The sequence below is a fragment of the Gavia stellata genome, chromosome 1 (assembly GCF_030936135.1).
Source record: "Gavia stellata isolate bGavSte3 chromosome 1, bGavSte3.hap2, whole genome shotgun sequence".
Lineage (NCBI taxonomy): Eukaryota > Metazoa > Chordata > Aves > Gaviiformes > Gaviidae > Gavia > Gavia stellata.
Window position 1 is genome coordinate 108,768,581 of NC_082594.1, and position 59,926 is coordinate 108,828,506.

General features: G+C 35.3%; 1 protein-coding gene across 1 annotated transcript; it reads left to right on the forward strand.

The window, feature by feature from the left end:
- Window positions 1–1,797: 1,797 nt before the first annotated feature.
- TMPRSS15 (transmembrane serine protease 15) lies at window positions 1,798–59,164 on the forward strand. Its single transcript, XM_059820072.1, has 28 exons — window positions 1,798–1,942; window positions 4,461–4,591; window positions 4,894–4,961; window positions 5,805–5,849; window positions 8,135–8,277; window positions 9,988–10,032; window positions 11,314–11,318; window positions 12,753–12,849; window positions 14,828–14,947; window positions 20,745–20,853; window positions 23,594–23,703; window positions 25,707–25,844; window positions 27,114–27,263; window positions 29,625–29,727; window positions 30,232–30,382; window positions 31,592–31,733; window positions 36,569–36,658; window positions 37,970–38,095; window positions 38,569–38,700; window positions 41,117–41,227; window positions 43,912–44,044; window positions 49,631–49,726; window positions 53,154–53,203; window positions 53,642–53,816; window positions 55,739–55,920; window positions 56,168–56,263; window positions 57,191–57,330; window positions 59,009–59,164. The coding sequence occupies exons 1-28, from the start codon at window positions 1,798–1,800 to the stop codon at window positions 59,162–59,164; spliced, it is 3,189 nt and encodes a 1,062-aa protein (XP_059676055.1).
- Window positions 59,165–59,926: the final 762 nt, after the last annotated feature.

The following is a 59,926-nucleotide window of genomic DNA, read 5'->3' on the forward strand; positions in this document are numbered from 1 at the left end:
CCCTGCCAGCGCCGGGGCACCCGCACCCAGTCCAACTATTTTGTAATTATGTAATTCTGCTAGGTGTGGAATAACCTAACATGTATAACTGAGCAAAGTGAGGTATTTAGAGGTATTCTGAACTGTTGTGATAGAGTGAATGTTCAGAAAAATACAGAAACTTAAATCCCTTGTAATGAGGGGTATTAAAATTATTGCTGAATAATCACAAATAGTTGCAGAGATGCTAGTGTGCCACAGTTCAGCAAAGTGTTCAGCAGTACAAATTTAATCTGCTCTTATAGGCACATAAGTACATCTATATAAACGCACACACATTTATATTCATATATGTGTGTGTGTCATACACAATGTATACAAAAGCAGTTCTCACTCTAATTCATCCAGCCTGATGACTCAAAGATCTCTTCCATTTGTAGGATATAGACTGAGTTTTCTCTTGCTCTCTAAGGGCAATATGATTAAGCTGCCCTGAATTTTGTTTTAAAAAACTTGGTTTTAAATGAATAATTATTTATTGTTAGTAATGGGAAATATTACTGAATTTCTTTCATTGTGTTATGATAATACATTAAATCAAGGATACTACTGTCAGGCCAAGATTTTGATTGTGATTTACAGTGCTTTAAATCTGATCAGTTGTGTTGTAGATGCTTTCAAATATCCCAGTTCTCAAAGGCCAGGCAGAGAACTGTTATGTCATCCAAGAGTCTTATTCAGAGCCTTTCTCATTTCTTCCCAATTTTTATAACCTCCATTTCTGTCAATTTACAGGTAGCTAGAGCCTCTGTCTTCCAAAGATTGACTCAGACAAGTCTACCTTTCCTTTTATAGGTGGGAATATGACTGATTTGCTCAGATTCTCCAGTTCTGTAAGGAGAGCTGAGGAATGCCATACCATAAATCTGGATTTAGGACCTCTGATCCAGAGTCAAAAATAGTAGCTCACAGGACAAGAAAAATAAAATCTGTATGACTTTACTCTTCTGGAGCTGATTCACTCAAAAGTTTTGACAGATTGAATTCGTAACAAAAAGTTTTGGAGTGGATGGTACATTGTTTAATTTACCCGTGCTTTATTAAGGATGCAGCACTGGCCATCCACAATGCTTTAACCTTATCAAGGACTTGCATCCCATGGCACATTTATGCCTGGCAAGAAAGTATAAAACAAGCATATATTTCATAATGTCTTCTCTGGTTAATTCTCCAGATATGTGGTCAAAGAACCACACCTTACGCAGATTAAACTTGTACTGCTGAATTACTGTTCAGTGCTGAACACGTTGCTGAACCATGGCACAGTACTAAACAACTCATTTGCATTTCCTCTATATATAAAATTACTTTTAAAGAAACTTTTTAAGCAGAGTGATGAAAGATACTGCTCTCAGTGTTGTCCTCATAACTGCACTTGTGAAGAATTACCAAAAAACCTCTATAAGCAGTAAATCCTATAGCAGTATTTTATATTAATTTTCGGTTAAAGACATCAAATGACAAGAAATAGTACAAATATAGTGACCAACCTTATATTCCTGTGGTTTTGTTTATTCTTTATCTGAGACATAATCTTAAGTGCTTCCTTTCTGAATAGCTTCCTTTTCTTCATACTTGCATAGCTTGTGCATGGATATGACTGTTCAGGAAAGTTGTAAAAACCTATGTCAATGAAGTTTTATGGTGTAATTAATTTACAAGCGTCTCCTATAAATATCTGTTCATGTGGATTATTACCCTCCTTTTCAGGTTGTGTCTTTTGTCAGTCCTTAATTCATACAAGCTTTCAGGACAGAAATGAAGCTGAAAAAATCATCTGATAAGAAATATGTTCCTCTTAGTTACTATGAAATTTTGTTTGCTTCTCTGCTTGCAGTTTTTGTGTGTGTTTCTGTTGGACTGATTGTACTTTCATGGTTATCAATCCAGGAGTTAGAACGAGGTAAGTAGCCAACCTTTAACTTTTTCAGGAGTTCTTCAGTAGATGTTCAGACTCTGAAGCCAGTGGTGTTGTCATTGTAATTATATTTCATGCTATGCTTTTAATGCTGGGGGTGGGGTGGGTTTTTCTTTTTTCTTGTTTTTGTCCTCTTCTCCCCTGGAAATTGATGTGAACAAAATAGGCAAAAATACAAGAACTTGAAGCATGTCCTGAAGGCATAGAAAAGGAATTTTCATGGTTTAGGCTTTGGGAGAGGTCCCTGGAATGCAATCCAGGGTATAAAGCTTTGGTTATTCAATTGTATTCATCAACTAGAGAAGGTAATATGGCAAGTTGTGAATTTTTGCTTTTTTCTCCACGTATGAGGTTTGACTCAGAAAGACATTGATAATCCACAGAAGTCTGTGGGAAGCTTTAGGTGTTCTACATCTTTTGAAATCTTTTTATTTTTATAAAATATTTATTTTAAAGTAATTTATTGGTGTGAGGGAGATCCTGCATTAGACAGTCAGCCCCCACCCCTCTGTGAAGTTAAGGTAAAGTAATTCTTCTTAATATTTAGCCAATGTTCAGAATGTGGTAGAATCAAGCTACTGATACTCAAAGTAAACTAAATTAAAAAATTGACATAGGATGATTTTTAAATGGAACTGAAATTTTGGTTTAAAGATCTTGTGCATATATGTTAACTGTGCCCTGGTAAGGCCACACCTGGAGTACTGTGTCCAATTCTGGGCTCCCCAGTACATGAGACATATGGAGCTACTGGAGAGTCCAGTGAAGGACTGATGAGATTGTGGAGTCTCCACCCTTAGAGAAATTCAAAAGCTGTCTGGACATTGTCCTGGCCATCTAGCTGTAGGTGATGCTGCTTGAGCAAAGGGATTGGACCAAATCACCTCCAGAGCTCTCTTCCAACCTCAACCCTTCTGTGATCTAGATTTTTGATGGCAAGGAAATGTATTTAGGTCTATAGAGACCTCAGAGCTAATAGCAAAAAGACATTTTGAAATGGGGTGAGGGAAACAGGTTAGGCAAAATGTTCAAGAAATGTATTTTTCCATTATAGTGATTTTTGTAGCTGAAAAAATGATTCTGATACATTGAAGTTTTTGGTGCCTTCATTAACCAAAAGTCCATACTATTTTATACTGAAGCCACATGAAGACTAAACTAGCTGTAAGACATATTTTTAAAAAACCCCGTTTTATCAGAATATTCATGTTTATGCCTTTAGTTGCTATTGTTTTTCATTCCAGATTTTAAAACATGTTCTCCCTACTGACTTTCTTCCCCTCTTACCAGACTACTATCACATTCCAGTAAAATAAAATGAGCTTAAAAGTAATGATGGTGTATCATTGCGTCTAGTTAGACACTGGCTTTAAATTAATTACTTAGGTTTTAGAGGATGAATAGGCAAGAATTTAATCATGTACAAATAATGATTATAAAACATTTTAAAAAATTATATTTGACATATATAACAAAAAAATTCCTTTGCTATTTAGAAACATTTGTTTAAACAGATTTGCAATTGTTGTAAGTATAAATGACCTTCAAAGAAGCTCAAAGTGGTCTGCTGTTACTAGTTGATAGTAGCAAATTGGCGTCACTAGGCTGTGCCTTCCATCACAAGCTGTTTATTAGTATTTATTAGTTATCTGTATTTATTAGTTATCTGTATTTATTAGTTATCTGCTTTTGTGTTAAAACTTGGTTTGGATGGTAATGCCTTCAAACACAACATAAAAATACCACTGGTACTGTAACTGGTAAGCAAAAGGTTTTTTTTATCAATCAACCACATTAATTCAGTTCTTATCTGAAAATTTCCAGTGTGTTACACAGTGAGGAAATATTTTTAATATATAATGAATCGCTTTATGCATACTTCATATGCTGTAAGATATTAAAAATCAAGATTAAATTTGCATTAAGGACCAGTTATCTAGTTCCCTCATAAATCCTCCCAGCATTTCATGCATGAATTGGTAAGAAAGGTCAGGTCAAAAATAGTTTAACTAGTCTGACACTAATGCTGCCATCAAAAACAGTGTACATTTATATAAAAAGTACACAGCATTTAATACAGAAAGTGTGAAGTAGTAATTCTTAATATTTTTAATCCAGAACACACAAAAAAATAATATTTCACCAACTATCATTCTTCCCATGTATTTTGTCCCTTGTGTTAGACATAACTGGATATACCATTGTCCCCTTTATCCATTCACAATGCTGCTGGAAAACAGTATTTAAAACAGAATTGAAATTAGTGAGAACCAAGGACAAATAGTATTCATAAATATATGTTTACAGTTGTAACTATTGTAAACATGGAAAAATGTCTTTCGCTTTTTTAAAATCAGCACTAGCAAAACATCTCTGATTGCAAAACAAAACAGAAAGCTAAACGTTATTGTATCGATGATATGTGTGGAATAAAATCTAATGTAATGTTTTTCATTTATTTCTATATAATCCAAAACATTAAATTTTATTTTTAATTATCTAGCTGAAACAGATGGGAATACTCATGGCTATATGGGAACATTTAAAATACTCTCTGGGACATCATTTACTCCTGCTTTGCAAAACAGATCATCAGCTGATTTCAAAGTCCTTGCCTTTGATGTTGAACAATTGGTAAGAACCTATTGGTCTCTGGTTAATTCAAGAGTATGTGGTAGGTACATTAATTCCCTAACATGACCTACCATTGATGGCTTTTTCCTCTCTCCAAAATGAGACATTTCAGACCCTATGCCTGGTCAGAACTCAATATATTCCTTATTTGTGAAAATCAGTGGAACATCAAAGAATAAGTTTGCTTCTGTAGTTTAGATTTGGGAAGGAAAAATCATTTAGTATTAAAACCATTAATACAGTATGCAACTGGGTGTATTTTTTATTACTGTATTGGTTCAAGATTTCTCTTTTACATGCAGATACAAAAAGCCTTTCAAGGAAGTGATCTGACAAATGAATTTCTGAGATGTGAGATTTCCCAGTTCAAGTAGGTACAGTTTAATTAAACTTTGCAAATACACATCAAAAGTGCTCACTTAGCTATTTCTCTCAGGAGTGCTTACCTATACCTTGCTTTTTAAGAGATCCTTCAGAACATCCTATATTATTCCTTTCACGTCTTATGTCTTCCAACTGCTGCTGTGGGAAGTTGGACACCAATGTGTTTCGTTGGGCAAGCTTCCTTCTTGGACTCCTGTATGTCCATGCCTTGACCAAACCAGTAAGTCTGAGCCCTAAGACTACCTCAAAAAACTTCTATATTTTAAAGAATTTCTAAAATATCGTTTTTTTCCCAAGGCTTATTAGTTGTGCTATGTTTGCAGGGTTGCTGGCCCTTGCCATCTAGAAAAAAGTTCAGGTTAGAGTTCTGCTGGCATAAGATGAGACAAATGGAAATACACTCATATGTCCCTATAGACATGCATCCACTTAACTCATATTCCTTAGGGTGTTAGCAAGTGAGGCTATCACTTGATACCAGGTAAAGCGGCAACCTGTCTGTCCTAAGGAGTCCATGAAATAGGTACAGTAAGACCTGCTTCATTTATTAAAGCTTGTTTGACCTCATTTTTCAATATCCTGTTTTGTTGGTTGTCCTACTGAAGGCCAGCAGGCAAAAAAGTCGAGTATATGCAGTGAGGTCTGTAGTGTTAATTCCATCTGTACTCTTCTTAATAAGGTCCTGATTCAGCAAAACACATGTAATACTGTCTCCCATTATTAAACAGTTTCAGAACATGCTTCCATCCTATCCACAACATTATAAACTCAAGGCAAAACATATGCTTTTGTGTTGTGTTTTGTTTTATTCTTGGGTTTTTTTCTACAGGAAATCTGAAGACAGCGGTGAAAGAGTCAAGAAGTCAGAGATTGGGTAATTGCATATGACAAAATTTACTTAAAATATGGGCAAGAGACAATGATGCTATTAATTTAGAAGGTTCTTCTGTGCACAGTGAATAGATGAAAAATAAATCTTTAGAGATTGGGTAAGGCCCTCTAAAAGGCATATGAAGCTTCAAGACGTATCATTCCTCCAAAAACATCCTTTAGGATTAAAAGAAAATAGTCCTTGAGACTGTCAATTTAGAAAGAAAAATGGGAAAGTTAAGGACAGTGAAGTAGGTAGGAAACTAGCTAGAAAGGAAAGGGTATCTATCAGTTTGTGCTGAGCTTGCTTGTGGAAAGCTGCTTAGACTGTGGGTCAAATCTCTCATTATCATTAGTAACTTAAGTTTTAAATAAAGAAAGGTCTGATGACAAACTATGACAGGCAAGAACAAAACAGAGGACAAAAGTTTAAGACACTAGAAGAACTGGAAGACCTTGAGAAATTAATTAGTTGTCTTATAGGTGAGACCACAAAACTGAAGAAAAGTGCACATTATATGACAACAGATGATGCAATTCTGTCATACCAGCTGTTCTTTTTATATGAACATTTTCTGTAAATACATGAAGTGGATAAATATTCAGAAGAGAGAGTTCAGTTGAATGACTGTGCTTGCAAAAGAAAAATGAGTATTAGCCAACTGTGAATACATGTATATTGAAAACGGGAAACAGATTTGAATTGGAGCAATCTTCTGGTCGGAACAGTGAGAGCATAAACCTAATTATCTAGAAAGGTGAAGTATGATCACTTTATGAAGAGTTTTATAACATCAAGGGAATGGAGTACACAGTGGTAGGAGCAGGTCACTTCCAAGTTTTTGTCCTTGTGAAGGTAGATCCAATCAGCACAATTTGGTTTCTGCACACAGAATGGGACTATTCTCATCAAAATTTGGGCATCAAAGATGGAGACATCTCTGAGCTAGTTGCTCAAGACTCTCTTTGTAAGTGATTGGTTTTTAGAGTTTTCTCATCTGGTCAATTTATATGCCTTTTTTAGGAGGAAAGAAATTATGCCAAAGAACAGATTATTTCTTTCCATCAACTACAATGGGAATCTAGAAAACTGCACTGTAAACATCTATATTTTGTAAAACAAATTTGACAAATATCTTGACACAAATACCACAAAAATCACAGAAAATCTGATGTCAGTGAATGTTGGATCTGGCCTTTAATACATCAGTAAGGATCTGTCTTTATTTCTGTATTGAAATAATACTTGAAATACTACTTTGTCTCAGAAATTATTTTCTAGTTGACACTTTTCATTTAAAACGTGTTTACCCCTTTGGGCAATCTCTTTGTTTCACTCTTGAAACTCTGCTGAGTCACAAGGATAGCAATAAAAGTTTATGTTTGCTCAGCATGGCCTAGAGGTTATCAGAAACATGTAAGAAATTAAAGAGGAGAGTTTTTCCATATATTGCAAACTGCAAACTATGCTCAGCAAAATGGCAGGATTAATCACCCCTTATCAAAAAGCACTGCTGAGTCAGTTGCAATTGGGTAGTATAAACGCTTAAGAATAAAAAAGTTTGCACCTAAATTTAAGTAAATGGTGAAAAATGTTATCTTTAGCAATTATCACACATTGACACTAACTTAATCTAGCTACAAATACAAAACTTAATAATTGTATCTAGAAGGGATGGGAGAGAACAAACAGTCAACACTCTGGATAAAATTCAGGCCCCATAGAAGTTAAATGTAGTTTAACCACTGATTTCAAAATATCTGTGCTTTCAGCCATTACTGTTTCCTTATCAGAATCCAGGAAGTCACACAGCAGATCCTCACAGATGTAGAATCCACAGATGATGCTTGCTTTATAGAAGTGATCATTTTGTATTATATTTTTGTAACATGAATATATTATACAATTTTCATAACGCTTCAAGGTTCACCATCAATATTTTAGGTCTTAAACTAGAAGACCTGTTGAATAACAATAAACCTACTTCTCCTTTAGTTTATTCAAATTCAGTTCCATTGCAGCAATTGATATGAATGTTGTTTTTGTTTTTTGCACAGTGAAAATAAGAGTAGATAAAGAAAAAAACCTGCTTCTCCAAGGTTCAAACCTACCTGATAATTAAGAGGTGTTTCTTTATGTGTCATATTTGCCAGCCAACACTTACAGATACTTTGACTTTGCAAATGAAACCTGTGCTGGAATGAAACATTATCTAGATGATAAGTCATATATGAGATTTACTTCATTAACTTGCATAACTAATCACCTTCTCTGTTTTGTATTGCCAGTGTCATTGTGATCTTCAACCTTTATTTTACCCAGATGGTAACAGTTGAGAAAGTAAAAAATGAGCTGGTTTTGGGTATCAACTCGAGTAAGACTAATCTTACCCAGACTTTGAAAATTGATGTGAACAGCATACAAGTCACAGGTAATGCTAGTAAGCATTTTTTCTCTGTAGAAATCCTTGAGAATTATAGGTAACATGAATGAAAACTTTGGCACCCAAACAGCAAAGGGATTGTTACTTATGCTCATGGGTGCCTCCTTCCCTGTTACAGAGCTTTCCGTAGCAGCTGAAAGAACCTTGTCAACTAGAAAGTATGAGTCAGCATTGCGTATGTTCACTAAGCAGGGAGTAGAAGACAAAGTAGTGATTTCCCAGTGAAAACCACTCATTTTCATATATTTTACGTAGCATAACATTTGTAATTTTGTTATCCCTCAAATTAAAGCAATTAAGCCCCAACTGCGTTGTTTCATAAGTAAATGCGATTATCAATTTTTTTGCTAAAGAATAAGGAAAAGGGCCTAGCCTCACAGTGAGTGAAGACTCATTTATTGAAAAGATATCAGTAAGAACAACAAACTGAATACAGACTGTGGCTTCTGGAGAAGTACGCCCAAGGAACTGTCTTCTAATTCCTCTAAAGTTTTGGTAAAGTGTAAATGGAAAAAAAAGGAATGTGGCTTTAAAACCTAGGGAGTTTTAAATTCTGCAATTATACAAATACAGTGATTTTATGTAAGTACTAGAAAATTTATCAAAGCCTAATTGGAAGCCTGACAAGATCAATGGGAATCCATGTTTTTACCTCAATAAGCTTCAAAACAGACCTTCACTGAGGATGAGGATAAAAAGTAATTTGAATCCTTTGAAGTGTAAGTTGAGTAGCTGACATTTGAAGACCTGCTGGACATACTGTTAAGGAGCAACTGATCGCTTTAAGAGAAGTAGGACATGTGGTGTGCATTGTCTCTTACTCTATTCTAAAAGGTGTATTTTTTGCTAAGTACTTCAGATACGCAAAGGCTAAACTCAGAGTCTTGACATCTTTATTTCTCTTTACTACTTGCACCACATATAAGAAGTTGTTCTAAATAACTGCACATCACTGTGGAAAGTGATTGCTCGTTATACTTCAAAAATGCCACCGAAGAAAATTATGAAGAGTTTTTTAAAAGGTTGTATATCTATTGATGAACTTCGAAGTAATCAAACTTTTCTTGCTTTGGATCATTAAAATGCCTCTTTTCACATGAGATATCATCTGTCCATTCCATCAGGAATGCTTCAATGAAATAACAACTGTAACTAATTAACAATCATAATCATATATGGCACTTTTGCATCCTGTATCTCAGTATGTTCTGCAAGAGAAGTCCTATTCCTATTTCAGAGAGAGAGGGAACTACAACACAGATGTGACTTGCTTGAAGTCACAGTTTTCACAGTGATTAAAAGTAACTTTCTTTTTTGCAAATTATCCCAGGTTAATTTTAACTCATTTATCTGACCTAAACACTGTTCTATAAGACACAGGTGCTATGAAAATCTCCATAGTCTAAAAAGTGTCAAGACAGAGATTTCCCAGATGAAGACATTTTATATGCAAGACAATGAATAGAGATTGAGAATTGAAAGGGATTAATATAGACTTTTCCTCCTTAGGAAGATCATAGACTTTGAGAAAAGGCTGGGAACAGGGTGAGATGGTGAAAAGGAGGGAAGCGAGACACTGCTAGTGATTCAAAGAGAAATAGTCACAGCTGATTTTTTTTTAAACTTTCTTTCTCCGAGTTATATAAAACTAGATACTGTGCTATAAAAGGAGTTTATAATGAACTTGCTTTCTTCCAGTAGCTGCTGAAAATCTTACTACAATGTTGCCTTTAACTTCATCAGGTCAGTATCTTTCATAAAACAGAACCTATTTTTTGTTACTAATACAGCATAAAGAAACATAAGACTTCCTGTTCAGCTGGTATAACTTAGTAAAGCTGCCTTGGCTGTAGTTAGGGCTTGACTACTAGGATCCATTCAGTGATAGTTAGCCACCCTTCACCATTTCTGACCATTTGAGAAAGCAGTGATCTGAACCCTGTACAAAAGCTCAAAGAGCTTATTTAGTGGATCAAAACAAAAGTTGAGTCTCCATCAACCAGCTGAGTCACAAGCTGACGTTTTCATAGATTTAGGGAGGTAGATGAGGCTGGGGAGTCCTACTTTCATGCTGTGGTTACCAATACACTGAGTAATGTTGATTGATAGACTTTCCTACCATTATCACTGGAAGTCTTATGATGATAGGGCATGAAGCAGACACAACTCCTTGGTCTCACAGATTAATGGAGCAGAAACCTGCCAAAAGTCAGTCAGGCAGCTGAGTAACACAGTTGGTGCTTTGTAGCACTAGTCGCAGGTAGAGTTGTCGCATACAAACTGCATACAAATTATCACATACAAATTCTCCAGGGCAGGTTACCAGACCAGGAGCTTCATGCAATTTATGTGAGCTAAAGAAATGTGCCTATGAATATAGGAAGCAAATATTTATCAATAGTCTAATTACAGCCATAACAATGAAAGAGTTATTATTAGCCTAGTTACAGGCCTACTAAAGTGTATAGTCCAAAGTATACAATTACTACAGCTTTTTCCCAATGATACAGTTAAAACTGCTAACATACAAATTTTCTCCTATCTATCCTTTCCTCTGGTAAGCTATCTCAATGCTCCCCTGAGTTCTAAGTTCAATGTTGCTAATCATCCTCAAGAAGAAATTGGAAGGTAGGAGGGAGGTGCTAGAGGAAGGGGGAAGGGAGTTGGGAGTTCTCAGCACCCCAGGCTGGTATGGGAATAATGTTCCTGGTGTGGATTCCTTCCCCCTTGGTCTTGGGTCTGCTTGGGGTCATTTTTGTATGTTTGCTAGCACTGTCTGCTTCCTTGCTCTTTCTGTTTCAGTCCAAATCCCACGTTATACCTCAGTTTTACCATCTGTGGTATGTTTACATCTGCTGGATGTTTGGGCTTTGGCTCTGTTGACCCTAAAACCATCCTCATCCACCTCATATGTTACTTTAGTGGGATTTGTGATTTGTGCTTATACCACTGATGCCTATGTCATTGTCCTGCACTTTTCCTTTCACGGCTTTTGCTGTCAACTTGTGCGTGCACTTTTGGGAGTGCCTGTAACAATCCCAATTTTCTTCAATAGTCTTCAAGACATAGCTTCCTAATAATTGTTTTATTAGAACTGCTTTCTCATGCATGCATCCATGTTTTAGGTCTTTGAATGTTTCATTCCTTCCAAAACAGTGATCCTTTAGAAAATATATACACAGATATGTAGGTAGATACATATGTATGTAACACTTGCGAAACTACTGTGAAGCTATGAATGAAGCTTCCTTCTCTGAATGTAAGTCTGAGAGAAGAGTCTATCCAGCTGCACCCTCCCTGCCCCTTCTGCTGGGGTCTCCTCTCTCTCTTTCCTGGGGGAACTGTGTCCTTAAATTTGCTGACAGAGAATGCTCCATAATACAAAATGGCCTAGCTTAGTTTAGTAGTGTGTGCTAAATTAGGATGTTTAGATTGAAAATCATTAGGAAGTCCTCATGCAAGTTTGTGCACTGGTAGGTCTGGGAAAACAGGAACATCTAGCAAAAGTAAGTCTGTGATGGCCAATGATCAGCAACTTTTGCCAGCAAAACTGATAGATGACAAACTATAGAGAAGGCCTTACTCCATCTCTAACTTTATTCCTTCTGGCCCTGCATCTTATAAACTAAGGGACAGGATCTACTAACTGTAGTGACATGGGGATCCTTTTCAGCTGAGGGCATCATCATCCTACTCACATATTTGATTCTTAATGTAGAAAGTAAAACAGTAAACAGGGATGTTAATGCAAATTCAAAGAGGAAACAAAAGACTATCTGGGAGCTGAAAATGCCAGGGGCATCCTCAGTGATTGTTATTAAAAGCACCACTAAGTGGAATTTGTGTTGGAGCAATCACAAATAAGCATTCCATTTTTCCAGAGTGTTTTTCAGTTTACTATCACTAATACAAATATACTTATGTACCTAGGCATTTGTTCATGTGTAAATACATATACTCACAGGTATGTATGTATGCCTGTATGTAAATATACAAATACTAGATATGTTTGAGGCTCCTCTCCTCACACTGCAATAACTGAGTTGATGAGCAATGTTATTTATAAGAAAACGTACATATACATTTTAGTATTAATATTATTGTCTTGTTTCAACAGATCCCATGAGTTTATTTACAAGCTCCCTGACACCAACTTCAGGTCAGAACTTTTACACACAAGGGGAAGACAAGAAAGCATTGCTGTTATTTTAATGGGGAAAAAAACCTCAAAGTCTTTTGAAGTTATTGAAAAGCATGTGACTAGAGGTAAAAGAATGAGATTTAAAAAACATTTGGGTTCCACATTATTTTTCTTACATTTATTGCAACATTTGACCTTCAGGATCAAACCACTCAAGCTGGCACTACCATATCATTACCTAAGCTGGGGTTTGGGGATACAGCAAATAATGCAGATATAAAAGCAGACTAGCTGCTGCTTAGTTCTGCCCAAGCAACTGCAGAGGTGCTCCCAGAGAGCAAGAAGTGAAGTTCTAACCTTGGATTGTGTTTGCCCAGGTTCAGGACAACTCACCACAAGCAAGTCCTCAACAACAGCAGGTAGGTAACTATGTGCGGGTAGAAGCAGGGAGGTTATATGAAAGAGTCTGAGATCTTAGAATTAGACTGTTTGCGTACAGCCTCTTCTCACATCATCCAGTTCTTGTATCCCATTCCTACAAATACACGATATGTAGGTTTAGCTTTGATTTGACTAAGGAGACCTCTTCAAGTAGGAGGGACTTCTAAGACTGTACATTCTACAAAAGTGGTATATCTGCTGTGTATATTGATGTATATATATTGACACTCATACTGACTGCTCATTTTTGTTTCCTATTATTTCTTGGGGCTTTTTGAGAAAAAAACAAAAAACACCTTAGCAAACTCTCACATGACTTCCAATGGACAGAAAGCCAAAGCTGTCTGAATCTTTGAAATCCTCCCCTAGCCTTATTAAGTGGTGAAATATATATGACATTTATTAGCATTTTCAAATGGGTCTAATGTATCTACTGCCATTTTTATGGTTGAGTATAACAAATACATTGCAATTCAGGGTAATTTGCTGTTTTAAAAAAAGCCAAAATATTTTACTAGAAAATGTTGATTTCTTTCTATCCAGTAGGTGGCAATGCTGTTTAGTTTTCTGAGTTGAAGAATACAACTAGAATTGACCATGTCGTATGTAAACAATGTTTTCTTGCATATTGGGCTTGTGCAAAACATATTCCTAGATTATTGGCTGGGGTTTTGTTCTGGGTCTAGAATGCACAGTTTTGTCTCTGCTCATCTGTGGCAATTCATTCATTGGCACTGTATCACCTCCAACACTTGACTAAAGTATGTTTGGTTTGCTTCAGTTACCAACTGGATGCAAGATGGCAGCTCTTTGGCTTTACGCTTTCTGCATTGCTAACACTGAAAGTGTTTTGTAAAGCACTTTGAAATGCTACAATACATCCAAACCAATTCCAATCTTTGTCACTTATATCATACAATACAATATCATACAAGCATTTACTTAATCTGATTACAGAACTAACAGTTTTATGAAATAATAAATCAAGCAATAATGGTTAGAGGCTGCAAGATCAGTTTTACAAATTAATATTTTTCCTTTTTGCATAAGAATTTTTGAACTTTTCCATGAAGCATTTGCTGAAGTAAAAGAAACTATGTGAATAATGCTAGATGAATAGTTTCCATAGAATTTAATGCAATTTTCAAGAAGTTTGAAGTTAATAGTTATCCAAAGCTTATTTTAGCTGCATGTTTTTGTTCACTTTAGTAGGACCTAGTTCAGTTCTACAGATGCCTAAGACCAAAACCATCTAAAGACTACGAGAGCATCCATGAACAGTGTATGAACATTTACGTTCTAGGAAAACACTATTAGTGAGATTCCACAATTTTAAGGATCTGCCCATGTATTCTTCTTGCAGAAATTTGCTCTTAATTTATGAATTTAATTTGCAAATTTGAAAAGAATAGGGTTTCTGATATTCCTGGTATTTCAAAATCCGGTCTTAAAGGCTTTCATTTTCAAGATATGCTGATTAAAAAATGAGATTCTTTAGCATGATGAAGTGCAACATGGTGATGTGTTGAAGTTGAAGAAATTAAATCAAATTGTATTCAAATAAACCCAGAGATTTTTCACTGTTATTTAAGCCAAAGTACATTTTTCTCATGTTATTCAAGCATAAGAAATAGGAAAATGTCATTTATTATATTGCATAAAGTAGTTAATTTGGGTAGAGGAAGGAAATGGGAATTCATGGAAATTTTCTTCCAGCCCTACTTCAAGCTTAGTTTCAAAAAATATGTCACTTCTGAGAACTTCCTTCATTCTGTGCCAAATTTATCTTTTTAGTATGTGATATTTCATTCCAGGCTTCTAAAAATGCAGTTTTGTAAAACACAGTGGAATGGTTGATTTGATTTGTGCTAGAGTAACCAGAGGTAAGTCAATTTTCCTTTGTAGTGAAAGTGCATTACTGCTGTGCTGTTATTGCTGTTGTCCTTATTATTTCAGCTGAGTGTTTGCCACCTGCTGAACTTTGTGATGATCGCATAACCTGCATTACAAAAGATTTATTTTGTGATGGAGTTTTGAACTGCCCAGATGGTTCAGATGAATCTGAAAAAAGATGTGGTAAGAATGTAAACCTCTGTAAATCAGTCTTTTTAAACATACTTAAACCTGTCAGTAGTTTGTAAACAGTTTATAGACAATGAACTGCACAGTGAAGTCCAAATCAATTCTACTAAAAATAATAACAAGAATGATTATTATAATCTTTATATTGTAAATGGAAACAATTTTCTTTAAAATTCTCACTAATTAAGAATATGCTTAATAAATAATGTAGAAATATTACCATCTGTCTATATTAATACAAATAATACAGAAATTATTTTACTATATAAATATTAATAATATAAAACAATATAATGTAAATTATAAAATAATATAGGCATTTCATATGAAGTTGTGTACCAGTAATATCAAATAATATTCTTTCCAAATAAATTAAAATTATGACTCTATACAGATATAAAATCACATTAACTAGTATCAGAAACCACCTAATGGCATATTTGGAGTCAGAAGAGAGGTTTCTCTTTTGATTCCAACATTAAGAATATCATCATGCAAAACACTACAAACAGCTTTTCCCAGGTTACTATGTACACTCAGATACATTGATATTGTACCTCCAGAAACTTAGATGGGTCAGGGTGGCGGGGGGTGGGCAGTAGCAGCATTTTGCAGCCAGGGCAGGCGAGTGTGACTGTTGCCACGGCAGGATGGAGCCCTGGCAGGAACTCTAACTCTGTTTGTTGGCCCACCCACCTGCACCTCACTACACTGATTGCTAGTGAATGCGAGTGTCTGTATGACTCTGACACAAATGTTTGAGTTGATGGCACCACAGTGAGACATGCAAGATGATGATGTGAAAATCTGTGCAACCGGCTCTAGGTGGCCCTGCTTGAGCAGGGGGTTGGACCAGATGACCTCCAGAGGTCCCTTCCAACCTCAACCCTTCTGTAATTCTGCGAAAATCTTACAAACCTGAAACCTGACGGTTTTTTAATGGAAAAAGTTTATATCCTTCAGCACCAGTAAGTTTGTTTGTCTTTTTCTGACTGCCTGGTTTCCCTGAACACCTTTTTGTGTAGAGCAGCCACTGCTCCATGTAGCAGTGAACACTGTGAAATTGTACCAAGAAGTCTGACTGCGTTGCTGCTTACCAAAGTGCGTGTGCAGATTTTTGGTGGGGAGGCATGTGTGTTAATGTTGTCTGCATTGCTCTTCACAGTCTCAGTTCTCAGTTAAAAGTCTGTAAAGTTTTCTTGCAAAGAGAACTTTGCAAATGTTTTAGGAGAAGTTGGAGCAATTATCTCCTTGAGTGTTTTGTTTGTTTTTTTTTTAAATAAAGAATTTGGTGCTAGAAATCTGGAAAGTTTATTTCCCTTCTGCTGTGAGAACAGCCTTCTGAACTTTCCTGAGAATAACAGTGGGGGCAGTCTGGTCTGAGCTTTAGGAAACATGTAAAATGCTGAGCTCTGGTTTAAAAACAAACAAGCAAGTAAAAGACCAATTTTTTTTAAAGAATCTGGAAGGCTAATTCTGAAGGCTGGTGACATGCTGACCCCTTCTGCCAGAAGTGGAATTTTCTTCAGAAAAAAGAGGTGAATCGCAGACCTGCCCATTACCTGCATTTTTCTGAGTACAGCCAATTCAGAAAGGAGGCTTAGCTGAACTTTTTTCAGAAAATATCCATCAAAATACTTCAGCAGAATGTCCACTGAAACATATTCCAATGTCTGTTTAGCATAACAGCTGCATCCAGCTAGATTATAACAATGATGGGCTCTGAGCAGGTCCTTCCACAGTTGAGGAAATCAGAAGGTCCTAAATTAGCCTCAGTTAGACCTTTGTTCCACTTCAAGTGTTAAGGTAGCACAACCTCAAAGAGTTATTCAATCATTCATTTCTACCATCGTACTGTTGTTTTGAGACGTGGATTTTGTTTGGGGTATTTGTTTTGTTTTGTTTTGGTTTGGTTTGGTTTGGTTTTTTTATTTTATTTTATTTTATATATAGCTAAATAAAAAAGTGCAGATGCTTATACTTAAGAAGTAGTATTATACATCTTATCAAAATGAATGCTTTTTAGTTACTATGAATTATTAGGTCTCAGTCTACAAGTTTTGCTCATATTTTATTAAAGATGCTACAGTCAGACCTGTTATATAGGACAGACCTTAATTGATATTCATATGTTGGTAGGTACAGACAAAAATAAGCTCGCCTACTTGCAGTCAAAGCTATGCAGACATCACTCAATTGTGCCCTGAAGGCTACACAGCATGAATTGTGCTTGAGTAGAGTTTTTCAGCTGAGGCATAGCCTCTTATCCACATGGCTTTTGGATTTGTTTTGCATCTTTTCCTGAATCTCTACCAAATATAAGTTGTGAATGCCCTGCTCCTTTGTAACTGAGGATATTATTTCCTAATCAGCATTTTAACAGTTACTAAAGAATATGCACAACTGAGCTGCAAATTTCAGGAATGTGCATAGAAGTAAAAATAGACAGAATGTCCACTTCGGGGAGCTGGATGATTTGCCCCTGTTCTTCTTCACCGATGCCTGATATTTCCAAGCAATTCATTCGGTTACGATTAGTTTAGCAGTTTCAGCTCATAACCTTACAGAAATACAATTCTGGGCGGAGGACAAATTGTTGCTCCATGACTCTTATGTTACATTTTCAGTCTTAAAATTTTCCATCCAAAAACTCAGATTAATTTATATATTATATTATATTATATTATATTATATTATATATTATATATTTAGGTTTCTTAGCAGACTTTGCAAAACCAGTGGAACAAGTGGCAATAAGCTGCATGCACGTTTGGGATACCTGCCAATATTTCCACCTCTTTGATTTTTCACTTATGTCCCATTCCTAGAATAACTTAATACAGTCATATAACAGCTAAAATTGTCTAGATTTTCAGAAGTGCTTCAGAGTTTCACAATGAGATTTACAGCTAATTCATAATTCGTGTTACAATTGCTCTTGCACACAATGGAGTTGCTGCCCTCACACAGCAGAGTTGCTTCCCTCGCACAACAGAGTTGCTGCCCTTTAAACAGCTTGGTTGTTTTTTTCGTCTTGATTATTATTCCCTCTAGTACTTCTGATTTTGGAATATGTTAGTGGTTTTAAAATATAGGATACAAGGGTGAATTTTAATAGACTCTTCCTGCATGAGACAGAATTCAGTAAAATTTCAAATTCTCAGCAGAGATTCAGGCAACTGAACACCCTCATTTTTTTGGTTTTATTGATTAAAATTATCTTGAAAGGTTTCTTTCTGGCTCTGCAATGCAGGGCAGTAACAAAAGGCATTGCAAAAGTGCAGTTAGCAATTTCAATGAAAGGGTCTCTAGAGAAATGTGAAAGTCTGAACAGCATCTATTAATAATGGCTGGCGTTGCTGAAAAGCAGCCATGTAGCACATAAGTGTAAGGAAAGGGAGACTGGAGGCTGATCCCGGGAGGTGTTTCTCTCTGCAGACTCTCTTTGCAGTTATTATATGTCTAGGCTAACATTTTGTGATTACCTACCTCACAGCATCACTACAGTACTGAGAGAGATTAATCATATGTAAGCCAGGAAGTAATGTACTGCCCTCAGCAGAGAAAGGTCTTGTCAAGAGAAATATCTGGGCTTGATCTGACCGGTTTGGGGAGCTTCTCCCTGCAATTCAAGGATAACAGGATTAAGCCCTCCTAATGTGCCCTGTATGCAACATAAGTAAATAGAAATGGACAGCAAGATGCAAGTTGGCAAAGCAGTGAAAGTGGTTCCTACCAAAGATGTCTCTTGTCTCATTAGGAGAACAACTGAGGCTTTTCTGAGGAGTCCAGGAGGAGGCAGAAATGTAATGACTTTTGTGACCTTTCCTGCCTTTGACCGCAGCTGCCTCGTCCCTGCAACGAGGAAGCACTGGGAGTTTCTTCAGGGAAATAGGACTAGTCCCAGCTGTCTTCCTGCTCATTCCTGAGATACTAAGCACTGACTATTGCTAGGCTGTGGATGAGCAGCCTAACGACTTTTGCCTGAATCTTTCTGTCCTGTTTCAAGTTACTCACTGTCTCTTAAGAGATAAGAAAAAACAAGTAAAAGGAAACAAGAACAGAAATTAATTGTTGACAAGAGCAAACTTTTGTCAATTTTATTAGAACAGTATGCTATATCTCTTTTTATTACTGCCAGTGCTATAAACTCCTTTTTAGATCAGGATGTGTCTTGCTAACCACTTGTTAACAGTACCACTTTTTTGCACGCTTCATTAATAACAAGCTGGGCACTTTCCTTCTTCTCGCACTGCTTTTATTCTTCTCAATGGGAAATGATTGTCAATATTAGCCCATTGGTAAGGACAGGAAACATATGAATTAAATTGGATAGAAAAAGTACTTCTATATCAATACCCAGCTCTAAAGCTGTAGCCTATTCTGATAAAAAGGTTATATAGAATAATAACTCTCTCTTTCATGGACCTATTTTCTCTATGTGTTTAAAATCTTACGTGTTCTGTTTTCCTCTCAAAGGCCATGAAGATTGCAAAATATGTTTCTATTCCAGCTCATTCATTAGACATATCATTGTTTGTGAAGTTCATTCTGCACAGTCTTTTTTAACAGCGCATGCCTGAGCGTTACTGAAACAAAGCTTAATTTTTATGTTGTGGTTGCTGCAGTGGTAGTCAGAAAGAATTTTACGCTTATAAAATGAACAGACAAGGAGCCTCAATTTATCATTTTATGTATCATTTCCCAGAGGAGGACTATGCTCAGTAAAATTTCCATTTAATTTTCAGTGTGATTGATTATCCATAATTTGGATAGTCATTATAGGTATGATTTAATTTCTGATGTTAATGAAAAGCTCTATCTAATTTCTGATTATCTGCCTCAAATTGATGAACTTGTCCTTACCTCTCCAGATAATCATGTATGGTACTTATTTTATCCTTATTTGAAAGCTCTGTGATGCTTTCTGAAAAAGTGAAGAAAAAACATCGTCAGACAGATTCCTAACATAGTGTTCAAGAGGCGCAGCAAAAGCTTCAACAGTGCTTCAGTGTCTGCTGAAATAAAATAACTCTACATGAATCAGCTTTCCAATCTTGCTGAGGCTTAAAAATACTTTTTTTTTAAAAAATAACTGATTTTTAAACTGAAGAACATGCGTAGAATGGAATAGCAGCACCAAGGAAACAAAACTACTAAAAGCTTTTTGAAAAAATATATGATGATGGATGACATTTACCTCAGATGAATGAATTCGATATCTGGCAGGAAACTTGGGATATCCACTTATCTCTTTGAGTACTTAGTAATATGTAAGGCGAGGAACTAGGAAGCTCATAAAAGTAGAGATAGCAATAGTCAATCGTATCCCTTGCTTTTATTCACATGATATCAAATTGTTTCTGGTAGGGCAAACACATTTTCCTGATTTAAAATAGCTGTAGATAAGAACCGTTAAGACAAGATCCTGTTCCCTTACAGATGTATAAAATAAAATGAAAGAAAGAGAGTTGGATTAGTTGAATCCAGCTGTTGAATTTGAATTATTTGGATTGGTTTGGAGTAGTTTGGATGAGTTGGATTGTCTCTAATTTAAAAGTGAATTATCTGTACTGCTTTTCCTCTCATATAGTACTTTGAGATACAATAGTGGTAGGAATTAGAAGTGGGAGTAAATTGGTGGTGTGTTTTACTTTGTCTTCCCATTGTTGCTTGCAAAGCATTTCCAAGGTAATCCATGTAAACCAGTATCTAAGGTTACCCTCATTTTGGCTCTGATTCTGTTTTTCAAATGGCATTTTGACAAATGTTCTTCATTATATCTTTGCAGCTGCAGTTTGTGATGGAAAATTTATGTTGACTGATCCCTCTGGGTTTTTTCATTCTATGAATTATCCAAAACCATACAATGCAAATATCATTTGCCAATGGATTATACGGTAAGCCATTTTCCAATCATTTTCTACCTAATGTTTTTTGATTATGAGGCGATATTGTTTCCTGCACATCAACCTTATGCCATTTGTTTTATTCCCAAAAACCCCAGCATGGAAAATGCGTAATAGCATTTTCTCCTTTGTATTTATGTAACTTTTCTTTTAAACTTGCATGCCTAAAACCCATAACTATATCAATAATTCTCCCACTTACAAAAATTCTTAGGTACAATTTTGAGAAATCTTATGTATTACATGCATGCACAGGAACATATTTGTAAGCTTAAAATAAATTGCATAACTCAAAATAATTGCAATGTATTTGTTTCAAAGTATTACAGTAAATACTAGTCTTTAGGTAATGGTTTTATATGATATAATTGTTACTAACAGATGGAATTTTCAAGAATTCCCTTGTCATTTATGGGTACACATTTCATCTGGGAGTTAACAGCACCTGTGCTCTTAAGTCATTTAGGAATATGTTTTAAAAGTGCATGAATATCTTTTGACATAATAGCACCAAATGCCTTTTAAGCCCTAGGCACAAGAAGTGGAATTTGTTTAATCAGGGATACATACCTACAGGGAGGGACAGCTATTTGACTTTGACACTCTAGGTCCACTTCACAGGCCAGAGAGAAGAAAAGATAGCCATAATATGTGATAAATCTCACCCTAAAGTACACATCTAAAATAAGTTAGATGATTGCAAGCTGGAAGCTCCTAAAATCCCTACAATAACTTCCAATTCAGAAGTTATTGTTTGAAAGACAGTAATTCCTATTATGGCTTTGTAATAATGGCCATTCTTTTATTCTGAGAAGTATTAACTTTGTAGAAGAGTTTCAAAGGAAATTAAGGAAATGCCTTAAAAATTGGATAAGATTTGGACTTCTCATTCCCAAGGCTTCTTTGAAAGTGCTAGCCTTTGAGTTTGTTCAGGACTTCTGTCTTCACCTTGATACTTCAGGAAAAAGTCATGGTTATCCTTCTGTTTAGTACATTTGTTCCTTCTCATGTTCAGCAATACTATTCACCAATAACTACTGGCTACAGCTGGTTTTAAAATACAGGTGTGTCACAGGAAAAACACAAGATCGTTCAGAATATAACCCTGACTTATTCCTCAGTTCAAGGTGTCACACAATTTGAGCACAATAAATAATCATGTCTCAAGTACACTACTTCCTTCTAAGCTGTTAATTTTGCTTCAAACGCTGCTGTAGCTGCAAGAAGCATTGTATTAGGTAGATACCTATACCAGGTATGTAGCTAACAAAAGCTTAATTTTAGAAAGAATCATGAGTAATTGCAAATAATATAGTACAGGTACTGCAGATCTGTGTAATTACAGATTGATCAATGACAAAAAAACCCATCTGGTTTTATTTTCCAGTTATCTGCTTTCAAAAAGTCTGGCAACACTGACAGTAAAGGCCTGGAAAATTCAATGTGGTACTCAAATTTTGTCTCCCTTTCAAACAGAATTGTTTCTATGAGGGAACCATTTGAGTTTTCCAGTAGCCAATGAGAGATATTTTGTCATATTGTTTTTATTATCCCTGTAAAAATGTATTAAAAGTCACCCTTCAATACATCCAAGATTTGATTTCTCTTCTGCTTTTCTTTGTCTAGAAAGATTTCCCTATTACCTTTAGGAAAAGCTTTTACATTTTCATACCATTTAACTCCTCACCAAATGAAGACATAATTTCCTCTCCTTTTAAAAGTAAAAGCAGCATACTAAATATTTCCCTGAAAGATTGTCTTCCTGAAAGATTACCTTTCAACTATATGTTTTGCTCTTTTCAAACCAAGGACATTTTTTTCCTATTGAGAAATATATAACAAAAAAAAAAAAAGCAAATGCAAATATTCAAATATTTACTTCATGCTTCTCTGCTAATCAGTACTGATAAGCACCAGCAGATTGCTGTTGAAAAGCTGTCTTCATTGGGTCACTCAATTCCAGAAAACAACAAATAGTGGTATAGGAAGCAAAGCTGATCGTGATAGTAGAGTTGTACAATTTGGACTACCATACATGTTTAGTGGAAAGGCAATGGGAGAACTACTTAAATATAGATTACTGAAAGAACATAACTGCAGCAAAATAAACCCAGCATTTTTCACATTTCAGTGAAAGTTACTTTTGTTATTAAACTTACTCGGTGATGGTTAGATTTGATAACATGTTCGCAAACAGTGGGTCTGAGATCCTCAAATCTTCATGCAAATCCTGATTTTGTCATAAGAGACATTATTTTGGACTTTCAGGAGACACATTTTGATATCTTGGTATTCATATTCATACCATGTTACCATTCCTATGACTTTAGGAAGTCTACCTTAGCAGTGAGATCTTATCTATTCATAACATGTATTAAAGAGTAATTGTAAATTAATGAGATGCAAAGAAAAAAAAAAGAAACACAAAAAAGTGTGCAGCTAAATATCACATTCTAGAGTTTAAAAGATTCAGCTCCTAAAATATCATTAATCCAGTGAGTAAAGGAGTTCTTGTACTGTTACAAAAGGTTTATGTCCTATTCCTTTGGTAATTTTACAAACTAGAAGTTGGCCAAATAGGTCATCTCGATTAATAATCTTGATTAATGTAATTTAACATTGTTTCTGAACTTAACATCATTTAAGCAAGCAATGAATTTACTACAGTCAAAAAAGGTTTACTAACACATGACTCTCAGTTTTGAGGTTTATTCTTCTCTTTTTATCTTAGAGTGCCTCAAGGGTTATCCATTAAACTGAACTTCACTTCTTTTGATACACAACAATATGCAGACAATTTAAATATTTTTGAAGGTATAGGACAAAACAAGATTTTAAGAGGTAAGGTTATTTTTCAGCTAATATTACTCTTCCATTAATAAAATTTAAGTAGTAAAATAAGCATTTTGAAGTGAAAAAAATTGCATGCATATGTTTAAGTGGAAGAATGCATCTGTGTAAAGTTACCCTGTTAGACAATTGATCTCGATATACGTATCTACTCTTACAAAGTGACCAGATAAATGCTTCCCAAATATATTAAGAAATTTCCACTTTTTTTCAAGATCTTATTTGAACCATCTTGATAACTTGACCAGATCCATGGTCTTGTGGGGTCCATTTTTCATTGGAAATATGTTGCCAGAAGATCCTGTTACATTGCACACAGTAACATAAAATGAAAGTATCTAAAATTAAGCTGTTGGGAGAAGTACTAGGATATTCCCTGAAATTCATTACAAGCCTGACATTGCTTTCCTCAGACCTTGAAATATTGATGATACATTATCTCTGTCTCTATATTCTATTCTGGAAAACTGGGATTTTGCCCATTTTTCACAAGACTCAGTCTATCCAGCTGAATTCCATCAGGGGTGGAATACATATACTTGAAAATAAGTATATAGAGATAAGTCAGAAAGATATATTATTTTTATCCTTATTTTTGGAAGCAGGGAGAGAATGGGAATAAGAAATAGTAAAAGACTCATAAAATCAAGAATGGAGAAATTCTACCCTTTCAGTACTGCTTTGAATTTGGCTCTCTTTTGGAATATCAATTTACATATGAGAAATTGCTTCAATAATATTCTCTGCAGCAACCATTAACTTACATGGTTTTAAGGACTACTGTGGGGATGACCAGTAATACCACAAAGACAATGTTAAAGACTGTCCTGTGGATTCCCTAAAAATTTGCAGTTTGAGGGGTAGTTTTCCAGGTACTGGAAATACCAAATGTAGAGGAAAGAAGGGCTACAAGACATTTTCAGATTAAGACTCTCCACTTACGTAAGTAAAAGAACCTGAGAAGGAGGAAGGAAAATAATGCACATATAATTAAGTGTGAAAGATGATGCCCATTGTCTTTCCTTAATAATTTGGCACTGTTTCAAATATATTGTATTACAAGTAGGTAAATAGCTCCTCCTCAGAAAAGCAAAGTCTCTCTATCTGTGCAGAATTGGGCAAGGACTTCAGAAGAGAAAGAGGGGAGGCAAAGCTTTCACAGAACACTGAGGAAGTCAGGATTTTCTTTATCCTGAATATAGTCACTAGTCTAACTGTTGTTGCCTGACATCATATCAGCTTTAGATGTAGGAGAAACTATTTTACGGTATGATGACTTATATCAATCCTTTCATTTCACACATACAGAATTTATATGAGTGAATTTAAATTAATTTAGAATTTAAAGTCAAATACTTTGTACCATATGATTATAGAACCGCCCAGATTGGAAGGGACCTTGAAAGATCCTCTGGTTCAACCTTTCATGGAAAAGGGAGCCTAGATGACATTATCTAGCACCCTGTCCAGTCGCTTCTCAGAACATTGCAATTGTTTCTGTGCTATGTGCCTTCATCACAAAATGAAATTCCTATGCAATTTCACAGTTTTCTTATTCTTTTAATATCTCTGAGTGTATGTGCTAATTATTAAACTGTGAGATTAAGTATATATAATAAAAATATGTAAACAATACTGTGATTCTAGAATTTCAGAGTGCATATCAGTAAATTTTGAGAACGTTTACAGCATAATAAGCATGGATATGAATGTTATAGTGTTGAATATGTGTACTATAAAAGGCGTTTCTCCACTAGCAGATATCCATATTGATGGATATGAGAGGCGGGTTATGCAGGATACTTATATGGCAGCCAAACAGCTAAATGCCTTCAGGGTTTTGAAGCTATTGTAGGCAAGATCACGGTACAAGAAAGAAAGCATTCTTTAAGACTCAAAAAGCTAATCCACTGTATTTTTGTGACAGCACTGGGGATTTTAATGCACATGGAATTGTTTTCTTTCTGACTATATTATTCTTTATTTGTTCTCAGCTTCTCTGTCAGGGACTAATCCTGAAACAATTTACATTTTTTCTCATGAGGCTACAGCACAGTTTATAACCGATTATTCTGAAAATTACAATGGCTTTAATGCAACGTACACTACATTTAATGCAAATGAACTAAACAGTAAGTGTTCTTTTTGTGTGTGTGTGTTTGTTTGTTATCCTGAAAGTTTGGTGAAACTATATCTTCAGTTTGACAAAATGGAGATGAAAAGGGAAGAAATATTTTCGGGTTTCAGTCCACTAACGAGATCCACTTTGAGAAATTTCATACTATTTTAAAGATCAAATAATTGATTTCAATAAGACTGTCCACAGGTTTACAAGCTTGTATCTAGTAGTAGGGTGATGCCTTACAAAGTTAATCTGTTTAAATAGGTAAAACTCTGCCTATATCTCCAGCAGATTCCTCTCAGTCAGTTTGTTCACTAATGAACGCTGTGGAATCACTGACACTAATCATTATTCTGTGATTGCCTGACAGTACCTGCTCTCCAGAATTTCTGGTTTCCTACGTCATTGCCGCAAGTAGTAGTCCCAAATAGTAAAACTAACATTCAGGAAAATGCCAACTTCAGTAAATAGGCACTGAAAAAAGTCCAGATGCAGTAGATCTACAGTGACAACAAAATGCAGCAATATTACTCATGCATTGGTGTTCTTATAAAAAAAAAAAATTAAAAATTTAGATGGAGATTGGACTACTGAAGGTTTCTTCAGCTGGTAAATTTTGAGCAGGATGTGAATAGGGGATGTGACTGGGAGGGGATATGCTGCAGGAAGCATCCAAAGTGCCAGCAAACTCCTGTTATGTGGAAGCCCTTGCTGGGGGCTGACCTGCATTTCAAGGCACCGTGAAAAGACACTGAACAAAATACCATGGGAAGCAAAGTGATGAGGATGTTGCAGCAAATATATGTGAGCAAAGAAGGAGCAAAGGAGAAGGACAAGGAAAGGGGCATCCTTGGTGCATGGAGCACATCACTTATCTTCTGAGCATTCAGTTCTGGTGGGGAGCCCTTTCAACTGGATCAATCCAGGCCTTGGCAAAGAAAAGAGGAAAAGAGCAGAGTTAGCCCTTAGTGTTAGCTATGTAAGGGGTCCCCTCTCATTGCCCCACCATATCTCTGGTGAAGGACCAAAAAAGAAGGTTGATGAATGATTGCAAGAGTATGTAGGTCCACCTACAGCAATAGTGTTTTGTTAGCAAGTACAAATGGCACATTTATTTGAGTAATTATGTTGCATTGCATAGAAGAGGAAATTGAGTTACCATGGGTTCCAGTTTTCAAACATATTTAAAAATTTACATTGTTCATCACTCAATCATGTAATTCTGAGAAAATACTTAACATCTCTGTCCTTTTTATTTATTAGAGGTTTTTATTCACAGATTATGAAAAAGTCAATTGCACTTTTGAAGACGGCTTTTGTTATTGGATACAAGATTTAGATGATGATTCAGACTGGGAGAGAGTTCAGGGACCTACCTTTCCCTTTATGAGTGGTCCTGATGTTGATCATACATTTGGCAACGTGTCAGGTAAGATCAAATACAAGTTGCTTGCAGATTAAAGGGAAAGCTTGATTTAACTTCTGTTATACTACTGTACGATGGATTCTTCATAGTAGTATTATTGCGATGTAATTTTATTCTGCTGTAAAAATGAGTCAGGGCTACCAGACAAAACATTTTATGCTACTAATTGCCATCTTGTGGAAGTATACCAAAACTAAAAGAAGAAATAAAGGAATATATAAAGTGATTAAAGTGTGAGGTATTGAAAAGTCTCAATGCTATTACTATGCTGAAGTGCCTTATCCAAGAAAGGAATCTCTATTATGCAACAGTGTTATAAGTCAAATAACTCCATGTTTACCTTAAAAAAACAAACAGGCTTAGTTACATTTTAGGGAAATCGCTTCTATTTCATCTCTATCTACTGATGACATCCTCATGGCTGTCACAGAATAATTTTGATTTAGCATAAAGTTGACCTGCAGGGTACATAGGGCACCTGTGTCCCAGTTAAAATCACACACCAAACATACTGATTTTCAACATATGTGCAAAACACACAAACATTCCAGCAACTGCTATAGCAAAACAACTTAATTGGAAGACTGATCATATCAAATGTGGGTTTTAATTAAAAAGACAATACTGAGAGAAATCAGATTTTGAATGGGTATCATGAATGCTTATCCCAGAATTAGACTCCAGAAGTTTTCTTCTGCTTCAACAGAAAAAACAAACTCTTTCTCAGCTGATTTGTCAGTCCAGCACAAACTAATTAACATAATTTGGATTTTGCAGTGTTTATATGTATTCTATGTAAGACTTATACAGAACTTATTCAGTGACAAATAACTGGAGAAATTGCAAATTATTCTGGAACAAGTTACTCCCAGGAAAAGAAAAATATTATTCAGCATGTTATTGGATAGAAATTATTCACCTCGCTCTGAGTAAATGTACATTTTCTAAACAATCTTCAGAACACTCTTTTATCTTCCCACTTGACTCCTAGAATACAAATCAGGTGAAAGAACATATAATTTGTTTAACAAAACAGACGATGATTTCTAGCTCTCTTGAAAATTCTCTCTGTTTCACTGTGCTAGATCTAAGCTGATGTATATAATGTTGCTATACGTAATGTTGCTATTATATTGAATATTCAAATTTCTATGACCTGCATTTGAAGTAAAAATGTGAGCTGCATCATTAATATTTAGCTATTACATACATTTAATGAGACAGTGTATTTTTGGTTTGTTGCTCTTGAAAAGCAAAAGACTTAATACATAGTCAACAATTGATTCTGAATGCTCAGAGGATTGATGAAACAAAGACAGAAAACTGCAACTGACTGTAGAAGACCTTCTCTGAGAAAGAATGCTGTGCTAATTTTCTTAAAGCTAGACACCATGTATATTTTAATGCATGCTTTCTAAGTCAACACAGGAAACGAAAGGCCTGATTCAGATTTCAGACTAATTTTCAGGTACTTTAACCTCCCACATGAAAAAGCTAGCTAATCTAGAAGTATAGATAACAGAATATAGTATATATAATTTAAATGATAGAATTATATTTACAGTTACATTTATATTCATATTTATATTTATTTGTAGATTCTATGAATATAATATTTGCATATATATGAATTAGATAGATAGATAGATAGATAAAATAAAATCTAATATTACAGCCATAATTTCAATAAAGAAAGAATTTTATTTTAGGACTTTTATCTCTGCCTAATTTTGCTTTTCTTATGACAAATCACAATGCTTCTGTAGCCTGGCCTCACATTATATTTCAATATGGCAACAAGAAGTCCAAATTCCCAGCTACAAGGAATTAACTAAGAAAATGCTAAAAACCCAATTTCCCCAAATAATATATTTTTATTGTTTATAATAGTTCACCTTGCTATAAAATATTCATGTAGTCATTCTCTCACCCCCATCAACATTCAACCCATATTTCCCATTATTATGTGGATAAAAATCATAAAAATATCAGGAAATTCTTCTGCAAAACCACAAGCAATGTCAAACAGGAAGACATTTTTATAAACTAAGTAGAAATCGCTCAGGTCAATCATTGCCTTCACTAAATAAAAGGCAGACTTCCCACTGACTTCAAAAGGACTAGTTACCCATTTCATGTCTAGGTCTGAAAAGTGTCCAACAAGCTTAAAAGCTCATATTAATATGGTGTTGACTGATGAATATAACTTGGGATAATCATTCACATTTGTTGTGTCAGGAATCTTCCAAGCATGCAACATTATTCGTGCTTGATATTATTGATATTATTTTTAATGTAAAAACTACCATTTAAAGAAAAAATCAATAATTCTGTACTGACTAAAATGTGCTCATTATCTTGCAGGATTTTATATTTCAACACCCACAGGGCTTGGATTTGGAGAAGAGAGAGTCCGGATTCTGAGTTTGCCTTTAGTCTCTTCAGAACCATCTTGTTTAAGCTTTTGGTATTCTTACATAATTCCTAAACATACACTTTGTTTAAGAATAAAACCAAATAGCTTTCTTTCATATATAATATTAATCCAAGTCAGTGTGCCAGCAATATAAGCCTGCTTCTGTTTGCGTTTCCATGATCAGTCTCAACTCCAGGCCTGGAACTTTGACTCCTTTGTAGGTTCGATTCTTGCAGTTAGCTTTAATGAATTTTCTTTGCTTTAATGAATTTTCTTTTTCACTCTGTATCCAATATTAATTTCTATACAGAAATGATATTAAGAAACCCTGAAAAGTTTTTTGTCATGAAGCTTAACTAGGCCTCTGCAGAAAATACAGCAAAGTACCAAGTAAAACTTCCAGGTGTAATCTAAACATAAGATTAATTTTAGTTTTAATGCTCACTGCAAATTAGTCCTAATTCCATAAAACTGTTTATAAAATAAAAAGCTTGGTATTTTTCAATGAAATCTCACTTTGTTCTAATAATAGCAAAATTGCTCTTCCCACTCTAGGTATTTCATGTACAGCACTAATGTTTACCGTTTGAGAGTTAGCATAAGTAATGAGCATGGTTTGGAAAAGATCATTTTCCAGAAAGAAGGCAACTATGGAAACAACTGGAATTACGGACAAGTAACTTTAAACGAAACATCTGATTTTAAGGTTTGTTAAACTGCTAGTTCTTTTTAAAATTTATTTTAGTTAAAACGATATCAGAGTTTTCTGCCAAATGAACCCTATGATCCACAGCTCCAAAGGTAGTATCTAGTACAATTTACTAATGCATGCCATCAAATAAATGTTAGCATGCAGAAGACTGGAGTCCCCATTTGAATTGTCATCCCTCCTTCCCTGCTCTGGAATTTAAATATTATTATTATTGCAAAAAACAGAAAGCCTTAACATTGTCATGGGACAATCAATGTTATCACGAAAGAGAGCTTTCCATAAAACAAGGGTGTTCAAGGCCTATTAAAATCTCATGTGGAGTTCAAAATCTCGACAGTGACTGTGATACAAAGCACTTAGCCATGAGAAGATTTAAATTAAGTAACTTCAGATTCTGAAGCAGGATTTTCACTAATTTATTACAGAATAATTCACTGAAAGTGAAATTAATTTGACAGAAATTAATTTGGCACCACATAGTTAAAAACTGACCTGACTTATCTGTAAACAGAAGGAAGAGACTTGTGCTAGACAATTCCTTCAGCAACTCTCTATTGAAAACAATTTCTTTTTATAGGTATTTGGGTTGGCTTGTCTTGCTATAGTAGTTTTGACTGATGCAAAAGCACTGCCAGAATGATGCATTTACCATCTGAGGAAGTAAATGCATCTGTGGCCTGGCTGCATCAGATTTCCAGCAAATGCGTGTTTTATGATCTCAGAAAGAGTGCTATACCTAGCTGTATTTCACCAGCACAAATTCCTTGGTAGCAAGATTACTTTAAATACATGGATATTAAAGCACAATAATGAAGAAATGAGATTAATTTCAATTTTTCATGGAGATATGCCATTCAATCAGGAGACGTTTGGAGTGATGAGATGAGTGATACAGAATTTCTGTTTCAAAAATTACATGTATTTATATATAAAAAGTAAAGTTATTGAAGAGTTTTAAATCATGTTCATCATTTATATGAAGAAGTTCCTGCATTCTTTAGAATGATCCACTCGGTTTGCATAGTGCTGTTTTGTTTTGCGAGGCATCCTGTCTCATCCTTAATGCTCTTCTCCAAGTGTAGCACCAGTGTAGATTACAGTGGAATTAAGAGCATTCAAGAAAGAAGACAGAATGGTTCAGCATAAGAAGCTGAAAATTTTTTCATTAAATTATAAAATTCTGATTTTTTTCATGAACTCCAGGTTATTTTTGATGCCTTTAAAAAGCGTGGTCCCAGTGATATTGCCTTGGATGACATTGGCCTGACAAAGGGAAAGTGTAATGAAAGTAATTATGTAGAGGCAACTGTGATTCCAACTGTTACTACTGTCCCTTCAGTTCCTAGTAAGTAAACACTAAATTAGAGTTGGTTGCCATTTCCTATTACTGTGTTTGTGTATGAGTGATTCAGAATTTTCAACTTTCAGTTTTACAAAATTCTTTCTTCAGCATTATAAAATTATCTTCAGGATAACATACTAGGGATCATGTTCCCTGCCCATGGCTCCGTTGATAACAACAGAACTGGTAGATTCACAGCTTAAGCTATCAGTACAGTATCTTCCAAAACTTGAAGAGTGGAGGATAATTAAAGAATTCAGAATTTGTCTCCAAAAGATTTAATTAGTAAAGCTTCCAGGAAGCCACTGAAGGGGAAGGAAGAAGAAAGAGAAGGAAGATTATAACCTCTATAGTTGAAATTACAAGCAATGTAGCAGGGGAATAAGAGAATGAGCAAAGTCACATAATAATATCACTAGAGGTCTGAATAGTAAAAATTCACGAAGCTCTGAGAACACATGCACGCTGAAAACTCCCATATTTAAGGGAATGAATCTATAATAGTGCCAGAATTGTTTAAGAATGGAGCACAATACATGTGAGTGTCTAATACCCAAAATGGAGGTATTATCTGGAACAAGGCTCACAATGAATGAGTTCTTTCTAACAGGCATTTGGCTGTATTGTTAGTCCTACTATAGCTGATTACATTAAAAAGGAAAAAGAAAGCAATATTTGCTTTGAAAAAAATTTAAATAGGGAAACAGAAAGGACAGAAGGACAGTTAGCAGTTCTTCTGGTTTTGGGGGAAATGAGTGGACAAAAAAAAACAATCAAAGGACTCTTGCCACTCCCTGATCTAATAAGAGGTTTCATTATTTGCATGAATTATGGTATGTGTCAAAACCTAAGCCTGATTTCTTCAATTTTGCCTTTGCTAACTCTACTACTTGTGGTAAAACAGGAGTGATGAATAGGTGCTTGCTCTAGTAATAATGTATGGGGCTTTTTTCCTGCTTGATGGGGCCTCATCTCATTTCATCTCACTATCTTCTTGGTACCTCTTCTGAATCCCAGGTTCAGTGGGAAACTGGAGGAGGGTTGGTTTTGTTTGCACATTTTTGCCGTCTTCTCCAAGTCAAGTAGAAGTTAAAGAAACATGAAACGTCTCTACCTATAGCGCATATGCACTTCTCCAGGCAGGTTGTACAACTTCATCCAGACCCATCATATTGCAGAGTCTTTCAGAGGAAAGCACAGAGATTTAAGCTTCCTCAAAACATTTCAGATTCAGAGAGATAGTTAGAAGAATCTCAATGAGAAAAATATTTAAAAATATCTGTAGCCATCATTATAAATCTGGAAAATGTACATAAAACAATGAAGAAAGATTGCATATGATGTTAACCAGGTCCACACACATTCAAAGGAAAAACTGGTACAAATATGAATAGAGCTTGTGGAAAAAATCATTACAATATCTGATAGGGCTTTGTAATTTATTGTGAAAGAGGCATGAACTTTTTGGGAAAAAAGAGATTTCTACAAAAGACTTATTCACAGATGGCTTCAAACCATTAAAAGAAACAGTGAGTATGTTCCAGGACTGCCTCCTATTATATTTACTGTCACTTACAAAGCAGAGCTAGTTGCTCTCTTGACAGCATATCGTAGATAAAGACGGTTTAAAATAATAGAAAAAGACTGTTTGCATTGTATTCATGTTGAAGCACTGTGTAATAATATTGTCATTCTATCAAATCTATCACCTTTAAATATCCTGCATCAGGACAAGTAAGAAAACAAAACCTTCTAAATAGAAAAGCAAAACTCAGTTTTAGAGCTCCATCCTGAGACACAGGGAGGTAAATTTCAACAAGATGTCTCTGTCAGCAAAATTAAATTTTAGTAACACTAGTAACTTCAGCCATAATTTACCAAAATGAGTTTTGGAACTCGATTGTAGTTTTCATTAAATTAATATTGTGGAGAGGTGCTGATGTCTGCCACCTCCAGCCATCTTTCAGGTGCTGTGGGTAAACACACCTCACAAGTTAGCATCAGTCTAATGATTAGTGGTAGAATGACCCTGCGGTAAATAGTAGCTGAGCGCTGCTGTCAAAACACCAAAGAAATGTCATTCAAACTATAGATCTCTACCCAAAATATGGTGATAAAGTTTTAACATTCAAAAAAAGGAAGTGGTCATGTGGCATATAACTCCTTATGAAACAGATTAGAGAAAATCCATACTGTCCTTCAGTATGATACAAAAGCACAGTCTAAGCTGTCGCTGGGGAAAAACTAACTTGTTTGCATAACTTTGTTGAGGCATGCTACGTATACGCTGTCTGTAACCTGCTGAAAAAAAGTGTATGTTATCAATCATCTTCAAAGAAGTATGAAATTACTTTGATGGATGTGGTGCAAGTTTACTAACACTAATGATTTCACTACAAATGTCATGTCTATAAACAAGAGATGAAAGAATTTGAGCTGAGCCAATTTCTTTTGCTAGACTTAGAGCTTCAGTAAGAGGCGCTGGCATCATTCACAGTGCCAAAAAAGCTCAATGAAAAGTAAAAAAAAAAAATTCAGTGGTGGGATAGGGAAGCTGGATTTGCTTTTGTCTTTTGCACAAGACTGTCAACTTACACTTTCATCTAAAACAAAGATTGCTTTCATCTTCATAGTAATTTATAACCTGTCTTTTAACACAAACAACAGTGTGGAAATCACAGTGTAGATTCCACACTTCAGATGTGTATGTCAATATAAATTAAAATTTTGGCCACAGCACTGAGGAATTTTTTTTATGAATAGGTCATATATCATTTTCTACAATGTTGATAAAATCATCTATTATGCTCAATGAAAGGAGAAAGGTTATTGGTGCTGATTGCTGTTTGGTTCTCTAACGAGTGACAGCTATAGGAATAACACCGTATAAATTTGTGTTTAAAGATCACTGGAAATTTTTAAAACATTTTTTCCGGACATGAGTAAAATCAATTGCTTCTATCATTTTTCCATGCGAGAGAAAGAAGATCATTACTAATGTGCCTTACATGTAGTTAACACCATATCGGATTGCATCATAAGTTGCCCCTGTTCTGTTTTTAAGAAAGTTGGTTTTGCTCTGCTCATATCATCAAATGATACTGGCTAAGAATCATATATTCTGCATACAGCTTTACAATAGTTGTGTGTCTGTTTGTACATGCAGTAATGTTCCATAAAAAAAGCCAATGTAATCTTTATTTGTTGTTAATGGCAGAACTACAGAAAGTAGTAGTAGTCCTCATTATGAGCCATACGGCTGAAACATAATATACTTGTTAGTGTGTGATTGTTAACAGTTCCTTTTCATTTCAGAGAGTTTGGCTTTTCTTGCCAGGAGTGATTTGGTGAAATAGAAAGTTCTATAAGATGGCTGTCGTGAGAAAGCGCAAATCTTTCTTGTATTTAGTGGAGCTTCCTCCCAGTGGGATTCAACGGGCAAACTCAGTAGGACTTGTAGATTATGCAGTCCCCAACCAAGTGGCTCAGAGTATGCAATACTGACAGACATAATGAAATATAAAATCTGAGCCATAAGGGGTGGTGGTGGTGAGTGTTAAAGTTTAGCCAAAGTCTGAAAGTTAAAAAAATCAATTTTAATTCAAAGAATAAAACAACAATAAAAAAGGTAGATTTCCTCTGCCTTAAATTCTATTTCCTGAAGCAGGTGGAGAAACACTGTTTACTTTTGAACAAAGTAATTGTGAACAAAAGTGAGAAAACACCAAAGTTCACTCTGATGGTACAGCTGAAATGAAAATAAATAATATTTCTCAATAAAAAGTAAAGTTTTGGAATATGAAGCTGATGTATTTCAGATGTAAAACACTATCTAAACTATATATGAAAGAGAATATTGAATATATAAAATACAGTTAGCTATGTCTCTCTGTGTGAGCGTGTATGTGTGTAAATACATATCTACATTATTTGCTTTTAAATAAATTTTATTCATTTATATATATAAGTGCATATACATAGTTACAATAAAGACCTTTCTTATTGGAGCAGTTGTTTCAAGGAAAAAGCAAATGGCTACTTTTACCATTTACAATGTTTAACTGTAAAAGTTTTTAGGGTCCTGATGAAATCAAAACTTTTTTACTATAAAGTTTTTTACTTTAAAGTTTTACTATAAAGGGCTTTTTTACTATAAAGTTTATTTGCTAGATGATAAAATGGGCTTTATACTTCAGTATCTCTGCTAATGCTGCAAGAACATCAATCAGATATTAAGCAAGGCATACAAGCTAAGTGCATAAATAGATTATATTTGTGGGACGGGAGGGCTTTCTTTCTTTGACATTTTCTAGCTTTTATATTAATGTACTAGTAAATTATACAGTTGACTGTATCACATTCTTTTCTTCATATTTTCTGTCATGTGCACAGCTTGCAGACCAATAATCACCAAATGGAGGACAGACTCTGTCCTTCCCCTAACTACATGGGGAAGATTTCTCATAGCACCATCATGAATACAGTTGCGCACCTGGGCACTGGCACTTCACAAACAACAATATATGAACTATAGCTGTAGATAACACCATGGCATCAATTGTATGTGTCAGCAGGTCTGACTTAGACACTGCAACTAATAAGGACAGTGAATTTCTTACACACCTTGTTTCCTCAATGTTCTCTGTTCTTACCGGAGTGTTGGCTTCTTGTAACTTACTGTTCAAGCTTTATACCAATGGCACCGTAACTGAAATGTTACAGTGATGAATTTAGCTTGAATATCCTCTTCATAAAATTACTTCTTCCAAATTATCTTTGCTACAACAGATTGCAAAAGCAATAGTTTAATTATATTTTTCAAATATTTTCTTTTTCAGCTGACTGTGGAGGGCCAGTTGAACTCTGGGAGCCAAACAGTACATTCAGCTCTGAAAACTTTCCAAACAATTACCCTAATCAAGCTTTTTGTAAGTCATTCTTCTGAAAATCTTCAGGAAAAGTTTAGCCATATAAAAGTAGAAGTATTAAATCTGCTTTCCCAAGTCAGATGCTGTCAAGCAAAAAAGATCTAAGCTATATACAGTGGGATCTTTTAAATTAAGTCTATATGGCACTTAGCAGAAGCTAAGGAATCATGTGCCAGTTGATTAAAAAGTGATGAAGACAAGCATAATCCCTTGGAATGGGTTCAGACAGGCCAACCTCATCATGCCTATTATGTCAAATATCTTTATGTCAATGCAACAACAGACAAGGTGCTGAAAGTCCCCATTTTACCATTACACCTCAATGTATTTGCCAGGTTAGTATCATCATTTCTTCTGTTAAATAGTTAACCTTTACTAGGGGCAAAGAATGTGTGTATGCATGTTGCAAGGGATCCTCTCTTCACTGAATGTTTCTTAACATACTAGTGAAAAGACACTGTTATTCTGCTGTTGTTACTTGATTTAGATTAAGCTACAGCTGGCAAAAGTGAAAATGTTTGAAGGTGGTCCACTATGTGCTGTTGATGGATGAAGCAAGGAAGAGAACTTTGTCATTGCTTCTTAATGAAATTTTAATTATTTATTACTTCACCTTTAACTGGAGAATTGTGTTGGGATGCTAATCACAAGAGCTGTAATTTTGTGTTTCTGTCCCTTTTGAGATATGGTTCTCATTTCTAGATATTAATTTCACAAGTTCCTAAATGAGTCTCCTACTAGTGAGAACATACTTTTCATTCTATGAACAGATTACAAAACAGTTGGGTTTTTTTTACTTTCTTTACAAGATTTCCATAGTATCCACACTTACACAGATTAAATATGATAAAGCATAGGTTAAACAGAAGCAAATATTTCTTCTCTAAAAAGACATCTAACTTGAAAGACAGGCTTCTGTGACTGATTATAGAAATTAACTTACTATCAAATGAGACTTAAGTGACAAGACTATTTGTCATATTTTCACAGTGACAAAAGAATTAGCTTTGCTACTTTAAGGAAACTCACAGTTGTCAGGAATGGTAAAAAACGCGTGTGTGTATGTGTTAGGAGCCTAAATCTGTTATTCAAAAGTGTTTTAAAGAATGACAGTCAACTGAATTTTGGATCTTGACAGCATAAGTTGCTTTTAAAGATGAGATTTAGACTTCTAAGTCTCTTGGGTGATTCTTAATATTTTAACAGAGATACTTCCCCCCCCCCCCGCCCCCCAGTCCTTCAACATGAAAATGACACAGTAAATGTAACAACTGAAAAGGTGATTTGTGTGTGTGTGTTATTATTTTCTAGGTGTGTGGTACTTAAATGCTGAAAAGGGAAAAAACATTCAACTTCATTTTCAGGTTTTTGATCTGGAAAATATTCATGATGTAGTTGAAGTCAGAGATGGCAGAGGACCAAATTCCTTACTTTTGGGCAAGTAACAGCACTGGGTAGTAAAATGAATGTAACCAGACACCTGGAACAAACTCATGGATATGATATAAAGGAAATTCATTTTCTCTAATTTCATTCTACAATTCTTCACATTTTTGGGTCTCCAAAATTAGGAGGAAAATTTGAGAAAGTGTACTGTATGTGATGTCACATTTTCCAAATGTTTGCACACACTCATCTTTCTACGTAATCCAAATGAAATTAATTTCTCAATAAATAAGACTGCTCATGTATGTGGACAAAGAGAAATATAACCTCTTAGTCAAACCTTATTTTTCTATACTGGTGTGTAGAATTTGGGGTTGAGCTTTGATAATTGCAGGCTCATAGCAGTTAGATTTGGAGGAATAACTGTATTCATGTGGTAGCTGTATTTGCTTTTGAACCCAAAACATTTTGAAATACATAAGAACAAAATAGCTTAAATGTATTCATGTTCTCCTGGAGAATAGCTGTCTATACAGGACAAGACCCATTGTCAGATATCTTCTCTACAACAAACCAGATGACAGTAACCCTCCTTACGGACAAGTCTGTAACAAAGAAGGGATTTCTTGCAAACTTCACTACTGGCTACCTTCTAGGTAAGCATATGAACCCTTGTATTTAAGAGGTTATACCACTGGTTAGATACATTGAAGAAAAAGTGGAGAGTGGAAAGTGACTCTCAGTCCTTGATCAACAGAAATATGAAAAAGTTAAAGAGAAATAGCCTAGCAGTTGCCATCTGTACTTTATGTTTTCTAGCATGAAAAGTGACATTTTTGTTGCTTTAGTGTAACTGGACCAATGTCTGCAACTCTGTGTGACATTATGTGAAAAATTTACTCAGTATTTTGACCAAAACCTATTCAAATGTTAAGAGGGCAAATACAAACTATTCCCTATACAAGCCGAGGAAAGAACATCACTTCGTGAGTCATATGAGGGTGTCATTAATGTGTGTCTAAATACATTTGTAAAATATTTGTTATCAATCACATCCACTAGAGGACAAAAATGTATATGGTAACTGTGATTAATGTTTGCAATATGGTCCTCCTTGCATCTTTAAAAATTTGGTCCTTAGCATGTGAAGGATCTGGGAAGAGTTCGTCTTCTAAAAATTTGGACAGCAGAGTTTCTGGTCCAGCCAGTCCTCTTCTGAAAGACTCCAGTTTTTGTTGGGGATTGCAATTAATCTTCTCACTCATATAAATAATTCAGCAATTAGCTCTCCAAAAACATGCAAAATGGAGCCAAATGCTAAAGTATATGCTTACCAGGAAAAACACTTATACTAACTCTAGACCAAAATCTTGATGGAATTAGTTAGAGGCTTTGTAATACTTCTGTGGAAGTCTGACAGCAGAAAAAAGAGAAAGAAAATCAGTATATATTCAGACATGTGTGAAGTACCATTCATTTGCAGGGACAGAAAGTCAGCAAGAATCTACACTCTTTTTCTTACTTTAAATATCATAAAAGGCAAGTGTCTTCCAGCATGTTTAGCTAGCTGCAGCTTTTTTATAGATTAACAGTAATAATAATATTAATTTTCTTAATCTTTAAAAAAAACTTAACCATTGATATACCTTTGTAAAATCAACTCCATTTAGTCCCATTGTGGAAGACTGAGAAGTAGGTTTATGCGGACACATGACCATTTTGCTGCTTCTTGTTCTGCCTTCTCTATCACATTTACTCAGTCCAACAACATTATGCTTTTTTTTAGCTGCTTCAGCATCTTTGCTGAGCCAGCTTTGCCCATATTTTGTTGTAAAATAAAAATTAATCTTAGCAAGATGGAGTTCTCAAAGTGGCCGTTGCCAGTTCTGGTTAAATATATTAAAAAGTTTCCATTTGCAAAAGAATTATGCTTATTCATGATATTTGCAGCCAAAGGACAGAGGCTAATATCATTAGCATGCAGGCCTAAAGATAAAAGGATTGTCAGTAAACAAATTAATTTTACAAGAAAAGCAGATTTTTCTTTGTATTTTATTTTTCCATGAAATATTGAGTTTTTGAAAAGAAACCATAATTTGAAGAGAAATACTTTTTGGCAGTATGCAATATAATAAAAAACCTGTCTAAGTGAGAACTAAGCTCTATGGAAAATCTGGCATCAGTTATGGCCACTGAATGTGTGAAAATCTGGTTCAGGCCTTTTATAAACCATATTCTTTTGTCTCCATATTGTACAACAGGCCATACTGACTGATGAATGAATCATTTTATATCAATATTAAAAATTCAGAAGCAAAGAAATTATCTTGCCTTAAATAAGATTTCTAGATAATTAAATGTTTCAGTCGGTAAGTCCAGGAAGGTAAAATAAAGAAAATAAACCATTTTTCAATAGAATTTAAGTTTATGACTGTATATTTCCTAAAACTATATAGAATGATGCCATTAAAAATACACTTAGGCCATAGAAAGAATTATATTTACTCTCTATCTGATCTGCTTTTGTTACATAACTGATACTGAAGTAGCTTAATCCTACTTTTGAGAATACTTTCCTTATTGATTTCTGTTACTTTTGCCTCTTCCAACTTTCCTCCCATCAGATTTTCAAAGGATACTCTTGGCTTTCAATGCCTCTTTACTTGTATGTTTGACTTGACATACTTTAAGGTCTCTAAGCTTTTGTGAAAGTGCTGAACAACTGGAATTTGAAATCATTAGTCACTTTTGACAGGATTTGATGAGGATTTGGCTTTTCTCATCCCTCCAAAGTTTACTACATGTAACAGAAGAACACTAGTAACTGAGCAATGCTAACTATATCAGAAACTACAAGGTATAATACCATAGGTTTTATTCTTAATTAGCTTCTATTGATCTGAAAATAATCTTTATTTTGAAAAAGAGATGGATAGGAAAAGAAAGAAAAGGAAATGAAAGGTTCTGTGTACTATCCACTCAATTTTTCTTTCAGGTGAACTGTGTGATCTCCAGTGAACATCAACCTTCTTCGTAATTACAGTTTAATTTTCCTTTCCTGTTTTCCTTCAGGAGCTTGTACAATTGACGAGCATCAGTGTGGTAGCGGGGACTGTATACCATTGCATAACCTTTGTGACAACCTACCTCAGTGTGAAGATGGCTCTGATGAAGCAAAATGCAGTAAGGCTTCCTTCATACAAAGAGAAGGAATGCATGCATATTTGGTAGGAATTATCTAGGAAAACAGACACAAAACCTCAGCTAGCGTAAGCTACTGCAGCTGCATGCAGGCCATGCCAATTTACACAGTGGTATCTTGTTGAGTTTGTCAGGGCCAAAAAACCAAAGTCACTTTTCTGAGATTGTGTATATAAGCTGGTGAAGATCTCTAGAAAAGGTAGGAAGTTCCTCTGTGCTTCAAAATATGTCTGCTTATAATGGCCTCAAAATTACATGAAAACTCATTACATGCTTTCCTTCTGTATCCATTTCATACTCCCAAATTCTATCACTTTTTGCTGTAATTAATTTGAGTTTCACAGCAGTGTAGATTCTGCAGTGTAGGGTAGAGAATAAGAGACTTCTTAATGGAAATTCCCAGATAGTCTTGTGGGTGTGAAGCCAAACTGCAGCACGTAGCACCCTCCAGCCTGCCTGGACTTCATCTTGTGGAGTCATTGCGATAGGGTGAAGGGATGGTACAGCTGCAAAAGCAGCATCCATTGCTCATAGTGGATGTGCACATTCCTACAACAAGGAGACCAACAGCTGCTAGTTCTTAGTCCTCTGGTAAAATGGTTCTTTCCAAAATGTAGGTGTACAATATATGGCTTCATTTCACATAACATGGAAATAGCATTCTCTAAATAATAATTTAAATGTATAACTGATGTTAAAATCATGTTGGGCCTAGCACAGAAATTAAATTGCTTTTTCTGACAAAGTGCTGTTCTGACAATCTATTATAGAGCACTAATGGAAGAGTTAAAAGCAGGCTTTTAAGCTCAGTACAACATCATCTTCCTTTGTTTTAAAGAGGACTGCTAGGGGTCAGATATGTCCTTGGATGTGTGCTGACAGTTACTGCGTTCAGCATATTTTACATGCATATATATATATATATCCTTGTATATATGGCATATATAAATATGTGTGTACATGTATGTCTGAAGGCACGGATTCACTCTTCGCATTAGTGCAATTAGTTGTTTTGTTGCAAACATATTCTTCCTTTAAAATGCATAGAATAAAATTCACTTCAGCTTCTTCTTAAGCAAAGAGGACTTGAATGGGTTTTTCCAGCCATTGCTAAAGAAGATTTGAACAAGGTAACCATCACCTACATTAACATGATGTACATATTCCCAAAGATTTATTTTGCCATGGATTGCCTATTACTTCATAACAAATTACCTCACATTAAAGGACTGGGAGAATTGTTTCCAAAAACCTATTTAATCCAAATATCGGCTGAATAAATCTAAGCCTTAAAATAAAATGAAAATTCAATTAGACATCCTCATATTGAATCTTTTCAGTGTCCAAAAGTCTTGTTCATTTTCCTGAAACCAATTTAAATTTCTTATCAGAAGTGGCAATTTGAACTAGACAAACTGTCATTTTCAAATAGTTCACCTTCTGAAACTTCCCAGGGATTGCAAAGAAAAGGCTTAGGACACCTCTCCCTTTGCAGAATTTTAAAATATATGACATTTGAATTAAGCAGTTGTTGAGTGCTCTATGATTCTCTTATTCCTTACCAATAATGTATTTGGAGAAGAACATAGATCTGATGAGGAGAAAGGAAAAGCAATTATAGTTCAAGTAGAAGAGAGGAGAGCTGTCAAAAGTAATTTGGAGTAACCTCACAGTGGAAAAAATTCTGAGACTTTTCAAGACTGCTCAAAAATTTCTTATGACTGACGTCTACCCTTAATTAATCACTGTATATCACTTCTTTCATTCATGCACTCTGCGTGTCAAAGAGGCTTTCTTAAAAATTTAATGTATTTTGTTTACTATAGTAGGTACACTTTACTTTTTTGTGGAAATATTTTAGTGGAAAAAGGTTTTCTGGACAATTAAGATTTAAAAAAAAAATTATGTTGGCATCCAGTACATTTCAAATGCATTGTATGTTTTTCCCTACTCCATGTTGGCAGTAACTGTCATCTGTCTGAAATGCAGCTGTAGCTCCTGAGATATATATGGGATTCTGCTGACCTTCTTAAACCTTATGGTCCAACTTCCTTAGTCACCATGCCAATAGCATAAGATTTTTCACCAAATACTTAATGAATTTCTGAATTTTTGTTCTGAACATTTTGTTTTCAGAAAAGTTTTGATAGAAAGATTGGTTTTCAGGAAGCTTTTATTACTTGTGTGTGTTTTACCTAAAGTTGCAATGAAAACAATAAAAATTCTCCTAGCAACTGGAACTGGAAAATCCAATTTTCCTGTCAGCTCTGGTTTTAACCTTACTTCCAAACAGTGTTACTGAGCATTGTGTAGCTAAAGCTTTACACAGTATCTGGAAATTACATAATGTTGGCTAAGAAAAAACATTGGTTAAAGTTGATGGAAAACGTACTGTTTATTGTCTATTCGTGAGATATTTGCAAAATACAGGGTATGAAACTCTCCCATGGCAGAAATATAGAAGGAGATAACAATAACATTTCCTTCCTGTGGGAACACAACATCCTGGAGATGCTGGGTTTATTACCACTGTAACATATTTTAAAGTTTTTTTGTTCTTTGCTGGTGATAATAAATCTGTTTATATTATACTTCTGTTTGCTTAGGGCAGGGGGGAGCATGGTTTACCACCTATCTAAAATGCTTCTGTCCATTTTGGTCTACAGTGAGACTGCTTAATGGTTCTCTAAGCACCGAAGGGCTGGTACAGGCCAGGATTGGGAAGATGTGGCACCTGGCATGTGCAGATGATTGGAATGAACAGATTTCAGACAGTGTTTGCCAGCTGCTGGGGTTAGGGTGAGTGAAAACTATTCATTGTCCTTGTAACTTTGCAGGTTTGTTGAGTCTGTATATTGATGTTTTCCTCATGGTTTTACTGGTGTCTTTACCATTCAAAAAAAGGATAGATGTCTTTTTCTGTGGCAAGTAAAGTGCTTGGTGTGCCAACAAATTTGTAAGTAAGTGTTGCAAACCCTGTTTTGATCGCATTCATTACAGGGCTGATGACTCTGAATATGGCAGATTAGGCATGAGGATACATATTGGAGAGCATTGGGAAACTGAAGTGGAGGTATTAGTCTTTTATCACTTTATGTCATCATTTACATCTTCACTTTTATGAGGATGGCTCAAGAGTAAAGCTGGAGCAAACAGCAGCCTTGGCTGCTCTGCTATCATGATAATGTTCATTTGAAGTAAATTCAAGATAATCACTTGGGCATTCTGCTATTGGGCTCCCAATACATTTCAGACCTGTCATTAGACCTGAGCTGTTGGAAGAGGAAACTGTATTTCTCTTGAAGTATACTTAGAGGGGTGCCTAAGTATAAATATAAGTATATAAGTATATGATGCCTTTTGATAAATTAATTGCAGAAATCACAGACTTAGAAGGACTTAGAAAAATATTCAAGTGTTATTTGAAAATACTTTTAATAATTGTATGAATGTGTGCTGGTCTGGTTTTTTACTTTTTTCCCTTTGGGTAGGTAACGCATTTACGTAAATATCAGATACCTGCATGCACAAATCCTGATTGTAATTTATGTATGTAGTTATCTTACTTAGGCATGCATATAAGAACATACAAACTATGACTAAATGTTCTTCTAGTCAAATACCTTGTCCTTTACAGTGGCCAGTAGCCTTCTTCCTCTGATTCTTCCTCCACTTCCCCTACCTCTTTTCCCTCTATAACTTCTGGACACTAGTCATTTTGTGGTCTATTGGTTTAATTTACATTTTTATATTTGATAGGCTTCAGTGAACTTTGTCTTCCATGGTACTTTCCATTACCTTTTAAAAATTACTTATGGTTTTGTCTCCATAACATTCTGTGGCGATACATTTCAATTTGTCTCTATAAACTAGTCAGATATACTTGATAAAAAAATTCCCATTCAGTTTCCTAGTTACTTCTTTTTAACTCCATTTCTCAGTTTATTACATATTCCTATTGCCAAGACAAAGTATTTTTAAATTTAAATTGCATCACTTTCTCGTATCCTGGGTGCTACTGCTGTTACTAATCCTACAGAATAGAATAAAATTCTCATATATACACATATATATAACTCCTGTAAGCATCATGCTATTTCTGCCTTCCATGAATCCCCCTGTAGCAGCATATTTGTTAATAAGTGGCACCATATTTGTTACTAAATGGATGTTTGCAATAACAGGTCTTGATTAGTCTACAGCTCATGCTCCTATACTGATTAATTACCTAGAATCATGCTTTAGTAGAGAAAGAGGCTAAGGTCCATCCAGGACAATTTACTTTTGCTGTTAAGCGCTTATACATTTGCTAGTCTCATTTACTGTTTAATTTATGAAAAAGACTGAAATGATAGGAGTCCTGTAGCATATCCTAATTATTTATGTAGCTGGGCTAGAAAGTGCAATGTTCCACACAGATTTTAATAAATCACACATGTGAATCCTTTTGCCTCCATTTTTCAAACATGTGACTGTCACATTTGTGATACGTGCCAAGAAGGAAGCAAATCTGGAGGCATGTCTATGTGTTCTTCTACAAAATATAACTTAGGATAATCATTTACAAATATTCTTAATGAGCCTGGAGTGCAAGGTGCAAAAATTGGTGCTCTTGAGAAACCTGAACGAGATTCTTTGCTCAGCTTGCACTTGTAACTGTGTGCACCTGACAACACCGTGAAAAACTAGGTATTGTTATCATCGCTTTTCCTTGAACCAACAAAATCATACACAGAGCTTTCACCAGTCTACTGGTCTGGTGTGAAACATGTTTATTTCTCTGGGACCAGAGCCAGCTGGATCTTTACTGAATTGTACCCAGGAATGGGGGTAGACCTTGCAATTTTGCCATACCCAAAAGTCCAACAAGGACTGAGAGTTTAGGACTTGGTCTCAAACCTGCAGTCTATTTTCTTCATGAACTCGCAAAATTCTTGAGAAGGAAATGAATTCATTGAAATACAATGTCTTGTTTGAGATTTCCAGGTCAATTAGGTTTTCATCCTCCCCACTTACGAATGGTTCGTAGTAGCTGCATGCCTAGCTCCTTGAGACATCTCAGAAAATCCTGTCTTTGCCAGACCCAGGTTCTCCAATGTGCTGAGAATATAACATACAGCCTGAAAGGGGTGGAAATGATCCCCCAAAATTTATGCACAAAAAATTTTTATTCTGATAGATAAATTAGGATAATAAACAGATAGCATGGTCTTACTCTGCTGTAGAGTCAGTAAGAGTCATGAGCTGGATGTAAAGGAAGAACCTGGTTCTCAGTGTGTTCAGGCTGTCTTGCAGCACTGAGGACCATAATTAGGACAGTCCTAATAATTTGGCAATAAACTTAATTTCATGTCAATTGTCACCAAGTAATAATGTGGACTTTAACCTGAAAGTCACAAGAGGAGTCTCAATGATTTTTTTTGGATTTGTAGGTCCACAGCTTCACTTAGGATCAGACACTGCTAGTAAGCTTGGCTTAAACCCGTTGCTTAAGAAGCTTCATTTCAAACACAGGAAGTATAGAGTGGTTACTTCTATTTATTATTTGCAAATTTTCATATAAAAATTGTGTGCATGCAAGCATTTAGAAAACAGCAGCTCTTCATATGAATCCATTTGTGAACAAAACTTTTTTATGCCAAAGAAAGTGTTCGCTATTTGTGATTTGCTGCTATTCTTCATTGTTTGCTTTTCTGACAGAAAATCAGTTGACAAAACAGAAATATTGCCCTGTGTCTCAAACTCAAATTAAACAAACTGCAAACACCCCACAGTCTAAGAACTAAACAATGAATTACAAAATGTGTGAACATATTTTCTTTAACTAACAAATGTGTTGGTTTTTTTTTTTTTTTTAACAGGGAAAAGAATTGTAGCTATCAGACAATTGCATTTCTATCCTTATTCTGAATATTTTTTTCAGCATGGTACCACATCATCTGAATGTTTCTTAATATTTGCTCATGCTTATTGCTACTGAGCACATCTGAGACAGAGTTAGAGAATGAAATCATAGTGATCCATAGAGTATTTACATACACGAGGACCAATAATATCTGAGGAATTTACTGCACAGATATCTCTGTACATTTGTGTGTAAGAAACTTCTAAGACTATTCTCTAAATTTTCTGTAAGTTTTGCCTAGTGACCATGTTGAATGGACTGAGGGTTACTTAACACCTAGATTAGCCTCTTAAAGGCTAATTTTTGTCACAACCTGCAAGAATCCTAAAAGATAATTTTCATTAACAGAAATTAAAGAGCTGTGACACTGCGTTTCTGAACCTGCAGAACAAACTATATTCTTGTTACTAAACTGAGTATCTCCAGGAAAAGTGTATGATTTCTTATACTTACAGAAATACTTAACTCTCATCATTTACTAATAAGTTAATTAAAAGAGTAGCAGATTGATTTTTGCACTCACTCATAAAGCTTAGAGATTTCCAGTTGTGTGTGCTTCAGCGCACTAAGAAACCAAATGAAATTACCAAAGCTTTTCTCAAAAAAGGGCTTAGATTTTATTTCAAAATGCTGGGGAATCTTAATAAAGCCCCTGTGTTTACAGAGAAGCTCAGAGAAGTTCCAAACTGTAATCCAGAAATTTCAGCATTCATAAAAAAAAAAAAAAAAAAAAAAAAGAAGCAGAAGAGTGGGAAATAGTTTGCTCAGTCTTTGCTGAAAAAGACCAAGAGAAATGCTGAGGTGAGGTGAGAGATCTTTACAAGTATTATGAGGTTGGTGGAAGCTTTGACTTGGAAGGTTTATAGTGTTTGCCCTATTAAAGGGTCTGTTACAGTAATCTAGTAAAACACATGCACATTCAATTGAAGTTTCCTGGTATAATGTGCCATAGAAAATGTAAGCCATCCATAGATGTACATACTCTAAGCTTTTCCTGGTAGCATGTTCATTTTTTACATTGGTAAAAGCTCCTGCTCACTAACTTTCTCAAGAAACAACTTAGTGACTTTCAAACACATTTGCACTTATGGTAGCTCAGTGATCAGACTGGTCTCAGTGAAGTTCCTCATTGTAGACTTTGACTCTACCTATTTGGGTTAGCACTTTACTAGTCTCCCGGACTGTCTAAAAGGTCAAAAGTCAAGGTTCTGGGGGAATCTCTGAAGTACATATTAGTATACTAGTGTTTTATATTGAAAAAAGTCTGGACACTAGGCTGTACATATATCTAGAGACAGAATTAAGTGGGCTTTGTCATGTCCAGGTTGAGAAATGTTGCAGTAATGACTTTTTCAGTGGGTTGGGTCATACAGCTCTCTCAGTGGCACAGCAGAGCTATTGAACACCTCCTTTCTCCTATGCCTATTCTTACTCTCCATACACAGCAGATTTGCAGGCAGATTCTAGGCTTCATGCTTCCCAGGAGAATGAGATTTGCTGCACTTGAAGAGAACAGATGGTATTTCCTTGATGCACAGGTGCTCCCTGTGTGTTAAACCTGCACAAATGGTTCTCTTCTTGCTCCTGAGATATGTATGGCTAAAGGGTCAGATGGGAGTAGGCTGTCACCCCCCAAAAAATTATATAGTCTGACTACGGCTCTCTTTTTTCCTCACACTTCCTCAAGAGAAAGCAAATATGTTTCTTGGGTATGTGTTCCAAGCTGGTCATATGCAGTATCACAAAGTATATGATGCAGAATGGGCTATAAAGTAATTCTGGATATGGGTTGCAAACATCAAAACAATTTATCTCACCAATAGTACACAGAATTCTTGGTCAAAAGGCCATAATTACAAAAAACGTGAGTCAAGGAGTACTCCCCACTTCAGAGGAACTATCCTGTTCAATAGCAAACATGACACCCTTGTCTTATTTCACAGTGATTTTGATTTCAACAGATCTATGAGGTGAAACTTCTAAGGAAGGTAGCATTTATTCCATTAGATTCTTCATGATATAAAATATAGTTTCATTTCTTCTCTAGGCACAGAAGTATAGTATCAATGTAATTATCCCCCCTCAAAAAAAGCAAAACTGTGATATTCCAAGGTTCAGCTATTACTGTTCCATTTTGCGTATTAAGTTTTAGTTCCATATATTTAAGAACTGGTATTACAAATCCTTCATTGTGGCACAGAAAAGCAGAAATTGATAATTTACTGGTATTAAAATAATTCATTTCTGTCTCGTTCAATATTATTATAGCATCAGAAATCTTAGAATAAGATGTAAGAGTACGTGAGTCCTATTTTAACCAATGTGAGTTTCAAGCCTCAGAAATCTCCTGATAAATAGTCATTACTTCAGAAAAAAAAAGATCCAGTTTATTCCACCAGCATAATCATTTCCCAAACATTCCTCCACTGGTGGAACAGGATAAATATCTAAAAATATGCATGCATGTCTTTTCCTTCCAGGGATGCAAATATATCATCAACTGTATTTTTCACTGGAGATGGCCCGTTTGTCAACATCACCAAAACAGCTAACCACAGCCTAATATTTACAAAAAGGTGGGTAGAGTGAGGTTTCTTCCTCATACAAAGGATAGCTTAAAGTATGATGGTGATCATTTATACACTAATTTCTAGCTGAAGTTTATCTGAGAGGTTACATGATTCTGTATGAGGTCTGGACTATAAACATATCTAGGTTTTATTCTCTGTCTATTGCTGAAGTCTGTGTAACACTAGGCAACTCACTCTTCCCCCTTCCATTCTTGTCCATCTACTGTAAATTTAAAAGGAGAGAGATGCTTGCTACATTTTTAGCTAGTATTCAGTACAATCTTAAGTGAAGTCTCTAAATTATGAATATATAATATAGTAGAAGAATGAAAATGGAGTGGCATTCATCCATGGTTATATAGTAGTTATCACACTAAGGTTTTCTATGTAATCAATAGACAAAAATAAGCACTCCAAATTGCAGTCCATTAAGGCATCTCTTGAAATACAAAGAATCACACTCTATAATCCCTTGACTTTATTGAAACAGACTGAGGACTAAGTGTGGATTGCTAAGGTAAGCAATCCACAGACAGGTATCTATATTTAGACAATTTAGGCCCGCTCAAAAATGACTTCTGGATTTGTCTCCACATTTAGAAGTGAATCATTAGATGAGATGATCCTCAGAACACATTCGATTATACTCTAATCTTTCTCAGTCCAGCTAACAGCTGAAGTGATTCTGAAGGGTCCGACAAACTGGTAGAGTTTCTTGTGGATTAAATGAAAATGTAACTTTAGCACAGGATTATATTCTCAGGAAATTCTGGGATTTACAGTACACCTCCAAAAGGAGAAAGGCTTGCCATCATCAAATAAAAAAATAAAAATATAATGACTTCAATTACTGTCTTTCTGCTTATAAGAGGGTTTATTATACACATTTTCTTGGAATCCTACCAGAAGCACTGAGGCAGAAAATTACTGTCTAATTGCTAAAATGCTGAAACCATGTTGAAGATGGCAAGACTCCATGTTCTTTCAGGTTTCCTTTATAAACACACCACATAGTAACAAAGCAGGAGAGAATTCTTAATTTGCTATGTTGTATTTTATCTATAGTAAAAAACAAATTTAAAAAGATACATTTTATGCTCTAATTATACTCTGTTAATCTCAAACATTTGTCATTCTCATTAGTGGTTAAAATATCTTAAACTAAAGGAATATCATTGCAAGCTATTTTTCTTTTTTCCTTGAGTGGATGTCTAAACCAGCATTACCACAAGAGATCTTAAAGACCAGTAATGATTTAAAGATGTCTTCTGTTAATATCTATTAAACACTAAAAAGTGATTAATTCAGGAGGAAATGGAATAAGTTCATTCATCTTAGCTGTATTTCTGTTGCAGAAATAGGTATTTTCTACCATGTTTCATCCAGACAGCTGATAGGAATCATTTTCCAGGGTGACACCATTACAGATTTGCACACTTTTTTTGTACATATAATGAATGACAGAAAGATCACACTGATTTGATAATTAAAAAAACCAAATTCATTAACTGGTAGTCAAATTATAAAATGTCTTTCTCACATCGTCTTTGGTCTTTATTCAAGCGTAACTACTACTGAAGCAAAGGAGGGCACATATAATAGGACTTGAAAGCTGTGGTGGCAGAGACTGCAAAACTGTTCTCTGATGCCCTTAGGTAATGTATTTCTTGGCAGGATAGCTTTGTAACAGGGCAAAATCCTGCCTTGAAGATATGTGTGAGCAGATTCCACAGGCATAATTGCTTTGCCAGTCCTAAGTGAAGATCATAATCACAGACATTCCAACTACTCCAGATTTCTGCCTGGCATGCTGCTTCATAGATGACATTCAGAAAGGCACATAGGATGGGCATTCAGCACATGCAATGCCTCTGTTGCCTTTTGGACTCTACTGTGCTGACCAAGAGGCAGCTGAGGACTGGTGAATTGAGGTACAGGCAAGGAAGTGGTATTCATACTGTGAGATATCTCAGAAAGAAGAAAAAGCAGAGGCCCGTGAAGTAATTTCTACTAAAGCAATCAGTAGGTACTGGTGGTGGAACAAAGACCCTTGTTACATGCGACTCCCTGCTTCAATGTAAAAAAATAGGGACAAATCTGACATGTCGGATGTTACTTTGTTTAGTTTACGTATCTACCTAAGAGAAAGCTTAGGACCAGATAAATGAGCTAATACATAGTACCACTGATCACCCTTTTAAAGCCTATGGAGGGAGCTTGGTCAAGAGTATTCAGTTGCTATGAAGTTTATGCAGAAAATGGTATTGGTTTCCTGTGTGTTTATGCATTTCTGGTTGTCCTCCTTGATGTTTGTCTCACTACCAAGGGACACCCTTATGAAGTCAATACAGATTTGAATATAAATTACATAATTTGGTTTCTGCTTTTTAAATTACAGCTTTAAAATTATGCATCTATCTCGAAGTGGAAAATGGCTATGTGAGACTATTCAGGGTTGGAGGCATATCTCATTCTTACCCCCTCAGGAGTGAAAATTTAACTGGGGAGGTGGGGGATGGTTACAGTTCCCACTTACCCTTCTTGCACCACTATGCCATTGCAAAAATGCTGGGTCAGGTCATGCATTATTTCCCTCACAACAGATATCAAATTTTAGAGCAAACATAGTAAGGGATACATAATACTGTATCAAGTTTAAAGTATCCCTCCCTTTTTCAATTTAAAAATGATGTGGAAATGCATACTGTAAACTAGTCGTTGGCAGACTTTTTTTTTCCTCGGATATATTTCTGTGTGTATCATCAGATTTAAATTGCTAGCACATACACTGTCCCAAGTGTTCAGATTCATTACAAGCTATGAAGATAATCTTAAAACCTCTGGGTATCAGAAATGCTTGAGTAGTTTTGATCTGTGGTCTTCAGACTCTGGCTTTATATCTCAGCTAAATAATTTCCAAGTCTGTGTATGCAGCTATATATTTTACAGTGCATTATAATCTTAGTAAAAAGATACAGTGATATCAAACTAACCTCTTAAATTCTTTGGTCACACTGATCTCTAGTGGTAAGGTATTGAAAACTTCTCAAAGGGTAGAAAAAATAACAATATGCAGTTACAATTTTATTGAGAATCTGTCACAGACAGGTGACTCATTTCCCTAAAACACAAGGGGAGTCTACTTTTATTTCCATAACATATAGCAATTAAATGTCCATTGAAGAGGAATATGTACATTTAATACTATATATAATATAATGTTGTATATTTATAATTCAAATATAATTAAAATGTAGGACAAAATACTATATTTAACAGTTTGATATTGATAGACTAATGTACTTATATATATGAGTAGATATATGCTTATTTACATTTATATATGTATGTGTGTGCATGTATGTGTATTTGACAGTCATTTAGTGTTTTCTGGTGTGCAGATACTTGTGATTTAATTGCACTTTCATTCTAGAGAACACTGTTTGAACAACCTGGTGGTTCATCTGCAATGTAACATTAAATGTAAGTACACATACGCTGGGAACATTTCACACAGAAATCAAATTTTTCAGTCCCTAAGGCCTAATGTTTGACTTGAAAGGCTAGGGAATGGACTATAAAAGCTATACTCATAATGATATAAACACAGGAAAATCTACAGTCTTCACTTGTTTTCAGAGTTAAGTATACACTAGAGATGGGTCTACACTGAAAACAGATATATAAAAAATCCAGAAGGTGTGAAGAAAGAACACATCTAAATTCAAGTTATAAAGTTTTCTCTTGATTTCAGCTATAAAACACCAAACTTTTTTCCACAGTAGTAGTATTTTTGAATAGCAGTTCAGATACTACAAAGCCTATTTTTCCAAGAATGTTAATTAGTCTAATAAAACATGCTATATCCCCGTAAAAATCTACAATTTTTTTTTTTTTTTTTTTTTTTTTTTTTAATTTTAGCTTGTGGAAAACACGTGGTAACTCAGAACAATGGAACAAGGATTGTAGGTGGAAGTGATGCCAGAAGAGAGGCTTGGCCTTGGATAGTTTCACTCCATTTTAATTCCAGACCTGTTTGTGGAGCTTCCCTTGTCAGTGATGAATGGCTGGTGACAGCAGCACACTGTGTATATGGGTAATGTTCATTGCACTCAGAAGCTAACGCATTCTGATACTCCCACAACATGCAAGTAACCAAACGTTGGATCCAAAAGCTGGGTTGAAGTATGACCCGAGCCATTGATCAATCCTGTATAGAGCAAAACATATTTTCAAAGGATCATACTGAAATCACTGCGGAGCAGCACTTTTTAGACAGTTTCTAGATGTTTACTTAGAATGAAATTAATATAAATTCACAAGTGTGTCCTTTTCTCTACTGACTCCAGGGCATCTTTCCAACTATCTGAAATGGCCATATGACATCCGTGCCATGCCTTTTGTTTTTGATTTTAGTGATGATGAAACTCTTGTTTTATGTGCAGATTCACTAAGGAGGCATCAGATTATGAATAATTTGTGACACTGATATAAAAAATTAACAACAAGCTCACTGTTTAATTACTGTGTTTTGAATCACTTGTGGGTTCAGCTAAAGGCTCCTTTACTTTCTGGTAATCCCTCAGTCACAAGTTTAAAACAGAGAATCATGGAAAGCAGCATTTTCAGAACAATGAAGAATTGCACTTTAAATATACGGTATTAATACTGAGCATTTGCACTTAACCCATAATTAATGTGGGCCTCCATTAATTATTTGAATCTCTGCCAGTGGTATAAAGCATGACATCATACCTTATAAAGGTAAACTCAGTGTTGCCTGTTCCTCCTGTATATTATCATAGATTGATTGAGATTTACTGTGCATCATTGGAATGAATCTTGATTTATATGCATTGATTAGGCAATATTGGATATCCTCTAGATGGTGTTATTTGTACCTTTCAAAGAAGTGATGCACATTTAAATATTTTCTAGGGTTTGCTTCCATAATATTTATAATAAAAACAGGTGCTGTAGAAGACACCTAGAAACTGGAATGGTAAAAAAAGAAACATTAATATTCAAAATTACAGTAGAGCTTTCATTATATATAGCTTAGTAAGGCAGTGGAGACTATGCCAATACATTAATGCTGCCTCATTGCATGACAGGAGCCTTATTCCACACAGAGACACTGAAATTAGAAGGATCAAGCCCTCTTAGTTTTCACACAATAAATCTACACCTGTCTTGGTACTTCCTTTTCACTTAAATCACCTTTCTATTTTCACTTAAATCTCATTTTATCATCTTGACTTCACTGGAATTTTCCTAAGTGGGAGCTTGCAGTTTCACACCTTATTTCTGAACATTTAACTTAAATGCACCTAGTTTACAACAAGATAACCTCTTGATGTCAAACCAAAAGATCAGCAGAAACCAATTCAGTATAACAATCAGGCTGAAAACCTATTTCTGAAACTATGAACTGGTTGATTAAAAAATAGCAAATAATTAAGTTGTCTAAATTAAATATAGCCTCAAACCAGCATACATAGCTCAGCAAAAAATGCAGATTATGTCATATTTTGTCTTAGCATATCTTTTTCGGTTTAGATTAAAAAATTAAGCAACCAATTTTCTGAGTCTATGAGATGCAGCATTTCCAACAACACTATAGACCTATTATTCTTTAGATATTCCATAATAATTTTCTAATTGGGACAGATATTAATTGCCTGGTGGGCAGTCAGCAGTATTCTTCACAGTGTTTAAAAAGCCATAGTAATTTAGTTAATGTATTTTCCTCCTCTGCACTACTGTCTGATTAATTCTTTATAAATAATGCATTATAAGCTTAACATAAAAAATCAACCCCATATTTCTACAGTGTAGACATTTAAGACAGTATTACTATCACAAAATTGTAAGCACATCCACTACATTCTGTTTATTTTGAAAAAATGTGCAAATGCTATGAATTACCATGAGGTTGAAGATTAGCATTTTACCTAACATGTTTTTCAAAACTTTCATTAGTCATTCATAACTGTGAATATTCCTTGCAACTTCTAGGAGGCAATTAAAACCATCTCAGTGGAAAGCAGTTCTTGGCTTGTATGACCAATCAGATATGACACAGCCTTCAACAGTAGTTCAAAACATTGATCAAATAGTAATAAATCCTCATTACATGAAGCGTACAAAAGATAGTGATATTGCTCTCATGCATCTTCAATACAAAGTGCAATATACAGGTGAGTTGTTATTTTCCCATAAAACAGATTTACTCTATTATGCAAAAATCTAACGGTCCTAAGCATAGGAGGGTGATGGAGTGGCTGTACATTTTCTACAACCTAATCATTCTGGAGGCAGTCCAGTACTTCCTGGATATCTTGCCCAAAACCTGCATTTGAATTAATGAACATTTTCTTATGTGACTTCATAAAAACCTGAATACAGGGAAGAGGTTGAAATTGATTGCTTGTTTCTCATTCACAGATTACATACAACCTGTCTGCTTACCAGAAAATAATCAACAGTTTTTACCAGGAATTGACTGCTCCATTGCTGGCTGGGGTAGTATTATGAATGAAGGTGAGTCATCGGCTTGGAAAATTATGACAGTCATGAAGCCATGAGGGAAAGCTTGCTCCTGATTCTACAGGGATTGCTAAGGTCGAATAGTTTAGAGAGGTGCTCCTCCATATGAAAATTTGGGAACTATCCCCCTCCATTGCTCCTTCTATAAAGCAAAGCAACAGAGTTGTAACACATTTATTAGAAAAAAAAATACATATAGACGATAACTAAATTATGAAAAAAACTTATTGCATCCCCTTAGAAGTTATGATGACTACTTTTCTCCGTATGAAATATGTACACCTTATTTCCAGATACGGGGTGGGGGAGGAGGAAGATTAGTCTTTCTGACAATGTGCAAATGATTTTCCCCAGAAGTCAAGCATACTGACTGTAGTGTGAAATGTATGTTCTCTTTGTGTATCACATGCTCCAGATTTGGAGTCTCTGTGAAATAATAAACATGCCATTTCACTTCCACAGTTGCTTGTACACATTTGCTTCTACATTTTCAGAATAAAATTGCATTTAAAATTTTGGGTAGGAACTAGCAACAGAAATTTTTATAAAAACTTGAAATAGTCAATCAAAGTTACACAATGAATAGTGAGGAAACATTGGACAATCCAAGCTCCTAAGCCCTTAATTATCCCTTAGATCTCCCCACAGTGAGTTCATAGTCATTGATTTTAGTAATCTTGATTTAATTACAACCAAATTTAGTCCCATTACACAAATGAAAGACAGGATTCAGTTAATGAGCACTGTTTAATCAGTGACTGTGTTACAGGGGTATAAGCCTGAATAATACAGTGGTGAGGCAGGGCTTCCTGCTGCTCTGTAGCATGCCCAGCATGCTGGAACAGGAACAAAGCCATCGGTGTTCTGAGCAGGATGTACATATTTATTACATCAGGTAAACGTACTTTGGATTTTCATCAGGTCCTACTTCAGATATATTACAAGAGGCAGAGGTCCCTCTCATTTCAAATGAAAAATGCCAACAGTGGATGCCAGAATATAGCATTACTGAGAATATGATCTGTGCGGGATATGACACAGGAGGAGTAGATTCCTGTCAGGTAAATACAAGCGACTTATTTCCACTGCTAGCATACACCACATCTAATTACTGAATAAAATGCTCCCTGATCCTCCAGTCATTAAAACTAAGACAATCACTGTCCATGAATGTAATTTCTACTCACAGTATTTTGCCCATTTAATACTTTATCAGGATACAAGTTGAAAAGATAAAAATCTATTTTGTATCATATTGACATAAACAACCATAGAGGGAGATAAATACGAGGACTGGAAATTTTCTGCACTAAGCTTTGAATAATTACTGCTGAGTAATTCCATGAAGGAAAGAGGGACATGCTTAGGGAAAAGCAGAGTACAGAGAAATAAATACCAAATAGACTGAAGTCTGCAGGGAAAGAGAGAGAGCAATGATGCTTTCCCCAGAATCTGTAGACTCTGGGGACCTTTTGTAAGTGGATGCCACAGTATTTTGGAGAGGCTGCCTTTCTGCATTGATCTCATATGCTGCTTCCTGGGGATCTAGTTTTTATCCATTCCAGCTCTGCTTATAACACACTGCTTCTCTTTGAGAACATAGTCAGAGTTGGCCGTCACATAGTATTTTTCTTCCAGCAATATGGGGTCTATGGCATGGAGGCTGGCTGGTTCTCCTCAAGTCTGACAAGGAGCATTCTCACATAATTGCTCTTGCCTTGCCCTTACAACCTAAGCCTTCATCAGGTGAAGTGACTTTGGCCGGTTTTGTCTAGAAGGAGGACCGTGTGCAAGCCTAATTTCACTTGCCATTCCTTCAGCCTCTGTGGCTTTTGTCTTTCCTTTTTGCCTTCTGAACCTCATACTGAAAAAAAGCAGTGTAACATCACAGTCTGATACAGAGTACAAGTGACCAGCGTTGTGATCAATGACCATTCAACCGTGAGCAAAGATGAACAAGTGAGTGCTGATACTGCTTCAGCCTTTAGGCTGCTGTCACAGCCTTTGAACTTTTGTGGATGCCCTAGAGTTATGGGCAGAAGTATTTTAACGGCCAAGTCCTTGCAGAACTCTCCCATAAAGCTCCATTCACAGGACTGTGAGAAGACAAAAATAATACTGGTTCAACTAACTCAATAGACAATGAATATAGTCATTGTTTTCTTTCTCATCAAAACAAGACACTCACGGCTGACTCATCCCTCACTCAGGCTGTGGGATGAATCAAATTTGGTCTCCCACACTCTATTGCAATGCTACCTCTGCTAAACCATTGAGAACAAGGTGTGAGAAAATGACACATCCTCTTTTGTCAATCTTGCCATCTTTTTCCTCTAAATTTGAAACTCTGGGGTGACTGAAAATAGAACTGCATTTTGGCTGAATAGATTCAGCGAAAAAATAATCCTACACATTCACCCAGGCTTTGTGAAAGATGAAGGGCTAAATGTAAAAGTAATAAGCAAAAAAAAATCATTTGAAACCCAGTCCTGTATTGCAAGACTGATAAGAGCTTAAGATCACATCCATTAAAAAAAAGAAAAAAAAAAAGGAAATTAATTGTCTTGAGAATTTTTCTACATGGAAGAATTCATATTGATCTCACTTCTGGTGCCCAGGACATACAGGGATACAATGTCTATGCTTAAGGATCAACAAGAACAAAACTTCATAAACAGGCTCTGCTTCTGTTGAACAGTTGACACTGTTCGTTTTTAACTTTTGTATTTCATATTGCAGGGAGATTCAGGGGGCCCTCTGACATTTGAAGATGGTAACAAGTGGTTTTTGGTTGGTGTAACATCATTTGGCTATGAGTGTGCACTTCCCAAACGACCAGGAGTATATGTTCGAGTCACCATGTTTGTGGACTGGATCAAAAAAACCATCTATTAGCTTGTTATTTTTTAATGATAGAAACAGAATTTAAAAGTAAGCTTTGAAAGTAAGTCATTGTATAATGACATAAACTAGACTGGCATTCAATTAGAGAAACTGAATAAATATTTAAATTTTCGGTAGGAGAATATTAATAATTGAGAACTCTATTACCAATTGAGGGCAATATTTCAAAATAGATGCTGTGGTTTTGATAATAAATAGTTTTATCATTTTACTTTTTCTTGGTATGAGACCATAGGGAAACAGTTTCTTTGAACACCAGTGCATTAAATGCATAATGGAGGGCTTTACAAAGCATGGGCAGTAAAAAAAAAAAAAGCTTGCAAACTGCAAATGCTTTATTGGAAAATGGTCTATCTTATTAATTTCAGGCCAAAAATTACTTGGTTTTATGTTTTTACACTGTGTTTTTCAACACGCGTTTTTGTTTCAATGCATAGTCAACTCTTCTCAGTAATGTCCCCACATATCAAAATGAAGGTATATGTTCTCTGTTTAAACTGGGCTTATGGGAGTTCTTTTGTCTTGTCTATTACAAAAAGTTCTGGAATGAGGTTTATGGATTGTGCATAAAGGCTGTTCATATATCATGCTACTTTCTAATGAATAAACTGAACGTAAGCCAAAAGTTCTCTCTTGTTCAATTCGTTTGGAATTAATAGAGTTAAATGAGGATTGAATATGGCTTTTTAGTTTTCTTTTCAGGCAAGTGTTTTGGCAATTATTCAAGCAATTATAGATAGGTGCTTGTGTACA

Coding starts and splice junctions, on each gene's coding strand:
- TMPRSS15 (XM_059820072.1), top strand. CDS start 1,798: ATGAAGCTGAAAAAATCATCTGATAAGAAATATGTTCCTCTTAGTTAC. Junction 27,264..29,624: donor TACATTTGGCAACGTGTCAG/GTAAGATCAAAT, acceptor ATTATCTTGCAG/GATTTTATATTTCAACACCC. Junction 55,921..56,167: donor ATACAAAGTGCAATATACAG/GTGAGTTGTTAT, acceptor TCTCATTCACAG/ATTACATACAACCTGTCTGC.